At 41.0% G+C, this 51190-nt stretch overlaps 3 protein-coding genes across 3 annotated transcripts; 2 read left to right on the forward strand and 1 right to left on the reverse strand.

The window, feature by feature from the left end:
* Nucleotides 1–22634: 22634 nt before the first annotated feature.
* LOC307029571 (gonadotropin subunit beta-1-like) lies at nt 22635–24583 on the forward strand (the record flags this gene model as incomplete). Its single annotated transcript, XM_079665652.1, has 3 exons — nt 22635–22701; nt 23340–23523; nt 24359–24583. The coding sequence occupies exons 2-3, from the start codon at nt 23362–23364 to the stop codon at nt 24581–24583; spliced, it is 387 nt and encodes a 128-aa protein (XP_079521778.1). The 5' UTR covers nt 22635–22701; nt 23340–23361.
* A 6547-nt stretch (nt 24584–31130) lies between these two features.
* Nucleotides 31131–35118, reverse strand: arl14ep (ADP-ribosylation factor-like 14 effector protein). The gene is made up of 5 exons (XM_079662554.1): nt 34916–35118; nt 34055–34247; nt 33834–33962; nt 33029–33069; nt 31131–31761 (listed from the first exon to the last, which is right to left on the reverse strand). Exons 1-5 carry the CDS (start codon nt 34984–34986, stop codon nt 31533–31535), a joined length of 663 nt encoding a protein of 220 aa, XP_079518680.1. The 5' UTR covers nt 34987–35118; the 3' UTR covers nt 31131–31532.
* Nucleotides 35119–36291: 1173 nt separating this feature from the next.
* nr1h3 (nuclear receptor subfamily 1, group H, member 3) lies at nt 36292–48579 on the forward strand. The gene is made up of 10 exons (XM_079663459.1): nt 36292–38795; nt 41428–41510; nt 41975–42220; nt 42968–43234; nt 43340–43545; nt 45584–45763; nt 46008–46107; nt 46745–46858; nt 47014–47108; nt 47421–48579. Exons 2-10 carry the CDS (start codon nt 41468–41470, stop codon nt 47565–47567), a joined length of 1398 nt encoding a protein of 465 aa, XP_079519585.1. The 5' UTR covers nt 36292–38795; nt 41428–41467; the 3' UTR covers nt 47568–48579.
* The last annotated feature ends 2611 nt before the right edge of the window (nt 48580–51190 follow it).

Raw genomic sequence — 51190 nt, forward strand, 5'->3', positions numbered from 1 at the left:
GTAGAGCAGTTCCTTGAGAATATGAGATCAAGGACATTGCCAGCTTTATGAGTTGGTGGGGATGGAGACAGTGAGAAAGCAAAGGTGGTTAACAGAGATGTTAGTTCAGATATCTTCCCTGTCTGGAGGTTGAAATCGCCGAGAAGTACAGCGGGAGGGCCAGTTTCAGGGATGTGTGAGAGGAGATTATCTAACTCCTCCAAGAAGTCCCCCAAGGCGCCTGGTGGACGGTAGAGAACAACAATGGTTAATTGTATAGGATGGGTTACTGTGACGGCATGGAATTCAAAGGTGGAAGGAGTGAAATTAGGTAGCTTGAAGAGGGAAAAGCTCCATTTGGGAGAGAGCAGGAGACCAGTGCCACCTCCTCTGCCAGAGGGTCTGGGTGTATGGGAGAAGGAATATGCTGTGGAGAGAGCTGCTGGGGTGGATGTGTTGGATGGAGTGATCCAGGTCTCCGTGAGAGCAAGGAAATCCAGAGACTGCAGGGAAGCGTAGCCAGAGATGAAGTCAGCCTTAGGAACAGCTGACTGGCAGTTCCACAGGCCCCCTGAAACGAGATGTTGGATCTCAGTGGAGCATGTGGGATAGACGAGAGCAGGCCGGTGAGATCTAGGAGAAACACGGGGCCAGTGATAATTGCGAGAAGACACATGAACAGGAATGCAGAAAATACACATGATTAAAGCATGAGGGGCTAGAGAACCCAAGAGAATTGAATAAAACTAAATAACACCAGCGATACTTGGCGCAATCAGAGTAGGATTTGCCTCCTCTTTGCCTCCCACGTGACTCACACAGGACTCTTAATGTCTTTGTCAGTCTTACTCCCACAGGACTCTTAATGTCTTTGTCAGTCTTACTCCCACAGGACTCTTAATGTCTTTGTCAGTCTTCGTCAAGCTGACGCTGAAGCTGACGCTCCAGGAAAATGCAACTTAAGATGGATACCTGATTGCTCAGTTCTCACAGCTTTGGGGGCACGCCCCTGTAATTAGTTAACTATTTTCTGCTGATGGGCGACAGCAGAGTCTTCCTGCCTATTGAAATGCACACTTGAGGGGCGTGACTCACTGAGACCTGAGTTACGCCTGGAGTTGAGCAGATCTGAGATTTTAAAATCTCTCAGAAATCGCCGTTTTAGCTACAATAACTACAGAACAATTATACAGAGTAGAATAAATGAATAAACTTCTTTATTTTTTATGCTCATACTTTAACCTTTACAATAGTTTGCTTTAATATGCAGTATATTTTTGTGTTTGCTTCCTCCTGCTCCCTTTCGGACACATACTGTATGATTTATTATAATTATTAATATGAAGATATTATTAAGATAAGATAAAATGTTACTTTATTGATTGAACATTTTAGTTTAGAATGTGCTGTCCCACGGTAATTCAGAAGGCTCACAGGTCACATTCCGACCATTATTTAAAACAATAGGTGCTTTCACACCGTCTACAGTTTGATTTGTATAGAGGGAGCTCTGTCAGTTTTCGAATTACCCATTTGCTTTCGGGGAGCCCTATTTTTCAGAGCACATCCTGCTACTAAATATGTCACACGCACGCTCTGTTGACTGGCGCAGCAGCGCGGATGCGATCAATTGCTATAAAAACACTCTTTTACTAATACAGACGGTGTCACTATGCCGGCGGATGTGGCCGTTGTTGAAGCCTCTTCAGGCTCCGCATCGGCAGGCCTCTCCCTCGGTGTGGAGCTGTCAAGCTCGACCCTAACGCCGCTTACAGCCGGCCAACTAAAAGTTGTTTTCCGTTCACGTTGTCATTTTTAGACTCCTTCGCTTCTTTGCTTGTGAATCCAAAAGCTGTGACGCTTGGCTGTTTTCGTTTTGCCATATTTTTTATTACCAGAGTTAAAAAAATATCAATATGAACATTTCAAATACCGCGCCGGCATCACCGCCATAACCATAGCAACGTCAGTAAGAATGCAGCGCCGCCACGTACAGATGGCAACACCCAGACATATTCACAAATATAAAACAAATATTCAGAAACTGTAATGAACAATAACTATTATTTATTTCAAGAACTGTTATTTACAGAAATTCAACATTTCTAATCTGTGTGACACAAATATGCACGATTGTTTTGGGCTCCCCCTATTTATCTCAAAGTCAGCCTTCAGGGGAGCTCCCTCCCTCTTCGTGGGAGCCAAGCTCCTTCTAGCTCCTCCTCATTACATACTAGTAAGTTAGTTAGACCATGGCGCCAGAATACAAATTTAGCAGCAATGCTAAGCTAACTAGCTTATACCAATGGCAATTATGCCAGTCTTACCTGTTAAAGTATTCATTGTTCGCTCTTTCATTCGAATACAGCATAAGCCTTCTGCCAACAAATGGAACAGTCAGCAACAGTTGGCTGGCTAGCACCAGAGCCATCTACCATAGCTAGATACGGCGCTGGCTAGCACTAGCTAGGCTAACGTTAAGGCCACCTGCTTGAAGGTGAACATGGCTGCTATCAAGCTAATGTTACTAGCTAACGCTAGCTATCTATTCGCTACCATGTACAAACCAACTCGATACTACTCCACTGGCGTTCGCAATCGAAAGCACATAATATCCACCACTAATCCACATTATGGGCAGTACTTACTTGCTGTTTACCGATGGTAACCGCCTTGGAAAAACTCACAGATGTTCACCTTGACTGTTGCCTCCGTGAGAATTTTCGAAAGGATCGAGGCATCTCTATTAGGAGGAGGCTTTGGGTTCCTCAAAGCGCGATATGATTGGCCGTTCAAGCGATGACGTTCCGTTTCGTCACTTCAAACGATCCGTCTAGTGTAAATATGACGTCACGTTCTCGTTGTAACTCTCGTTCTAATCGGAGCGGCTGGGAAACGCATCTACAGTAGTAACATGATGCAACATACACATTAATGCAGCAGCAATATTAATAGAGAAACATCAGACTTAATAGTAAAACACTGCAAGGGAACATTTTATTGCACCAGGAACTATCTTGGGACTTTTACTGCGACAACGTTGACTTGCCTGTGAATAAAAAATAAACCATAGTGTTGGTGATCTACAGTGTTGTCATTCTTCTTTGAACACCAACAAGACCGCTAACACCCTATTTCAACAATCACACTCCCTGTCATTGACATAATTAATAGATAGTTTAGCTTCTCACCATCATTTGCTGTGGCCAACTGATGTTAACGATCGTAACTGAAAGGCTGCCTGCCAAACGTAAACATTCAGCCACGTGACATTCAGCCAAACTCTCGCGAGAGTTTTACACAAGACGGATCCTTTCTAGCCATAACCACGGTTAACAGGTAAACCAGTGGACAAATACCCGGAAATGACGTTTTTTCTGGCGTGTATGTCACGTGATCTTCAACTTACTCAACACTAATGCGGTTGACTTATATATTTGATCCAATTGGTAAATAGGGACACCTAGTGGTTAAAGCACGTTATTGAAATGTTGTGTTGAATAATCTTTAATCTTTAATAACCTGACTTTGGAAAGGGCTGGAAAGATAATCTTTTCACCAGGGGCCTCTAAATAGGGCCCAGATAAGGTATCTGAAATATGGGAACCGTAACCCACCCAGAATTTTTTTTCAATCTAATGTCAAACTCTCACAAAATCCTGTCTAGAGCTAAGGATTGGACACCCTTTGGTGAGGGAGAGAGAGAAAATTGAAAAAAATAGCTTGGCGCTCCGAGACTTTGAGAGTGTGTTGCTTAACTTGTGTGGAACCCGCCTGCAAAATTTGGGGCCGCTGTGACCTTCAACCAGGTTGCAAACTAAGGTTAAAGGTCATGTTTTCATGGCTCTCAGTACTCTAGACGGCACAAAGGAAGGTCCGACAGCTTTGAGCTTGGTGTCGTTGGAATCGTCTCGAAGAGTACATGCAGATTCATCCCTCTGCTGCTCCGAATGTCAATGTTACGGTTTAAAACGGGACAAAGCCTTCCGTTAAGCCGCTTTCACTCTCGCTCTTGTGGTGACAGAGCACGCCAATTTCCCCGCATGCTAGGCAGTCAAGAGTATTCTAGTTAGCTTCGGCTTGATGTGGAGATGTGATTTGATGTGTCGTTTGTCCCCCAACTTCTCTCGGACGTCCTCTCCGAAGTTGAGATATTTACTAAAATGCTCAGGGGAGTTTCCTGAATGTTCATGCCGAAAGCTAAGCAGTAGGCCCTGGGTAAATTTAAGACGCTGATTTGGGGCACTTTTTCCACTTTCCCTGGTGCTAGAAACTCAAGTCAGGCATCCCTGGAATCATTGCAAAAATACATTTCTAGCTAAACGTAATTGAGATTGCAGTTTAGTTCTGTGGGAACGTAATTTTTAGGAGACAGGGTTGCCAGGACACACGCCGGTTAGAATAGTCTATTCTGCACTTGTGCAATGGTGCACAATTCAAATGTTACAGTAATGAGTTGTGCTCTTTATATATACAGTCTATCATGGTTGTGCTAAGATGATTTTGAGCACAGTGCTTTACTGTGAAATAATAGTTAAATAATGTGAAATCCAATTCTACTGTTTTATAGATATTTTGTTGTGATATTACAGGGGCTTTTGATTACAATATTTCTCTGTAATATGATACTCTTAAATGCTGTGAAATCCTTGCAATTTTTACAATGTTGTTGTGATATTTGATGTGATATTACAGAGGATTTTGATTGCAGTATTTTATTGTGAAATAATAGTTAAATGTTGTGAAATGCTGGTAATTGTTTAATAATAATAATAATAAATGGGATTTATATAGCGCTTTTCTAGACCCAAAGACGCTTTACATTATGAGTCAGGTTGACAAACAAAACAAGTACAAAAACACAAACAAAAACAGAAAAGCAGTCAGGAGGATGTTGGTTCAGAGGGGGGAGGGGCGGGTTTAAGGATAAGCAGAGTTGAAGAGGTGGGTTTTGAGACGGGACTGGAACAGGGTGAGGGAATCAGACTCACGGAGGTCTTGGGGGAGGGAGTTCCAGAGCTTCGGGGCTGCCACAGAGAAGGCTCTGTCCCCGAAGCTCCGGAGTTTGGCCTTGGGGATTGAAAGCAAACCGGCTGAGGTGGATCTGAGGGACCGGGGTGGTTGGTAGAGGATGAGGAGGTCAGTGAGGTAGGGGGGGGTGAATATCACGCCAAGGTTGCGTGCCTGGGTGGAGGGGGAAACAGGGGTGCCATCGATGGTGAGTGTCAGGTTGGGGGTTTTGCTGAGGGTGGATTTGGAGCCGATGAGGAGGAGTTCAGTTTTATTACTGTTGAGTTTGAGGAAGTTTACAGCCATTGCAGCTTCCGGTTTTGGCTACCCGTCACTCAGCCGCAGTGACGTGTCCTTCAACCCGGAAGTAAACCTCTTTCGGTTCCTTCGTCAAAAACCAATGCAAATTCTCCATAGGATTTTGGAAAATAGCTCGAAATAAGGTCTGTGGTTGACACACATTTAAGAGAGGGATCACGTTTTGTTCAGCCGGATAATCTCCACGTCAAACCTACTTTTATAATTTTTGAATCATAAATCTAGTCGCCAGAAGCAAAATGTTAACGTTATGATATAAACGAACTACAAGCCAGTACAGCAGCAGGGCTACTTGCTACAAAAGGAAAACTTGCGTGGCTCTCATTTCAGGGGTAGAGAGGCGAAGTCCCGCCCATCTACTTCCGACCCATGGAACCCCGGAAGCGGAAAATTATACATTGAAGTCAATGGAGAGAGAAAAGTAATCTTTCGATCCCGTTTGAATTGTGCCACGAATGACACATATGATGTTTGTCGAATTTAAAAGAACATTTTGCAAGTCAAAAAAATTTTTAAAAAAATAAAACTGTGAAGGTACACATTTTTTTGTGTGAAACCACTCAGTGAACTACAGGTCTCTGGTCTCGCACAATACGTGTCACCATCACAAAGATGGCCGTCACGTTAGCAAATTTCACCTGTTTCTTTCAGAATGAGGCAAAAAAGTATAAAACGAGGTGAAAATCACTACAAGTCTGGGCATGTTGAGAGCTGTACATACACGAAAGGGAAGTTAGTCGGTTCTGTAAGAGCCAGCATGCGGGACCGGCTTTACAAGGTTTCGGTGAGTAATATGAGTGCAATGTTTAACGTTAATGTCAGCTAGCTAACATTAGCTAACAAGGTACACTAACATGTTTTTGTTTTAGCAACTCGTTTTTGTTGTGTCCCTTCAATTATGTTAGTTTGTTATGTATTTTTCACGTTCATGCTTGTTTTGTTTGTTTCACTTCCTCTTTTATTTTGTACTCCTTGTCTCATTCCAGGTGCCTTCACTTCCTTGGTTCTTGTTTCCCGCCATCGTCAGCGTCTGCCCTGCCCCTGATTGTTTCCACCTGTTCCCACTTACCTCTTGTATATATTGTCCTGTCTCCCCTTGTCTGTTGTCAGTTCGTCTTGTTCGTCATGCCAAGAAGTCAGATCCAAGGAGCCATAGAGAGACCAAGTACCTTTTGACATATCCTCCATGAGAGCGTTTTGTTTTGTGACCGTTTTGTCACTCCCTCTGTAAAGAGTGTTTCTTTGTTTTTTGATCCATTAAAGTTTATTTTTTTCTTCAAACCTTTTCGTCTCCGGGTTGTGCAATTGAGTCCTCATATCAGTTAGTCACGGTGCATAACAGAACGAACTGAACAGAATATGGACTCAGCCAACCCCAAGACGCTGCAGACCGCCCTGTCCGTACAGGGTAACGTCATCCATCAACACCAGGAGCAGCTAAAGAATATTAGCCAAAGAGTTAAGGAGCTTTCAGATCGCCAGGAGGGTTTCCAGACCTCCGTCACTTCACAGGTGAACCATCTGGCAACACAGCTCCACGGGCTTCTCTCTAATCTGGAGGCAGCTCCCACAGCTCAGATTCCTGCTACTCCACCTGATCCCAATCCTGCTGTGAATCATGCCTCTCCTGTTCCACTGCGGTTGGCAGCACTGGAGAAATACTCGAGCAACTGCAGAGCCTTCTTAGTCCAGTGTGATTTACATTACCAACTTATTCCAGCGGCGTTTGTATCCTATGAGGCTAAGATAGCGTTTATGATCTCCCACTTAACCGGCAGAGCTGCCGCATGGGCCACTGCGGAGTGGTCTAGAAATTCCAATATCTGTAGATCCTTCATAGCGTTCAAAGACACTATGAGCCGCATATTTGATATTACCTCACCTACCGGTGACGCCACTCGGGCTCTCATGCAGTTCAAACAGCACTCACGGCCCGTAGTAGATTATGCCATATTTCCGTACCTTAGTCATAGACAGTGGCTGGAACACTCCAGCATTAATAGATGCCTTCCGCAATGGACTCTCAGAGACGATTAAAGATCACCTGGCTCCATTAGAGTTATCACAAGACCTCGAATCACTAATTTCCATGTCTCTCCGAATTGACAATCGCATCAGGGAAAGAGAGAGAGAACGACGCCGATTCGCAATAAGACCTCCCAGCCACCAGGGGCGCTCTCTGGGTAGGCAGTCCTCATGGGATTCCTTGTTCGCCTCTTTATCAGGCCCAGCAGTGACAGCGCCACCACAGGCACCGGAGGAATCTATGCAGCTCGGGAGAACGAGGATTTCTCCAGAGGAACGACGGCGCCGCCTGCAGGAGGGATGCTGCTTCTACTGTGGTCAAATGGGACACCAGCAGGCGACATGTCCGGGATCCCCAGAGGCAGTTTATGGTTGAGGTCGACGCGTCCAACGAGGGCATAGGGGCGGTGTTGTCCCAGAGGTCCTCCAAGGATAACCGGATGCACCCCTGCGCTTATCTATCGCGTAAGTTGACCTCAGCTGAAAAGAACTATGATGTGGGGAACAAGGAATTACTACCTGTCAAAGCAGCGTTGGAGGAGTGGAGACACTGGCTCGAAGGGGCAGAGCAACCGTTTGTTGTGTGGACAGACCACAAGAACTTAGAGTATGTCAGAAAATCCAAGAGACTCAATTCACGTCAGGCCCGGTGGACTCTGTTCTTTAGTAGGTTTAACTTTACGTTATCCTTTAGACCCGGTACGCAAAACCGTAAGCCAGACGCACTGTCTCGTCTCTTTGAGCCTGTCCCTACTGCCATGAAACCTGAATCAATCCTTCCACAAACCTGTGTGGTTGGGTCGGTAACTTGGCAGATAGAAACAGATGTGAAGCAGGCTAATGTTGTGAGCCCGGCACCTAGTGAGTGTCCAGACAACCGTTTGTTTGTCCCTGTGTCTTTACGCTCTCAGGCAATCCACTGGGCTCACACTTCCAAGCTCACATGCCATTCGGGGGTCCGGCAAACTATGTTTGCCATAAAGCAGCGGTTCTGGTGGCCGGCCATGAGAAAAGAGGTCTCTGAATATGTGGCGGCCTGTCCAGCGTGCGCCCGGAATAAGACTTCTTCCCAGGCCCAGGTGGGTCTGCTCCAGCCCCTCCCAGTGCCTCAACAACCATGGTCGCATATCTCCATGGACTTTGTGACTGGATTCCCACCTTCCAAAGGTAACACTACCGTCCTTACAGTGGTGGATCGGTTCTCAAAGATGGTACATTTTATTCCTCTGCTCAAACTTCCCTCTGCCAAGAAAATGGCAGAGGTCATGCTTACTCATGTGTTCAGAATTCATGGTTTTCCCAGCGACATAGTTTCAGACAGAGGTCCTCAGTTCACTTCCATCTTCTGTAAGGAGTTTTGCCAGCTCCTCGGCGCCACCGTCAGCTTGTCCTCCGGTTATCACCCGTAGTCCAACGGTCAGACAGAACGCCTGAATCAGGACCTCGAAACCTGCCTCAGGTGTCTCGTGTCCCAGAAGCAATCCACTTGGAGCGATCATCTGACCTGGGTAGAGTACGCACACAACACTCTTCCATCGGCTGCCACTGGTCTCTCCCCGTTCCAGTGTGCGAACGGATATCAGCCTCCTCTCTTCCCTGCCAATGAAGAAGAAGTCAAGGTGCCATTCGCGCACGCTATGGTTCGACGCTGTCAGCGGGTCTGGGCCGGTGCTCGGCAGGCGCTACTCCGGACCTCGACCCGGATGAAGTCAGCGGCGGATCGTCACAGACGTGCGGCCCCCCTCTACAAGCCGGGATAGAAAGTCTGGCTCTCTACCAAGGACCTACCTCTATATGTTCATTCCAAGAAGTTGGCACCGAGGTATGGGGGTCCTTTCCCAGTCTCAAAAATCATTAACACTGTCTCTGTGCGCCTCAAACTCCCCAGGTCCTTGAAGGTTCATCCTACGTTTCATGTCAGCAAACTCAAGCCAGTTCAAGAGAGCACTCTGGTTCCCCCCTCCACCTCGGATCATTGATGGTGGCCCGGTGTACACGGTCAGGAAAATTCTGTCGGTCCGCAAACGGGGCCGAGAACGCCAATTCTTGGTCGATTGGGAGGGATACGGTCCTGAGGAACGTTGCTGGGTCTCCTCGACTTTCGTGGTGGATAAAACACTCATAAATGACTTCTATGATCGCCACCCTGAGCAGCCTGGGCTGTCGGGAGTCGGCCCTAGAAGGGGGGGTACTGTTGTGTCCCGTCAATTATGTTAGTTTGTTATGTATTTGTCACGTTCATGCTTGTTTTGTTTGTTTCACTTCCTGTTTTATTTTGTACTCCTTGTCTCATTCCAGGTGCCTTTACTTCCTTGGTTCTTGTTTCCCGCCATCGTCAGTGTCTGCCCCGCCCCTGATTGTTTCCACCTGTTCCCACTTACCTCTTGCATATATTGTCCTGTCTCCCCTTGTCTGTTGTCAGTTCGTCTTGTTCGTCATGCCAAGAATTCAGATCCAAGCAGCCATAGAGAGACCAAGTACCTTTTGAGATATCCTCCATGAGGGGTTTTGTTTTGTGACCGTTTTGTCACTCCCTCTGTAAAGAGTGTTTCTTTGTTTTTTGATCCATTAAAGTTTTTTTTTTCTTCAAACCTTTTCGTCTCCAGGTTGTGCAATTGAGTCCTCATATCAGTGAGTCACGGTGCATAACAGTTTTCTCCTTAAGAACTTTGTGGTCTCTGTGTATGCTGTGGATAACATTAGTGTTCACAAGAACAAGATACACTCCCGTGTTTTCTTTTAGTTGCTCTTCAGATTGAAGCGGCCAGTTTTATATCGACTATACTGTATGTGTGATCTCCTTTTACATCTCGTTGTGTCTGAGTTTATTTGCTGTGTGTAGATTCAAGGATTTGGTTATCTTGTCAATTTGTTTGGTTATCTAGGCACAGCTGTGTGTGACTCCCTCTAGTACACTGGTATGTGTTTTCCTAATGTAGAGAGCATTGATTAATTAATAAACTACACACTGACTCTAGATCCTGACCAAATCCTTTTTTTTAGTTGATCAAATGTTTTTCAAAAATGTATTGTATTATATAACTGCTGCACTTCACAGACCGGAGTCTCTGCTACTTTGTTGTGTGGACCACGAAGGAGGCGATCATCATCCCCATCCCCAAAGACCCTGCATGGCATGGAAATCTCCTCCTTCTGGAAAAATTCTAAACCCAGCATATGCTCCCTGTGTTGGCCAGTAGAGAGGAGGACATTTAAATAAACATACTCTTAACACCCTCGGACTCTGCGTTGTGTTTCGTATGTGTGATGGGGTGTTATGCAGAGGGGGGAAAAACAGGACACAGCAGATTGGGATTGTGGTGGAGATGCTGAGCAGTTATTTAATTGTTGCATGTAATTATTATTATACTGCGTGCTTCTTAGTTATTCCATGTTTTTGCTGTAACATGGATCTGTATGTTACTCTATATTTACTTGTTATCTACCACACTTCCTTCTACATCATACACCATCATTATACATGATGGTGTATATAGGATATATATATTTGTATACATATCTGTAAATTGTATAATTTTATTTTTCGTATTTGGGATTGTTGGAAACGTCTTTTTGATCTCTCTGTCTATAAACACAAACTGAGTAAGATTAACAATAAAGTTGACTTTGAATTTGAAAAAAAAAAAAATTATTTATGAAAATAGTTGACTGTTGTCAAATGAATCTAAATGAAACGTTGGACTGAACTACAACTACGCCTTTAAATCTCTACGGACTGCTTTTCAGTGGGTTAGTGGAGTTAGTAGTTTTCAGTTCCCTGAACTGATTAACAGCTAAGCTCCCTTTCTCTTTTGTCCACTCAAATACACTTGGCCCTTTCTCTTTTCCATGTGGAAAATGGCAGCTGCATATTCTGCTTTTCTCATCTGGCTCCCTGTCTGCTCGTCTACAATGAGAAAATTATATAATTAATTACTAATAATCATTTAAACCTGTTATTACCAATATTTCACAAATTCTTCATGTAAACTTAAGAGCACAGCTGTATGTTGAGTATGTCGACTTTGCTTGGTTCATCTTACTGGTGGGCAGCTACATGGATGTCGGTGCAGTCCACAATAATTTTGCAGTTGAAGGCAGAATGAATTTATTATTGACTCAGAATGAAGCACAACTTCATGTCATACAATACATTGACTTTATTTGTAATTGTGTAAAAAAAATATGAGCATTGATTAGCAAGCAGGACCTGCAGGAACAGAGAATGGTGATGGATGGAGCTGGGAATAGAGAAGAATAAAGAAAACAGATCAACTTTATTATCGGATATTACAAATTCAATTTCAAAACAAGTTGCCGCTCCTACAGTTTTCTAGTATGTAAAGATGATTTCACATGACCAATGCAAAATATCACACTCAATACATGTGTGTCTCTGGGGGGTGTATTGTGCCTTTGATGTATATAAATAATATACCATAACCAAATACTATTACGTAGTGGAAATCAGGTTGCCAGAGCAGGTCAGTCCAGTGTGCAAGTTCCTCAGGGTCTCAGCAGTTACAGGTGAGGTAAAGAAAATAAAAGAGAAAAAGGGTCAGTTATTACACTTTAAAGTAAAAACACCAGTGCTTGAATTGGAATAAAAAAGGTACCAGTACTCTAAATCAGCAACAAGTATTTGGCACAAATTCATAGTATATCCTATAATGCTGGTGGGTTTGTCTCTTTACTGTATATTTTAGAAAGGCTCACTGTACTTAAACAAACTGACTCAGGGTGCATCTGAGATTAGAGGGGGTGCAGTGGTAAAGTGCTATTTTTATAAGTGGGGAGTGGACCTGACACCCTCTAGTCTAGGGGGGTCCGGGGGCATGCTCCCCCGGGAATTTAAAAAAATATATATTGAAGTTAGATGCATCAATCTGCTGCACTTTGAGAGCAAAATGAAGAGATATATGGATACCTCTCAACATCCATAATGAAACAACTGTAAACAGATTTACTTTTTCTTTATGGATATAAAAGAAAGTAAAGCTTGACTCCTACTGGCTGGTTAAATGACTCCTCGTCCCTGAGGCCACTACCAGTTTTTTGTGCCATTTTGCTGGATTTATTTGTCAATAGCGTTGCTGCACAAAGTGATAGCCCTCTAGTTTAAATCTACTACCCAAAAAGAAACATATGGAGATGGGTTACTATTTAAAAAAAATTGCAAATCTATTTGGGAACAGTGGGGCCGGACCTCAAATCCTATAGGGGGGTCCGGGGGCATGCTCCCCCGGTAAGATTTTTTTTTAAATGTTGGACTTAAATGCATCAATCTGGTGCATTTTGAGGGGGAAATAAAGAGACTACACCCATATGAAACAAAAATGTATACATTAAAATAATCATAAAATCATAAGTACATGGCCATAACCAATAACATACAATATCCAATATGAAAAAACATTGAAACTTGTTTATTTATTTGTTTTTGGTTCATTTATAGTTGTGAGTGTGTCTGGGCTCCTGCATCAGCCTCTCCTGTCTCCCTCCTCTCCCCCCTGCTCCTCTTTGAGGCAACAGCAAAGACTAGTTTTAGCTCTCAACAAGTTTATCTTACCTTTTTTCACCTAGTTAACATTTTGTTTGTATTATTCATGCATATTTTACTAATCACTACCCCCTCAAATGGAAATATGTGTCTACATAAATGGTGACCGAACCGTTTGAGACCCACTGAGATAACTTAAACTAAGTTAACTATCTAAAGACTCAGAGAGTAATTTACCTCACCAGAGCTGTAGTTATCAGCCTCTCAGTCTGACAGAAAGGACTCTCCCTCCACCTTGTTGAAACAGCTCCTTATATCCGTTAGCGCAGCTAGCTAGCACCAGATGCTAACAACAATACACGTAACCGGTGCGCGCGCTTTCTCGCTCGCGCCACACATACACCAACACACACCCTCCCGAGCTTGAATGACACACAGAGACCAATCGAGGGCATTAGTATGATCTGTATGAAAGTGGCAATGTCGGCAGGCCACGTCATGTAGACAGCCAGTCACCCCTCTGTGAGGCAGAGTCAGAGCCACATTTGCGCTGCGTTGCGTTCACAATATATACATATATTGCCGGCGGCTGAGTACCGGCATTCTACTGAATACCGGCACCTTGCCGGTAGGCCTACTCAGTAAGAAGTGCCGGTACCACATGGGTAAAAATCAGAAGTGCCGGTACTGCGTACCGGTGAGTACCGGCCCAATTCAAGCACTGAACAACACTGATTAATTATCTCTTTTAATAATTTTTTCTCAGTAATCACTCAACTACTGTCTTTCCAACAAACAGATTGACTCACCCTCACTATCACCACAATGAAACACGTCCAGAAGAATGCCATGCAAAGCTGCCTGCCTTCCTTCGACTCTCCCTGAACTGCCTGATATTTTAATGTTCAATGTTAACCATTTGTGCAGATAGCATGAAGTAGAAAAGATCCCCGATGCTAATGTGGCGTTAGCCTACCTCCCACCCCCTTAGCACCTGGTGGAGGTGGCGATAGGCTACTCTTCAAATGTTTCACAAAATACTTACCATCATGACTACTCTTACTGTTTAGCATTGTGGTTTACTTCATGTTAAAGAGCATCTTGCAGGGTTTTTTTTTTCTACATTTATGCTTAAACTTGCTTGAAAATTCCAATTAAAAAAGTGAATGCAGGATTTGATATGTTTTACGAGAAATAAGGGCAGGAATTCAGAGGGAAAGGAGCAATTTTGAGCTCTGCTCTTAAAAACGGCTTTTTTTTTAAGGTCATACGTCAAACGCGTCATATTACATCACACAGGGGACACATCTCCGCTCTCTGACCGCGGGTATAGTAGAGTTGCGTTGAGTAGAGCGGTTGTGTTTTAGTGAGCTGGTATTTTTCAGTAGTTTTACATTGTATTTCACCATTTGTAATCATGGTGCAGTATTGTGTTTGTGCAGGTTGCACAAATACCAGCCTGTCAGGACATCGAGTCCACAGTAAAAAAGGACCGGAGCTAGCGTTCGTTCCTGGGTGCGTTGTGCATCCACCTCCCTGCAGCACATACTCTCCACAGCTTTATCAGGAAACCGTATTACTTCTCTCCCCCCCCCCCCCCCCCCCCCCCTTTGCTGCTCTCTCTCTCTCCCCTCCGGTACACGGCACCGTAAGACATAGTGTGGAGTTGCATTAGGTAACGCTGTGGTGGCTGTACTGCTCCAGCCGTCTCCTTTGTGTTTGTTTGTTTCCCCCTGTCTGTGTTGTTTGTGTGTGCGTGGTGGCTGTCACTCCTGGCTCCCGGCTCAACCTCCACTCACCTGCTGCAATCAGCTGTGTATCCTCCCCGACTACACACCTGCTTTCCATCAAGCCATTTACAACGACATGTCAACAGAGGCACCACAACCTTTCTCCGCCAGATCGTCAAGTATCGGAAGTATCACGCGTCTCTCCTCCAGTACACAGCACCGTGGAGTTGCATTAGGTAACGCGAGATACGGCTGATACTTGCGCATTAGTTTCTGTTATGGACAGTGTTGGGCAAGTTACTTCCAAAATGTAATATATTACATATTACTCATTACTCTCTTTTGAAAGTAATAAGTTACATTACAATATTACTGTCTCTGAAATGTAATGAGTTACACTACTTTAGTTACTTTTTAGTTACTTTCACCAAAATAACCGCAAAAGAATAGCTAGGTATTTTAAATGCTAAAATGTAGTTTAGTGCAGCTCATTATGCATCCAGTGAAGGGCGATGTGGTAGCATAACAACTGTGTAGGCCCTTAAGGCTACTAACAAATTGTATTACAGGGCTTCGTTGAATACTCGATTCTGATTGTAAATTCTTAACATGTGACATGTTGTTAATACAGCAGTACAGACCGCTGTCAAGGACTATAATTAAGGTTAACATATTGTAAATCAAGGCAAATATTATTTAAACCATGCTCATGGTTTGAAATGGCAAACATTGAAAGGCAAAAGTATTATTAAAACCATGTAGCCTACTACATCATCACCTTGGTCCCATCATATACGATGGGAAGAGGATATTTACTGTGCTTGAAAACTGGTATCACATCATTATGTGAGGTTGACTTTGTGACCTGGAGAACATTTCAGCTGCAACATCAGCTCGTTGATAATAAGCTTGGGATATGAGATATTTTTGTAGCCATTCGTGGTGAAGGCATCTGTGCTATTGTCATACTTGCCAACCTTTAGACCTCAGAAATCGGGAGCATTTCAAAATGCAAAATTGGAGGGGGGGGGGGGGGGGGGGGGCGGTGCTAGTGGATCGCCGGAGCTGTTAGATTAACATTAACATGCTTATTGTAGTTGTAAGTGCACTGCCTTGCGGCCTGTAGCACCATCCTTGATGGAGCATATGTGTGGGTTGGACCTGTATTTTACAGGAAAGGAGTGAGCAGAGAGTAGAGTAGTTGTTGATTCTTGTTCTGTTTTCTGTGAATATCTGCCTCACCCTCTCAGACTTTGAGTTGCGCGCGCTACTAAAGAGACGTGTTACCATGGAAACCAAACAATGGTGTAGCTGTATTAAAGTCGGAGTGGAAACAGTCGTGTTTAAATCAGATTTTGTCAGAAATCGGGAGAAATGCGGGAGAAATATGACCCCGGGAGGAAACCGGGAGAGGGCAATGAAATCGGGAGTCTCCCGCGAAAATCGGGAGGGTTGACAAGTATGGCTATTGTATGCATTATTTTTGACCCAACATTTCTACAGGCATGTCAGAATATGGTACTATTTTCACATGAATATTCTAGCCATTGTCTATTTTTATACCACAAGCTGCAAAATGACCGCCTTACCCCACTGTACAGGCGGGTAGTTGTTTAGATATACCTGGCACCTGCGGGCCGCAGAGGGGCGGCGTAGTTTAGACGACGAAGACTGCTGCTCCGGGGCTGGTGAGTCAGGCGGGAGTAAGCTAGTGTCCACAACGGAGGGTAACGTGATGTCCGCATCTGACCTGTTGCTACTGTCTGCAGTAGATGCAGTGTTGCTGGCGTTTAGTGATGGTTGCTTTAACCATTTTCGTATAAATGATTATCCACAGATCAGATGTGTGTCACTGCTGTGGAAGCACTTTGGAAATGATGCACGCGCAGCGGAGCAGGTCACGCGCACCTGACACAATTTGTTGTTTGTATTTTTCGCTACGTTCTCTTTTTTGAATGGTTGCATAACGTTCAACTTCCCCGAAGATCTCGACGCGAAGCCTGAAGGGTAAACACCAGGTTTACTAATCGACCCGCACAATTTGTCCGGTGTCGGAATGTCTCGCTATGTTAATACATTTCTTAAAAAACAAAACACCATTTAATTTCGGGTTAAAATGTGTTGTAACTGCGTTACTGAACATTGTAACGGGTAATATATTACCCACATTTCATTAGTAATGCGTTACATTACTTCGTTACAGCAAAAAGTAATATATTACTGTAACTCCGTTACTTTTGTAACGCGTTACACCCAACACTGGTTATGGATCAGTATCAACAGTCCTGCCAGTAACGTTACTATATTATCAATGCTACTTTAGTTATAGCCTGATATATGATAGCTAACTTTACAATGTTGTGATGTGACGTTAGCTAACATTCTGTAGCTAACGCCGGTCACTCACCAAGTTAGCTGTCCAGTTCTTCACTGGTTCTCTTCACACCACAGCTCAATTTCTCTCCGATGGCCGTTATTTCTTCTAATCCTTGGCTGCTCCTGGTCTCTTGGACGCCTAGCAGGCTCATAATTATAAGGTTGTGGTCCGTCATATGCATTCGAATATTCATGTTAAACTTCTTCTGTGTCTTCTGTGTCGAAACTAGCATTGGGATCCATGTTTATTAATTAGACCCTCCAGAAAAACGCGGGCAAAAATCCTTGATTATTATGCGGGCTAAAATCCTCGATTATGCGATTAAACATGCGGGGTTTTTATGTGATTTTATGCGGTGAAATTGCGGAAAGTTGCGAAATATGCTAAATATGCGGGAAAAAATAATAACAATTTTTTTAAATATTGGGCTGTCTTATTTATTCTCTCTCACACACAACCTGCCACTAACGTTAAACCCCTTTACTATTCAATTAAACACATTCAATGTTTATTTATTGTAAAAGCAATTGGGCTATTTTAATCTCACACACCCCCCCCCCCCCCCCACACACACACACACACACTTCTCCGCCTCATTCTGTTTTCATTTACTCGTTCGTTATCTGACCAGCTTCAATCTTGTAGGCTACTCACTTCGTTTCTTGTAGCCCTCGAAAGGGTTTTGGAGGTTGATGCCTCGGTGACTGTGAGTTGTTTGGCTTTCTTGTCCGCAGCAGCAGAAAGCATTTTCGAATGTTTGAATGAATGAAAGTGGGTCGTCACCGTCGATTTTCTCTTATGCTCCAACACACAGTTGCACGGGGTGCAGAATAGTTTCCCCCCACTTTTTGCACGGTCTTTAGTAGAAATGTTCGTCGGTAAATGAGATGTATTAGATTTTTTCATTTTGGTGTTTTCTCTATCGCGTGAGCTCCACACGTTCACTCTATACAGTGTTGTTTACATTCTGTGATGCGCGAGCTGATGACGTCACGTCAAGACAACTTTGTTTTTTCTCAACTTTGTGTGGAAAAATGCGGGGATTATGCAACCTTTTGATAAATATGCGGCATTTTAAAAATCTGCGCCATTTTGCTGATTATGGGGTAAAATCTGCGATCGCAGAATAACATTTTTATGGAGGGTCTAATTAATACGTTACACCGGCCGCTCTCCCCCTTGTGTCCCCCGTGTTACGTCACACGCGGGAGGTCACGTGCCGAGTCTTTTTTATGCGGAAGTGAACATTTCTTACAAAAACGACGCCAGACGTCACTGTAGTGTAGTGTATATTTCTGTATATTTTTTTGAAAATCTAGTGTATTCATCATTTTCCTACACATTTATTCACAGGTGTCTTTAACCTGGAAGTTGCTCTTTAAGGCTAATACAAATGACAAGGCTAAGTAATGTAATGTAATGCTAACTAACGTGCTCGCTACTAGCTAGGTAGCTAACTTGACTATGTTCCATGCAAAACATGTATATTACCTGATATGTTTGGTCCTAGTCCTTTCACCAGACGAGAAGCGATAGAACGAGCAAGTGGTATGATCACTTTTGTGATTACAACCTGGTACAAAGCACACAGGCATCTTGTAAAAGTGAATTTATTGGAGCAATCTCTTATATTTATTGGAGGGAATATATCAGTTATGAGATCTTCTTCTTCTTCTTTGCTTTAATTGCGAGTTGCAACCAGTCTTGGAGCATTATCGCCTATGACATCACTTACGCGAACCAGAATGCGATTTGGGATTTGTAGTCTTTCTAGTTGCGTATCATTCATAGTCTTATATTTCAACAGTTTTACAACAAACTGTGACTTTTTTTACATGGAAATGATTGTTTAAGATTGACAAACATCATATGTGTCATTCGTGGCACAATTCAAACGGGATCAAAAGATAACTTTTCTCTCTCCATTGACTACAATGTATAATTTTCCGCTTCCGGGGTCCCATGGAGGCTCCCGGAAGGGGAGGGACTTCGCCTCTCTCTTGAGTGAGTGACATGCAGGCTCTGCATGCACAGCAAACCACCAATCACAATCATTCTTGATCAGATCACAGCAGGCCCCGCCCCGTTAGTTTGCAGACCATCAAAACACCGGTAAAAAATGAGCGAGGCACAGGAGGACAATACCTTAATCCGGTTAAATACAGTTAAAAAAAACGCAATATATATCGCAGGGGGGTAAAAAATTGCGATGTCAGTTTTTTTCAATATCGTGCAGCCCTACTGCATGTACATATTCCCTCATGCAGCACAGCCAATGGCTGGATGTAGTCCGGAAGGGGGAGCAACTGAAGCCCAGTGAGAACCAAAGCTTTGCTCTGGCTGACGGGAAGACATGCCATGGAGCCTTAGGAAAGGTACAGCTACTCTACGGCTAGCATGACATGATGTGGTCGCTAGAAACATACATCCTCGATGACAACAACCTGGCATTCCCTATCATTCTAGGCTTGGATTTCCTAACCAAGACCTCAACACATTATCAACCTGGGAGACCGAACATATGGAGTAAAGGGGCCAAGGGATTACGTGTTCTATTCATTCCTTTCTCAACCTGCTGAGATCCCGGCAGCTCACCCCAGTGTTAGTCTCATATAATGTTGGAGTCATTGCATGGAGCCTCATTCTTCAGTACCCTTGACCTAAAATCAGGCTACTGGCAAGTGGCAATGTCAGAGGAAAGCAAGGCCAAGACAGCCGTAATCACACCGATAGGCCTCTACCAGTTCAAATGCATGCCATTTGGGCTGAAGAACGCCGGTGCATCTTTCCAGCGATTGATGGAAAAGGTCCTGAGGGAGCTGAGGGGAAAATCTGCTTTGTGTATATCGATGATGTAATCATCTTTTCACCCTCACAAGAACAGCACCTCAATGATTTAAACGCTGTGATGAAGAGACTTCATGAGGCCAATTTAACACTCAATCTGAAGAAATGCCATTTCTTCCAGCAAGAGTTAAAGTTCCTTGGCCATATAGTGTCTGAGAAAGGGGTTCAGGTGGATTCAGAGAAAACACTGGCAGTGAAAGAATATCCTACTCCTACAAATATCAAGTCACTGCAACGATTTCTGGGACTTGTGGGATGGTACAACAAATTCATTTCCCACTTTGCAGATATGGCAGCTCCCTTGAATCGCCTGACAAGGAAAGCGGTGGAGTGGATATGGAGCGAAGAATGCCAACAAAGCTTTGAACACTTGAAACAGGCTATGATCAGTGCTCCCATCCTAACACAACCTGACCACTCAATTCCTTTTGAGGTGCACACAGGTGCTAGTGACGCCGGTTTGGGTGTAGTCTTAGTCCAAGCTACTGAGGAAGGGGAGCAGGTGATAGCTTATGCTTCACGGGGATTGAGAGGAGCCGAGTGTAACTACTCCACATCAGAAAAGGAATGTCTCGCTGTTGTATGGGCTGTTGAAAAGTGGCGACATTTTCTTGAGGGAAAATAATTCCCTGTATACACAGACCATGCTGCTTTGACTTGGGCCTTCAACTGTCCGAAGACCTCTTCCCGGCTGACTAGGTGGATCTTACGACTCCAGCAATTTCAATTTAGGGTCCAATACAGAAAAGGCCTGCACAACATAGTGCCTGATGCCCGGTCCAGAGCGGTTGCACATCCATCCGCAACTGCGTAAGTGGGTTGAGATGTTTCCTCTAAAAGACAGCAAAACTCACAAGATTGTTGCCGTCTTGAAAGGTGAGATCTTCACCCGTGAGTTGGTTTCTGATCGGGGAGCGCAGTTCACTGGCCGTGAAATGGCCAACCTATGCGAACCCTGGGGAGTCACACAAAAGTTCACCACCAGTTATCATCCTCAAGCCAATCTCACGGAACGGTCCTACCGGGCCATCAAAACGATGATTGCTTCTTATGTGGGGACACAACATAAGAACTGGGATCAGATGATCAGGGAATTTCGTTTTGCCGTCAATGTTGCCTATCATGAAACAACGGGGCAAACACCTGCAGTCCTGGCACTCGGAAGATCCCTGAAAGGCCCACTGGAGAGGTTGATCAGCCTTCCACCTCCACCTCATCAACCTACATATACGCTACTGGAAAGACAACAAAAAATGGTGGAACAAGTAAAAAAGAGAGTTGGAGTATGCCAAGCCAGACAAGCCAAGTATTATGATATACCCACAGGAGAGGTGCACAACTCCTGCTGGGAGACCTGGTCTGGGTCTGCACTCACCCACTCACTACTAAAGCATCAGAGAAATTGTCAGCCAAGCTTGCGCCTAAATGGTCGGGTCCAGCTATAGTGGGGAAAAAATTAGGCCCTATCAATTACCAGATAAAGTGGAACGGCCAAAACAAGAAAATGGACACTATCAATGTGGTGAACCTAAAGCCCTACTTCGGGGTGCTTTTTTTGTATAGCCTGAAAAGGCCTACAAACATTTCTGTTTTTGCCGCCGACGGGCGCAGGAGCAACAGCCTTTTTTGTCAATGAACAATAGCATGGATTAGGCAGTAAAGACACTTTTTGTGTATCGCAGAGCGGACTGTTTAATTTTGTTTGTGTTGTTTGGCTGGAAAACTGTCAATATAATGGATCCATGCATGAAATCTGTCTCTGTTTATTTTGTTTAAGGAGCAGATTGTCTGTTTATCAGTTCTGTTTACCTTTATAATATTATTTCATTCAAGAACCCCTTGTGCGTTTATTTAACACAACTATTTTAGATAGTTTATCGTTACAATGTAATGTAATTGTGGACGTGAAGTGATGAAAGAACATTAGTTAGAAATGACTTGCACTTAGTTACAATCGAAGTGTTTTATCGATGAGGATCCAGGAATATAAGGTACATTTGACTGATTACTTTGTGTACCTGTTGTTATCTTCATGATTTGAATACTTCCACAATCACTGCATCCACATGAAAACTACATTTCACATCATAATATATGTTACGATGTATACAGACAGACAGACAGTGCCAACAAAGTTCCCTGCGGATTCTTTCACTTGTGCATCCCATATAATTAAGTTTACAAAATGGTCTTTGAATGAATTCATTACAAAAACTAAGATTGGGGAATAATCACTGTGATGATGTCTTTTTTTTTTAAAACACAAAAAGCAATACAGAAATGATTTGGAGGAAAGCTGTAATTGTGTAAAACATAGGCGGTTTCAGAGAAAAACACCGACTGGTCAACCCTTCTCTGTCAATACAGAACATATATATTTATATATATGTAGATAGTTATACAATCTGACATATATATATATATATATATATATATATATATATATATGTAGAAAGATATATAACATGACATTCAAACACTGGAAAATGGCAGACACAAAGCAGGGAAGATGGAGTATGACAAATGAATGATGCTCATGTCAGTGTTTTCCTGTTTTTTTACTGTTGGGACAGATTTATTTTTACATTTGTGTGGTCCATCCAATCCTCCCTTCATGTAATCTTAACAAGATTATCTGTAGATAGCGACTCACTCCTCCTCACATGTTGGAAAAAAAGCATCCTTGAACCCTGGGACCTCCCCCACACTGTTGAGGGAAAATGTAGCTTTTCAGACTAAACAGGTGGGGAAATAGCACCGAGGCCAAGGATGAATAGATTAACGGGATTTATGAGCAGTGCTATTTAAGAGGGAGACAGCACAGCCGCAGGTTCACAGCTGCTGCAGATGTTGAGAGAGTAAGAGAAGAAACGACACACACAGCGGAGGTTCAACGCAACAACGGAGATCTACAGGTACACCTTTTAGACGTGGTGAAGATTCATGTGGATTTAATGCAGTCGTAATGTTTTAATGATATACTTGTCTCCTGCAAAGTCTGAAGAAATGTTTGAGGGTTCAACTTTTTACAGGGAAAAAAAGCTTAGATTATCGCAAACAAAATGACATTGATCTCAAATGAATTGGGAGCCATGACAAATACCTGACACCAGTTCATCTGTGTAGAAAGATAGATGTAACTTAGGTGAAACAACCCTTTGAAATCCTGATAGAACGTCTACAGGGTGAATTCAAATCTGTTTATGTTGATCGTACCAATTCTTGAAATTAATGTATCGCAGATCTCTAATCAAATCTAATCTTCTCTCTCTATATATACTGTATATATATACATATTTGTTTTTACATATTTTTTCCACAGCAGGAACATACTTCTACTTGACCAACTTAAATAGTGATGTCAAAAGCAAAGCTGCTCTGATATATCAAGATATTTTTGCATCCAGAGATCATTTTGTTTTGTTTTAGGAGACACAAAAGATAAATATCTCCACAATTGACCTACAACATTTTGTTTCACAACAACTCTGGACAACAAAGTCAAACTGTGCCTCAATGTAATCGTCATCTACTTGATCTTGTCACGTGGCAGGCGTCGGTGCTGCACCAGGAAGATGATGCAGCTGGTTGTCATGGCAGCAGTGCTGGCTCTGGCGGGGGCGGGGCAGCCCTGCAGGTCCAGGTGTTACCCGACCACGGTCCCCATCACCGTGAGGGGCTGTGGCATAAAGAAGGAGATCAACACCACCATTTGTGTCGGACAGTGTCCCAATGAGGTAGAGAACGATTATCACTCTGAGGTGATTCAAACTGCAGGTGCATTCATTTAGCTGATATGCATGATTCTGATAGGCTCTGCCCGGTGTATGGAGCTGCCACTGTATACTTATACAGTTTTAGAAATGTCTGATAAGCAGAGGTGGAATGTAGTGCATTTACTCTAGTATAGTTCTTACTGTAAGTATTTTTAGGACATAATTGTACTTTACCTGTTTTTCTTTTGCCACTTTATACTTTAACTTTATAACATTTCAGAGGACAAATAAGTACTTTTTACTGCACTACCGTTTTTATGCACTTATAGTTACTAGCTACTTTTACTTATAAAAACAGAAGCTTAAATGATATGACACACTTCTTTACTACTTAATGGCTATCAACATATCAACATTTACAAACTTAAACATTCAAATTATATGCTGTACCCTGTATTTGTAAGATTTAAAAAACAGAATAAGAAAATATTCTTTAATATTAACTTTAAGAGTACTTCTACTTTTGATGTCTAATGTGCAGAAATACAATATTTTCGATTTCGGTGCTAATACTTTTGTATTTTTTACCTTTTTTTTTCTCAGGTCTTTGAGTTGTAATTGAGTATTTTAACAACATCATATTTATAAAGGATCTCAGTACTTTTTCCCGCTCTGCTGATAAGAACGGATTTTTGCCTCAGTTCAGCCTGATAAAACTTTATTTGACACTACAAATAAAATAATAAATACAAATATGCTGGATCTCATAATAAAAACAAACAGTTTAACAAAGGTTAGAAGGATACCCTTTTGAATCAGTAATTGTGAGCTTCTAATCGTGTTCTGTTCCTCACAGGATTCGTTCTTGCCTGAGCGTTATGTAGGCCCTGTATACAGGAGGAAACAGGAGACCTGTAACGGGGACTGGTCCTACGAGGTGACGCACATTGACGGATGTGCAGAGCCTGTCTCCTACCCCGTGGCCAGTAAGTGCTACTGTAAGGGGTGCGTTGAAGATTACACCTCCTGCAAGCGTTATAATGAAGACTTAAACAGCTGCCTGTCCAACTTGGACTTGTAATCTTTGTGTCATGTTGCTTAAATAAACAGGTAACACTTACGCTTTTGTGGTTTGTATTTTTTTCCACAAGTAACATTTTTAATTGTTCTTTTAAGCTGTCTTAATCATCAGTCACAAATTTGCTCTGTCTTGTTGTAACATGCAGCGCATTGTCAACACTCATGAAATATCACACGTCAGTGCAGGAGTAACTTTAAGGCCATGAGAGCCGACTGAGAGATTAGATTTCCCACCAACACTTTCTTCTCTGTCCTGACCAAAGTGACTGGCCCCTGAAAATCAATAATCTTGCAATCATCACACTGAGAAAACAGCAGGCCTCATCTCTTTTCTGACAAGTGGAAATTATAGAAAAAAGTTGTGCAGCATATCCAAAAGCTCCATTCTTCTCTCTTCATAAAACTATTTCAAATGTCTTGTTTCTGCACTTGAGCTTGTTATAGCAGAAAGTTGAATACAGCGTATTTCTGGCATATTCATTTAATGTCACATAGTATAAGCTATATGATGTGTGTTACGGAGTTGGGTCACACAGAGTTAGAGAGACAATGGTTTTTCTGAATTATCAATAGATGTATTCATTTTAAGTGAGCTGACAGTTAGGGGAAGTTCAGTGAAGGCCTCAGGTTATAAAAACAGTTAACCTTTGTTAGTTGACTACTCCTAAAGGATGTCATGAGATAAGTAAACTTTCGACATCTGGAACATACAAGTATAGCATTCAGAGGCAGAACATGTGATATTGTTTGTTAGCTAATGTAAGGAAATGTGTGTGCGTCATTTTAGAATCCTATATATGTTTCTGTAAAGTTCTACTGCTTGGCAGCATTGCTGTAGGACTGCTTGAGAGCAGAGGTAATGTTTTCCTCGTTATTGTTGATTGTTGTACAACGAAATAATAATTGATCAACTATACCTGTGTTTGTGTTTTATTGATCCCTCTCTCTTTCATTCTTTCCTGTTGTGAGTGCTAAATTGCCACAACAATTTATTATTGCAATAGGCCCTTTTGTCTGATGATGCTGTCACTTTGATGTTAAACTCTGCTCTCATGTTAAAGGTTTTGTGAAATATGCTATGTAGCCAAATGTGTTCGTTAATCAACCGGACCAGTTAGCAGACTTTATTGTTTATTTTCTCTTTAAAAGATATTAGTGTAAGCACTCAAACCGAATAGAAAAAAAACCTTTATATGGTACAAAAGCCAAACCGCAGCTGTTCTGCTGAAATGTTTTAATGATTAGCATCTTTGCAGAGAAATGAACTAAATGATATATCAGCTGTTACCCTGAAGTCCTCTGCGGTTTGCAGGCTTGTTTTTTTAGCCAAAAGCAGGTCAAGCTCCTGAGTCAGAAGAATTTTAGCATGACATTTTATTAGTCCGGAGACATGGATAAACCTGAAGCCCCTGAGGACAGACAACTCACTCATTCAAATGAGAAGAGCTTCATTACCTACATTCTAGTGACTTGGCAACAGTTGTATCCCAACCATACATATTCTTTAGTGTGGACAGCATTTAAGTCAGATTCATCCATTATAATTGTTGTCAATATTAGACTTATTGAGAAAATAAACATGCTGTGATTTATTTTTAGAATTAAATGTTTACTGTAAAACCAAATAGAGATGGAATATTAAATTAAATATAGAACATTGACGTTTTAAAGACGAAGGAATCACAAAATAGACACATGATAGACAGAGTGGTAATAATCAAAGTGTCTTGATGCGAGATAGTCTGACTTTTATCCCTGATGTCACTAAGGCTCCGGAAGCAGTAGATCCTACATTTTTTATAATTCATCATACACTAGACATCTTGATTCTTTCAAACTATCGATAACAAGAAGAGATTAACTTAACACTGTCACATTTGTATAAAGTCTCATTTGGATGGATGTCAGCTGTGCACACTGGAGCACACATATTAAAGGGTATCAGTATGTGAGCCAGCCGGTAGTGCAGGGGTCAAAGCCAAAGGGCCCTAACAAGTGACACAATCCATGAAATGATTAACGATAGAACGTGGGACAGAATGATCAATGACAGAAACAAGACGCGGGTGTGAGTACATTCAAGTGTAGTTTAAGACAGCAGCATACTGAGGCAAGTGGAAGTTCAGTAAGAGAATATATGACAGAAGGAGCTGAAGTATTCATTCAACACTTCTTTGTTGTTTAGAGTACATGGAGCGATGACTTGAGCTCGTGTAGAGGAGGAGAACGAGCCAGCAGGTAGAGGTGGACTGCTGCTTTTTTACCCTTTACACACACATTTCTTACTTTAACACAAGCATGCTGGGGTAGAGGGAGTGTGGGATAGATATGACTTAAAACATTGTGAGAAAGCAATATAGTTATAGCAAGTAAAGGCATTGGAAAAACACCAACCGCTATCACACTTACAGAGTTTTTGATGGAATTAATTATCTGCTGTATCAAGAGTTTTTTCGGTACCGCTTTACAATAAGACTACCCTTATAAAGGGTTCATAAAGGGCTTATAATTAGGTTGTAAAGACTTTATTAATCATTAAGAACCATTTATAAACCAGTTCTAACATAGTTTTCATACATCAACACAGGCTCACTATTTGGCAAGATGACTAAGCATTATATTGGCTACTTTGCTTACTTTTTCTTCTTCATCAGCCAGCTTCCTTGGTATCTGTTGTTCACTGAGTTGATTCTCCCCCCATCCATCTTGATGTTTCTTGGCATCTCTTTACGACCATTTATTTATGAGTTACTAACATTTATAGTTGCAGAAGGGGAGCCTTATTGTAAAGTGTAAAACACATTCCCATTTATTAACGAGTACAGATAAATCTGGGCTCACTATTTGGCAAGCAACCGGTCACAGTCACCCTGTTTATCTCATGTCTTATAAAAGCTTATTAGTGATTTATAAAGTTCACAACCTAATTAATAGATTCATTACAAACTATTCGTAAACTCTTTTTGGTACCGTTTTTTCTTTTGCCTGATCATGTGTTTTGTTTTTTAAAAAGGGAAGATTTACCAATGCAAGCTATTATTGCCCAAAGTCAAGTATTATAGAAATTAGACCAAAATACATACACCCAAAAATGATATTAAACCGAGAAAGTCATTTGAAAAATCTGGACATTGCAATATTACATTTTTAGCTCTCAGGCTGTTGATCCTGTGGTCCAGACTAAAATACTTCAACCCTTATGTGATCAATTGCAATGAAATAGTGTGTCAAAAATGCTGGAAAATGTATATCAGCCTCAGGGTAACTTCTAGTATTGTAGCTTTAATTATAGTCACTTTTTTTTGTTCATTTCCTTATATCTTTTTAGAAGTGAAATATGGAACAACCACATTACTTCATCTTCTCTGACAACATCCACACGGACCTTGGACCTTCTCATCCTGATGTTCATAGATTCTGGTTCAGCCTTTCATCTCCTAACAGACTCTTCTGTCACCTCTCCAACTCAGTGTGAACACTGCAGTCTGGATTTCGCTGACAGATTTCAGGTCATTGGTGTTCGTTAATAGCAGAAAAATGTTTTCATCCAGCAGCTCCCTGGAGGTTCATGTTCTCTCCTGACTGCCGAAGCCAAGATTTAGATAGACATTTAATCGTGCTCGCGGACGAGTCGTTCTCTCTGCTGGAAGGAAGAACTGGACGCGTTCATGTAGAGCAGGGGTGTCAAACTCAATTTCATCACGGGCCACATTCGCATAAACGTTGCACTCAAAGGGCGGGTTGTAACTATATAAATATATAATATATATATAAAATAATGTATTATATTACATTATTGCCTCTGAATTGGATTATTATCAGATAGGATAATAACTTAGTAATTAATACGTCTGAAAGCAGAAGTCCAGGGCAAATAATTGCAAGTCTCTTCAGTGCGCATGTCACAAAACGAGATGCATTGTGGGGCATGTAGTTTATGGGCAACCTGCTTCTGTAAAGTGGCATGTAACCGTATAATGAACGTATTATATTCTTTGAAAGCTCTTGTGGGGCCACATATAGGGGCGGACTGGCCATCGGGACGAATCCAGATGTGCCGGGCCCGGTCCTGAAGTGGGCCGGTCGGACGATGTGGGCCGGTCGGATAAGTCACTAGCACCCCCCCGTCCCCCCCGACAATTCACTAGCGGTATTTACTTGCGGTACCGAGGTGGGCCGGTGGTACAGAAGTGGAACGGTCGAGAGTCCCGGGCTGGTGTGTAGTCCCAGTCCGCGCCTAGCCACATAAAATGAAGTCGCGGGCCGGATTTGGCCCCCGGGCCTTGAGTTTGAGACCCCTGATGTAGAGGATGGCTTTGTGTCAGGCTTTGATGTATTCTTCCTTGAGATGGATTTTATAAAAACTAAGGACAAAATACTTGTATTTAAATGCTTTTTTCAGCACCGTCCAGAGCACATTATTATCACTACTGTCTTTGATTAACAGCTGTTAAAGCACAGAAGGCTCTAAATGGGCAAACCAACATACAGTGTACTCTCCTGCATGTGTTTCTGTTAGCCAGTGAGAGGGGTAGACCAAACTAAAATGACACATCCAGTAATGAGTTCATTTCCACAGCAACTTGGCTGTTTTTTGTGTTAGCACCGAAATGATTTGCTTTGTGAGGCGGGACTGAGGCACTGCGAGCTTTGACGTGCTTTCGACAAATGTAGTTAGTTAGATCGTTTTCTTGCCAGCAGGATTATGGAAAAAATACTACTGATTTTCAGGAAACTTGATGGAAGGGTGGGAAAGAGAGACAGATCAAACTCTCAGGGCGGATTCATGCATTAAATTTCACCTTATGAAACTTTCAGCGGAGGTCTGCGGTATCGGACTGCCGTTCTAATATTGCATGTCTTTTGGTCTTGAAAATAGCTTATCAAATGTAGTAGGCAAATTGAGATGATGACCCAATGACAGGGTTTTAAATACTATCACCTGGCTGCCAGCTCACAACTGGTACTGGATGTGTAATTAGTACATTGTGTAACTTTTATTATTTCTTAAAAATATCAAGCTATCTTTGGCTCTTTACTTGCTGTAACAAATGTACATTTCCCCTCTGTGGGACGAATAACGGTATTCTGATTACAATTCATCCTGATGGGAACACATCTTTTAGAGATCAACATCTTAGGAAAGTCAATGGGATTCATCTCCTGGGAACCATGAATAGCCGTACAAAGTTTTGCGGCAGTCCGTGTTGTAGATTTTAAGATATTCCACTAAATAAATGAACATTGCTCTCAGGAGATCAACAAACCGAGAAGGAGCTGTACTCTGGGGACCATGAATAAATATAGTAATGTTCATAGCATCCATTCAAGGGTCGTTGAGATAAGTTTTTGGCTTAAAACTTGAAATGACGTGAAGGATTCCATTACAAAACATCCTATTTTTATTATAAACAACTTTTGTAACCTCAACATAATAACATTATGGGCTAATAAATGGTTCAAACAGAATTAAATTTGAGTATTTCTTAACAAAATGAACAGATGCTACGCCTAAAATCAATAAAACAGTAGCAATGCGTAGTATCGTGCTTAATATGAATAATACACATCATTTATACAGCATAATGTATGAGAAAGAAGGCATCATTTAAAAAAGAAAATTGAACAAATTGATGAATGTCTCGTGTGCGTCGACCAGGGTATATTAATATTAATAAGCTATGAATAAAAATGAGTTATACAATTAACAACACAAAGAAACCTAGCATTTCATTTGAATGCCCTTTAAAAAAAGTAACATCTACCGTGAAAATTCCTAAAAGTTCAAATTTGGCAGGATCATGATTTGTCAGGCCATGCTGCAAGTGCTCCCTGGAAATAAGCAGGATATGTGAGGATATGAAGACAAAGCAATCCCGCGCCGCATGACACTTGACCTAGCCGTCCTCAAGGACAGCAGGATGTGGATAAATGAGACATTACTGTCTGAGCAGCAGATCTGCAACTCTTTCTTTAGCCAGCGTGATGAACTGCTGTGTCATGCTGCCTTTGTTCGGTGTGTTGGGGGGAGTACTAAAGATGGGTGAATCCAGTCTGCTAAACGGGCAGAAAATGACCTAATGGAAAAGTATTACATTTTAAAGGGAGGGTTCTAAAGACAAATTAATTAATGCCTTGACTTGTTAAAGGGCCTCCATAAAACATCTCGCGGACCCCCCCGCTCCCTGGAGTCTTCATCAGCAGGTCTTTGCCAGCTGACCTCAGCACAATGGGTGCCAGGACTTTTTCTTACGCTGCAAAAACACTGAGATCCTCACTTCCTCCTCACATCCACAAACTGGAACCATCCCCTAAACTAGCTTACTGTATGTAGCTGCAACGTCAGCATCTCATTTCTGAGCTCTGCTTTGTAGCTTATTGTATATTTTATTACTGATGTTATGTGATGCAAGGTAACCTTCAATGACATGAATTTAAACAGATTTATAGTTATTAACTGTAACTTCCTTTTGCCAGTAGGTGGCGCTATGACTATGATTCAAAATTGGCAGGTGTTTTCAGGCCAGAACTCACATCAAAGGTGTGACTTTGTCAGGGATTTAAACAAATATTTTATTTTTATAAACAAAAACATCATGCTTATAATGCTGTAAAATCCCCCAAAAATACTGATTAATCGTGGTGTTTAAAATGTTGTCTTATTTAGATTTGTGGTACAAACCAGTTTTCTTTCCAGAAAAATACACAATGTGTACATAAATCAACAACCTGAACAAAGGAAACCGGGCATTAACTAAAAAAGCACATTCAGCAGAATGCTAACATTGTTCTGCAAAGTTTTCTACCATGGGCAGTTACTTTGCAAGGCCTCATAATTATCAGTTGAAATTGTGGGAGATCTCTCCAGGAAAAGCATCCCAGTGTTGGATGGTTCATCCGCTGAACAGCAGCCGAATTTGAGGAAAGCGAGTTCCCAGTTTCTCTGATGACTAAATAACAAACTTGTTCCGGATGATCTCTCCACCCTCCACCTCCACCTGCTCGTAAAGCCACTTCCTGTCGCAGCGGCACTCGACCCCGCACTTGCGAGAGTTGCACCCGTTGCAGGGGTAAAAGCAGCCCATACAGTCCACATCCAGGCAGTCACACATGTCTTTATTGTTGGAGAGCAGTCTGCCTTTGTTGTCGTACACTTTGTTCTTGGCTCCAATAGACTGTCTGCAGGCACAAGCAGAAAAACTGACATTAGCAATATGTTTCATTGAAGCATTTTTCCTCTCTGGTGTTTGTTCCTTAATTACCATTTCATATTTGTTTTATGTCTGGGAGTAAAATATTACGATAGTGGAATATAAATGTACATTTTGCATTATAAAACTCAGTGGGCATCCACCGTAGTCTGAAAATGAGCATTCATTTTGAGAAACATTTACTGAGTGGTGAAAACCAAGGGACAGCTTCACAGCTCTATTTTCACGTCTAAATTCATATTTTATAAATCTAATTTACCTGTCCAGGGTCTAGAATGTACCCTTTGAACATTTCTACAGCATTGATACAATCAGATTGGGATGTTGTGTTTTTTTTAGATGGTGCTTCAACAGTTAACTACTTATTCCCTTCATACAGGCATAATTAGTTACTAGAACTCTATCTTTTTCTTCCTTAAAGACAATGGAAGACATCTATAAAGTTGAACTCAACAGGTCTTTTGAACATCCTCCCTAATGCGCCCCCTGTGTTGAGTTCTGGTACTGAAGAAACAAGCAGGGAAACCGGACGACTATAAGTATAAACAACAAAGTCAGACAAATAAGTAATGATACTGCCTGGTCCTTTAACCGGCGTTAGGAACATTATTTATTTGACAGATTTGTTCTAAAACAATAGCGAAATACTAAATGATATTCTGGCAAAAACATCTGACTATTGTCGTGGTCATGGTTTGGACAGAGTAATAAATTATGTGGCATCAGTGGTCGAGATGATTCCATTTGATATGTTGCTCACTTTTCTGTTTCACATGGGTTGTATCCCATCCTCTCAATCAAAGCTGAATAAAGCTACGCTTTCCTCATGTAACACGCGTTTACTCTTTCATATTAGATACTGAAATCAAAATGTTTACAGATTTTCTCAGGTGGACAGTTCTTCCTGCCATTAAAAATCTATGCTCAAATATCTCAACTAAACACAAACTGCCTGTTTTTGGTATCAGAGAACACAAATTCATCACAAAATACATTAAGACCCCAAATAATCTGAGATATGTCACCAGCAGCTGTTTTTAATTTGGCTCAGCAACCATTCCCACACAAAGCAAACTAGCGCCTGAAAGGAACGGCATCAGGTTAATCTGTGATGGGCTACATTCTGCAAAGCACTTACAAGGACACTTATTCACTTCTCTGAATAGTAGAGATAAATAGATGAAAACTCAGTAGAGCAACAGGGAGAATACAGAAACACCCACACCGTTTCTCACCTGTCAGACGTCTGTTTCCCTCCACGGCCTCCTCGTCCACCCTGTGACAAAATATATACATGTTAAGCCAACTATTTTAGTTAAAAAAACATTAAAACAATTATCTTAAGAAAACAGTGACATGTTCAACTAGTGGGTGTTCATTTTGGCTCTGACTGGTAAAGCAGAAACTACTAGAATCAGAATCAAGTTTATTGTTAAGTTTACACATATAAGGAGTTTGCTTTGGTATCTGGTGGTGCGAACAAAAACAATCGAAGAAAAATAAGTTGCAATGGTATATTATAGCAAGAAATATATAAGGATAAGTCTTTTTAAGAAACAATTTAGAATTAAAAAAGGATACTAGAGATAAGTATTCATACCTAATTTAAATGTAACTATACAGAGAAAACCTTAAAAGCTACAAAATAAATAAAACACTTATGACAATATATGGCAAACTACAGTGAATTCTATTTTTAAGTGGAGGGCTGTTTGCAAAACTATGCAGAATGCAGTCAGAGAGCCGAGCCTGAACATGGCTCACAGTATTTAGGGAAAAATAACAAGATGTTGTTCACGTGATGTGCATTAATGTCATGCATAATGTTTTTGGGTGTATAAAAAGTCAGTGTCAGTGTGGGTCCTGGGCCTTGTTGATTAGGCCGGTTTCAGAGGGGATGAAACTGTCCATGTGGCGAGAGGTTTTGGTCCTGATGGAGTGCAGCCTCCTGCCAGAGGGTAATTAATACTAATAGGATCCCTTAAATGTTGAACTACACACAATGTGCCTTCAGTGCAGGCACAGTAAGAGAGAACTCACCCTCACTCCTCCTCTCCGGTCTCTGCGTTGACTGACGGCGTCTCGCGCTCTGTCTTTGTCTGCTTGTGTCGCCGTTTGATTCACAACATTTGCCTCCTTTGGTACCACCGCTCTTTTACGAAGTTCAATCTGGGGAGTATTGGGATTATCTAGTCACTTTATATAAAATAAAACAGGATGAATTCAAACCAACTGCTACTGAATACCAGTCTCTACCACACCTTTGAGTCCTGCCCCTGGCTGAATATGGTGGGCACGGCGTCCTCCCTCAGAAACTGTTTTCCGTTGTAGTCCCTGAAGCAGTCGGCCCTGAAGTGCTCCGAGCAGAGGCAGGTGTTTGCTGTCGGGGTGAAGTTTTTCATCCCCAGGCTGTGCACCCATTTGCTGGCAAGTTGAGGTTTGCTTAGCGGGAACCTGATACGTAGGAGAGAGAGAGGTGAAGATTTCTAATGAGGATGCATGACTTTAACCATCAACACTTTTAAGATAATGTGATACAGCCTGAGGGTAAACTGTAGATAAAAGAGGTCAAAATCTCCTTAGATGACGTACATTTTTCTTGCAACTTGACATGCTTTTACAGTTACATGAGCATATCTAAATGGGTAATCTTAACACCTGGACAAACTGCTGTCCACATATGTAAATCATGTTCTCATTGATAGTATGTTGTGAGGGGTGTTGCTCTATATAATTGATACAGTGTATAAAGTAGCATCATGAGAAAATAATCAAGTAAAGTATAAGGACCTCATTTTTTCCTGAAGTACAATACTTGAGGAAATTCAGAGTTACATTACACCATGGGAGCCAATTAAAGATAATTATACGTAAATGAATACAGCAATGAACCGAGCTACAACAGGCCATGTTTAGTATGTATAGGCTGAGTCTGAGGCAGCATGGTATCAATACGCAAATTGAATCCGAATGTTAGCTTATGGTTGAAATATTGTCAGTGACAGTCAGTGATGTAAAAGCAGATGTATTAATGTCGGTTTCTTTACTGTGCCTTTCCTAAATGGCAGTTGATAGATCAGTTATCCTAAAACTTCCCCTCAGTCCGAGCGGTGAAAACTCACCTGTAAAATCGGATCTCCGACCCTTTGACAAACCTATTGTTGCACCCTATCGCTGCACATATTACAGGCATTGTCTCCTTTCTGTTGCAGATACAGTGATTTTGCAGAAAGAACAACAAACACTGGCGACTTATTTGCTACAGGTTCTTCTTTGGCGAAGTAAAGATGTAGATCCACTTCAACTTCCGGTTCTTCCTCCAAAGACTCTGCCCTCTAGCGGCAGCTCAGATTTTCATCTTCACTGTCACCATCAACAGCAGATCATTTTCTGGCTGAAATAATACATAATGCATCTCTTTCTGCCTTAATATTGACCATGTCTGATAGAATGTCCAGTCTTAAATCTAGTTTTAACATCTAATATTGCAGGACATCAGCATTTTTTTTTTAAATGACAGACATTGGGCGGGTGTAAAATAATGTAGTATTGTAGTATTTTTAGTCTCTGGGTCACTGGACATAATAAGACCTTATGCTAGTCTTCTGGAAAAACTGTTCCCTATTGTTGAACTTTGACTGAATAAACTATTCAAAGAGGCCAAATTTGAGGGACCCATCGGTAATGTTGTGCCCACTCTAACCCATCTGACCATGGCCATATAGAACGAGTATCTTATTATGGCAGTTATTTGTAATGTTTAATGTCACAATCCTATTTTACTTTTGAACACAAAATGTATTTTACCAAAACATTACAACTTGTTTGGGGGAGCTTAATGGTACTTTACAAATGTCGACTAACAGTGGTGGAAGAAGTATTCAGATGTATAACTTAAGTAAAAGTAGCAAGACTACAGTGCACAAATACCTTCTCACTAGACTTGAAGTATTTCAGTACTAGCATAAACATAAAACTTAAGGGTGTATTTTATGAAAAGTTCCTTTCTTAAGTGCTTGTTGATTAGTAATGTTGCTGTCTGGAGTGTTTACCAACCAAGAAAATGGTAAAAAAAAAAAAAACATGTGATCGATTCAACAAGCCATTCATGGATTATACCCAAACTAAGCCATCAAATACACATACTACTGCTACCCTACTATTTAGTATGCAAGAAAAGATATCTAGCGTATTTAATTCAATATATATAATATATATTTATTGTTGATGCATAGGCTATAATGTTTTGGATCAATTTATTATGTAGGCTGGTAAAGAGGGTGGTGAATATATTTCTGGATATCTTTATCCTTATCCAAATCAAAGCTCCTAAATACATAGTGGTGTACAATATTCCCTCCAAAATGTACGGGACTAGAATTATAAAGTGGCATAAAATGGAAATACTCTGGAAAACTACTTCAAATACAGTAGGGTAAAGGTACTTAGTTACATCCACCGCTGGATGCTGCCCGTCAGCCTGCACTCTGGGCAGTAGAGCCCTCTCTCAGCCTGATGAAATCTGTTTCCTGCTGCGCCAGCCGAGCCACCCGGAGCCGCTGAATCACATGATATAACTACGCTGCTAGCGAGCTAACATGTTAGCTTTGGTTGTCAGAGCCGCTGTCAACAGACCCAAAAGGACGGAGTAGCAAACAAAGAAGAGGGTGCAAACTCATGAAGTCTCTGGCAAGTCAACTAACGTTGTCCCTTTGTCATGTTTGTGGTATCCTTTATGTGAAGTTAGCTAAACTAGCTTAGTTGAACTTGTTAAAAGGGAGTTGCTTCCGAGGGCGGGGGTGTAAGCTAACCTAAACGATATTGGCCTTGTTGAGATTGACTCAGAAGCTAATCTCACCTAAACATCCGGTTCTGTATGTTTTTACTCGCAACATTTGAAGGCCAGCGAGTTAGCTAGTGATATATTCAAATGTTTTGTATGTTAGTTCATGTTGACGCTGAGCCTGCAGATAGCTACAATAATGTGTCTGTCAGTTAACTGTGTGCCTAACTAAGGTTAACCTGGCTAATGTTAGCAGTGAGTGTAGTAAACTACAAACTACTGGCAAGTATCGTCATCCTCAACGCAGAAGTTGCGAAATGATCTGTTTACATAACATGATTGCGAAATAAACGTCCACTTTAACACTAACCACCGACGCTAGTGTTACCTACAAGTTAGCCAATTTAGCTTTATACAGGCTGCCAGACTGTGTGTTTGGTTTTGCACATTTCCTTAATATTTGTGGTTGCAGTGTGCACGGGACAAAACAAGATTTTAACTGAGAGCCCATATGTATCCCTGTGTCCACTTGTTGTCTGTTTAAGCCTTCTGTGTGGGCGTTTGAGTCACAGACATCCGTTGCACCTGTTGTCAGTGCAGTCGGACTTGCTTCTTTGTATTGGTAATATATTTTGATCTCACTTTATTCCCAACACAGCTCCACCCAGTGTTAATCTATCCATAGGTCTGTCAGAAGAAGTGAGACATATGGGTGGGTCTGCAAGGCCTTAAATCACTGGATGTACTTCTTCTTGCATCTGTGTGTTTGTGGGAACATTGATTTAATTTGGAGCCTGTGACTCTCGAAAGCACTGACTCTGCTTTCACACCAAGATGTTGCTGAGTAAGGATGTCCATTTTTACATCTCTTGAGGCGTTAACATCCGTTGGTACTCCTGGGACTTTTTGAAAGCAACATTTCCCACTCAGTCATGCTGACTATGTTTTATAAAAACATTTTAGTTTTTTTCTGACTGGTAGGGACTTGCATTATGAGCACTACTTTCTCACAATCAATCTGTAACACGCCTATGTGGTTGCTTACAGTGACCGTAACAAAAACATAGTTGCATTTTTCATCAGACTTTACATTTTCCAGCGCATATATTGAAATAGCATTTTTTTTTACCAACCAGGAATCAATATTAATCACAGAAATCGAAAAGTAAACAGATACTAAGTCATTATTATAAGTAGTATCTTAAGTATTGTACATTTTTTGATGATAAATGTATAGGTTATTTCAGCACTGGTCCTGGCTCTACTAAATTAGTTGTAAAATATTGATTAATCTATTATTCAATTGGCCTTTTGTAACATACTGTACAAGAAGGCTATACACTTCACAGAATAAGCCAGTGATGAGGCTGTGAGTTATAACATGACGATGAAAAACATTACATTTGTTTTAAGCATTTGAATTTATTCTGTACTTTATTGATTTTGGTGGCGAGTTCATTTCATTTCCAGCATTCTATGAAAACATGCAGATGGACAAAGGTGACTGATAAGATGCAGAGGACATTGGACTTGAGCAGAGATCATTTTGGTTTTACAACCAAAGAATGTGAATTCACCCAATAAAACTTGATGCCTTTGATCACCGCACCTATGTTTAAAATCTAGATTTTTGCTCAGATGTTTTATCCACATTGCTGACATGACATTTTACTCATTGATCTGTGGAAGTGATCATTACACCTCAATCTAGCTAAATGTTTTTTGTGAGGCTTTGAGTGTTAGCAGCCTTTACAGTTTGTAATTTGAGGCAGTCGACCACATTAATGGCTATGTTTTGAAAGAATAGATGGGCTCATCCTTAGGTGTCTGTGTTGTATGAGGCTGTTTGAGTAAAATGGACTGTTTTTTATTCTCAAAGAAGAATAAGGAAGGAATGCCACAGCCCTGTGGGGATTTAAGAGCTATTCAAATGACCAATAGTAACCTCTTGTGTTGCCTCTTTCACCCTCCTCCCTCTCTCCCTCCCTCTCTCTATCTCTGTTTTCCCTCCTGTCTCCCATTGGGCATTGTAGAAAGGGACTTCTTTCCTACTCATTCTCGTCAAGATATTGAGTCATTAAACTCCGTCAAATCAGTCACAGAGGTTTGGCATCCTCGAGGCTCATCGGGAAAGTCCTGCATCAGCGCGGGCAAACTGACAGAGTGGACTCACATGGGCAAGATGGATTTATACCAGGAGTAAGACGTCAGCTTCAGAGGTAAGTGCAACATTGTGCCTGTTACAGAGTCACTGCTGCAAATCAGTTTGAGCTAATTGAGGCTTTAAATCCAAAGGTTCTCCTTCAGTTTTTTATTATTATTTAGGCATCACCTTGAGACAGCAAGAATGCTTTGTAGTAGATGGGTTTTTCTGTGGAAAATATAGACTTGTATTAAAAGAATCCCAGTAGATATGTATTATTTTTTGATATTTCTGCTGATTGCATATATTTTAAAAGCAAACATAGTGTTATTAGTTGTACATGACCTCGTTTGTTGTCAAATGAGCAAATATTGAGGAGAACCAAGTCATTTAAAAAAAGAAAGGTGCCAAAACCAACTAAGGCGTCTTTACTCGAACTGTTGTAGCTTTTATCTTGAACTGCTTAGACCCTCCAGAAAAACAGAATTTACCGCATAATCAGCAAAATGGCGCAGATTTTTAAAAGGCCGCATATTTATCAAAAGGCCGCATAATCCCCGCATTTTTCCACACAAAGTTGAGAAGAAAAAAAAGTTAACTCGTGATGATAATGACGTGACGTCATCAGCTCGCGCATCACAGAAGGTAAACAACACCGTAGAGTGAAGGTGTGGAACTCACGCGAGAGAGAAAACACCAATTTGAAAAAATCTGATCCATCTCATTTACCAACGAACATTTCTGCTAAAGACCGGGCAAAGCAGTACCCCGATGTCTTTCACAAAAGTGGGGGGAAACTATTCTGCACCCCGTGCAACTGTGTGTTGGAGCATAAGTCTTAGAGAAAATTGACGGTGACGACCCACTTTGATTCAGTCAAACATTCAAAAATGCTTTCTGCTGCTGCGGACAAGAAAGCCAAACAACTCACGTTCACCGAGGCATCAACCTCCAAAACCCTTTCGAGGGCTACAAGAAGCGAAGTGAGTAGCCTACAAGGTGTGTGTGTGTGTGTGTGTGTGTGTGTGTGTGTGTGTGTGTGTGTGTGTGTGTGTGTGTGTGTGTGTGTGTGTGTGTGTGTGTGTGTGTGTGTGTGTGTGTGTGTGTGTGTGTGTGTGTGTGTGTGTGTGAGAAATAGCCCAATTGCTTTTACAATAAATAAACATTGAATGTGTTTAATTGAATAGGAAAGGGGCTTAACGTTAGTGGCAGGTTTTGTGTGAGAGAGAATAAATAAGACAGGCCAATATTAAAAAAATAATCTATTCTTTCCGCATATTTTGCAATTTCACCGCATAAAATCACATAAAAACCCTGCATGTTTAATCGCATAATCAAGGATTTTAGCCCCCATAATCAAGGATTTTAGCCCCCATAATCAAGGATTTTTGCCCGCGTTTTTCTGGAGGGTCTAACTGCTGCAACAATAACTGCTGTAATGGTTATATACCATGTCTTTTAAAAGCTTATCACTAGGGCTTTGAAAATGATTGCCGTCTCTGCTGTCATCGTTTCTTCATGGGTTCTGTCTTCATTATGGATACTAGACGGTCATATTTAATCACAGTTGATCTTTCTTTTGTTTTTATCTGTCTAGTGTTGTTGTTTCATTGGAGACTATGTTTTAATACTTTTATTAAATACTTTTATTATATTGCATGGCCTGTACGTTTGCAAATCAGTACAGTACCAGGCTGTCTTCTTCTATGGTTTCCACAGTAGGTAGAGCAGCTGCCATATTGAAGTTGTTAATAATTGGAGGGATATTGGGTAATTGTATCCCTTAATATGCTACAGAAAAGTTCACATCACAAACAGTTGCATCATACAAATGTTTTCTGGATGCCCCTTTAGATATAAAACAAATGGGACTAGCAGTCCATTATGCAATATAGCTAAAGATTAACTAGTGTGTCTAGCAAACAAGATTTAGATTGTGCATTTGTAAGTTATTAAAGAGGGTACATTTTTAATAGAATGATAAATAATCCTATAGAACAATCCTACTACCCTGAACTAACGTGTAGTCTGTCGGCTCTCAGGTATCCTTTTTTGTCTGCAGATGCAAAAAAAGGTGTCTTTGCTCTTTGTTATTGACAGTATTAACATAGACAGCCTGAAAGCTTTTTGTTTGGGGTCGGAAAATTGACATCTTGTCTGTCCATTCATATTTAAAATAGTGTTTTTAATACCTCGATTATAAACAGATTTCTTTTTTTTTTATAGTACAAATGTGATTTCCAACAGAGGAAGCACAACCATTTTTATTTTCAAAATAAATAGCAGAAAGCCTCTATATTTTTTAAACAGGGTTTCCTCTTTGCAGGCTGGTTAAAAATAGCCAAAAACAAAGAACATGTGTGTCTGCTGAATCCGTTTCCTGAAAAGCGCCCCGATGAGGCACATGACAAACTTTCACTTCTGCATTTACAGCCAGTAAAAGCCATGTTTATAGACAGGAGCTCAGTTGTTCTAAAGCTTGTCATATTTTAGATCTCTAAGAACTGCGTTGTGGTGTGTATATTATATTATATTTTCCTGCAATTGTTATTATTATTTTCACATAATGTCAGTTTTTAATGTTTAAACAGCTTATATACTCACTTAGACTGTCGGCAGGTATACATTCATTCCCTGTTCATCACACTTTATTTCATGTCTAGTTTGTGTTGCCTGTGAGTATCATTCATGTTTTTTTACTTGCACAGTTACACGTTGGTTTCGTAATGACAAGCTGCTGTGCAGAAGATGTCCACGCTGTCTGTGACTGATATTCCAGATGTTGGTCGTGGTAAGAGAAAGCACTTCTGTATTAGTCCAAAGAGTGAGATAAACAATGACAGTGTCTCTTCTCTCAGTAAAGGTTTAAATTGTACTATGCCACGAAGCTTATTCTTGTTCTAGAAATTGCTATCTAGCAGCTGTATTTGTGTACACTGGCTTATTATGTTGTCCTCCTAAAATGAACATCTTGATTCATAATTAAATCACATTTCTGTGTCATTGTGTGGCAGGACTGCTTGGATTTCCACAGCCTCTCACAAAACAGTGATTTCATCAGAAACCAGAAATTATAAAAATCTTGGTCTTTATCCCACGAGCTTTATGTTATGACATGTATTTGAGTTGTGTATTGTGTTTTATTTTGGACACCTGTCACAATCGAGATTAAGTAATGCCAAACAAGGTCTCGATTGATAGCACCAGTTGGCTGGTACTTGTTTTCAACGTGTGTGTGTGTGTGTCCTCTGTCAGATGAGAGTAAGGTGTTTGACGGGGCCTCTGAGCTGCAGCTGGACTGCATGGTTGAGGAAGGCAGTGGAAGCACCGCAATGAAGCACGGCGGCCTGCTGTCACTGGCTGACCTCTCCAGGCCAGATGACTTTCCCGCCCCCCCACACAATGGCTCATCCCTGACCGACATAAGCAGCCCTCTGCCGGTGGAGCTGAGCGACATCAAGTTGGACCCTGGATCTGCAGGGGACACACCCGCCAGCTTAGGTCAGAGAGAAAAGTTACTCTTGTTAACAGCTGCTGCAAACAACTGAAATGTTTAACGGAAAGTAAAAACCATGTAGCATATATTGACAAAACTGAAATGCATATCCTTTTAAGAGGGAGTTGCATGTGTGTGTAAAAACAGTGTGCACTTTCTGTTGTGTCACTGCCATTGAATGTATATCTGAGAGAGCCCAACATTACTGAATACATCACTTTTATGAAAATACTTGGGAAGGCATTTTAAGTCCAATAGACTTTTATGATTTCCACTTTTACTTTATTAGGGTCACACCGCAGTGACATTTTAAATATTTTATAGAAATATATTTTCAATGACATTTGAAGTCAACCCCTCTTAAAATAGTCCTACATTTAGACTTTAGTCTACATTCCTGTGTTATTTGTGTGTGTGTACTGGTTTGACAACTTCCACAGACTGGACCAACCAGTATTTCCTTTGACTTAATCTCTATAATGTCTTGCTCATAGTAGTATCCATTAAATATTAGTTGTGAGCATATATAGATATTTGCTCTAGAATAACCTTTTTCATTTTCATGTAAACATAGAAGCATATTATCTACGGCGATGATTTGAATAGGGATAGGATGCCTGGAAGTACTTATCTTTTCTTTATTTAAATAATGGTAGAGGAGCAGACATTGCCTAACCTCCTGCACACATAAAAAAACCTCAGTGCACAAGGTGCAGCCTCAGAAAAACTCACCTTCCTTTTCTTTTTTATAGATGGCCAGCCAGTGAAGAGGAAGAAGGGGCCTGCGCCGAAGATGCTGGGCAATGAGGTGTGCAGTGTCTGCGGGGACAAGGCCTCTGGCTTCCATTACAATGTACTGAGCTGCGAGGGCTGCAAGGGCTTCTTTCGACGCAGCGTCATCAAAAGCGCCCAGTACAACTGCAAGAACAATGGCCGCTGTGAAATGGACATGTACATGCGGCGCAAGTGCCAGCAGTGCCGCCTGCGCAAGTGTCGGGAGGCGGGCATGCTGGAGCAGTGTGAGTGTGAAGCAGATGTAGAGAGAGTTTAGATAAAACAACATTTGAGCTTGTGGGTCTTTTCAAATCATAGGAATAAAATGGAACATCCTCTTTGACCTGTAGGCGTGCTCTCTGAGGAACAGATCCGACTGAAGAAGATGAAAAAGCAGCATGAGGATGTGACGGCCCGCAGCTCCACAGTGGTCACCCCCACCCCTCCTCTGGAAACAGCTTCTCTGGACCCCCAGCAGCAGGAGATGATCGAGAAGCTGGTGTCCATGCAGAAACAATGCAACAAGAGGTCTTTCCTGGAACGACCCAAAGTGACAGTAAGTGAACGCCTCACAGGATAGATCTGAGTTGACTGTTATATTAACCTTAATGACATTACGAGTATTTTATTAAACTGTTGTATCGCGGGCCCCTCGGTCTCCCCCTTTCAACACTGTACCTATCAGTAGGTACCCTTGGGCTCAAAAAAAGGGTTGCCGAATAGGTAGCGTTAGCAGCCTGGGGCTCTGTCCCCATGCAGAGGACCAGGGTGTCAATCAATATTGCCTCCTGTCATTGCTCTGTCTCCTTCTTTCAACTCATTCTCTTCAATAAATGAAAAGAAAAATGTATTTAAACAAAAACATTTAAACTTGTGAATTCTTTATAGCTACTTAAAGATTTTAGACAAATACATCAAATACAGTATGAATACAATTGAACTGATGTGTGGTTTGCAGTAGTATCAGTTATTTGAGACAATAAAATGAACTTCCCTTAAAGCAGGGGTTCCTAACCCCCCGGTGCCGGGCCGCGGAGGTGTTACTGCCGGGCCGCGAAATAGCTGTGAGTTTATCGTAATATTTGCAGAATGATAAATATATAAAAATATTTTGTCATAATGTTTTATAATTTTCGCACCGATACCAGTTATATTATTTCATCCAGTAGCCTAGTTAAACTTTCACCAGAGAACCGTTGGAAATGGCTTTTATGATGTTCCGAGGGATTCGGCGGCTCAGCCTAAGGTCTCAGCCTCTCGTGCGCACAAGAAAGTTACCGGTGCGCCAAGCAGGAAGAGGAGCACACAGGAGACAACCGTTTCATTGCAGACTGTTATGTTTATGTGGGGAAATGACAGGGCATACATTATTTGAGATATATTTCAAACTAGGACTTCATTTTAAGGACATGTGGGCCAGAGGTGTAGAGCTATTTGTTTAAGCACTGGATTGGCAAAACAGGAGAGTCTGTAAACCAGTCTGCCTTGATCTATGAATTCATGTCCGGGACCTCACGGTATCTGCTGGAAATGGCTGCAGCATCAGGAGGCAGCGGGACGTGTAACTCTGCCTCTGAGAAGTGCAGCACCAGCGCGCCGAGAGCTGTGCCTTTTCACGCACCGCCTTCACTGTGTTTACCTTCATCAGAACACCTAAGAGTGACTGCAGGCTGCTATGTGTTAAACACACACACACACTCACGCACACGCACACGCACACGCACACGCACACGCACACACGACCGCGACCGCGCGACCGGACATCTCCTTCATAATGCACCTTCTCCTCGTTTTCCCAGCATTCACTGGGCTATCTGTAAATCATACAAACAAAACCAAAATGTTGATTTATCTGTTTTCCCGTTTTGGTTTAAAAACTGAATAACATCAGTTGTTTGGTTTTTCTGTAAAACACTGGTTCTTTTTTATTTTTTAAGGTTGTTAATATGTTTTGAATGCATATTGCTCTAGTATTTGTTCAGGCTGTTACATACAGTACAATTAGTCTCTGTTGCTACCTGCTGGTGAGTAAATATTAAAATCAGTTAAAATTGACAACCGGTCCGCAATTTTTCTTTTATGTATCTGCCGGTCCTTGGCACAATAAAGGTTGGGAACCCCTGCCTTAAAGGTTCAGTTTGTAATTGATGATCAATTATAAATAACGATTCTGTTACTGCATTGCCTACTGTATTTCCTTCGCAGATGTTTTCAGAAATATATTGAAGCGTTCTGTTTAGCTGTAAAATCTGAACATTTGCTCCAGCCAGAGGTTTTTGGATTTCAAAATTACAGTCATTACCTAAAGCTGCATGTAGGGTGGGTGTTTGATGTGGGAGGCCACTATTCTGCTTCAGGAAAAAATATAGCTGCTTTAGAGGGAACTACTTTTCTGGTTGACTGCTGTGCTGATGCGTGTCGGTAGATTGCGAGCCAGCCATTGTATTCAATTGGTGGTAAAAGCAGACAAGATTGGATCATCTCTCCTGTTGAGGTTTAACATAAAACATGTTGTGTATGTTGCTGTCATGAAAACGTATCAGGGATTCTTTTACTTTGTGCCTCATATATTTTGTTATGTGTGAACCCAACAGCCGTGGCCTGAGAGTCAGGACCCTCAAAACAGAGAGGTGCGTCAGCAGCGCTTCGCCCACTTCACTGAGCTCGCAATCATGTCCGTGCAGGAGATTGTGGATTTCGCTAAGCAGCTTCCTGGTTTCCTGGAGCTCACCAGGGAGGACCAGATTGCTCTGTTAAAGACGTCAACCATTGAGGTTTGTCATTATTCACCATGCAGCATGCATCCTGTATCTGAAGCTTCCAGTTTGAAAGATTTGTTTCACTTCATACAAGGCATTGTCACAGTAATTGATGTTACACGTGAAACTTGAAAAAACTTATTTCAAATTGTGTGAACAGGGTTGCTTCCCGCATTATTTTCCAACGGTTGTGTATAACTTAAATCTCAGTTTTGCTGTATATCCATATTCCAATTACAAACATGTGTTTCCTCCTCAGATTATGCTGCTTGAGACTTCTCGGCGATACAACCCTACTATCGACAGCATCACGTTTCTGAAGGATTTCAGCTATAATAAGGAGGATTTTGCCAAAGCAGGTACCTATGCTTAAAATATTTGTATATTATGTATCTCTTAAGCTTATTACTGTATTTAATTAAACTGTCTTGTCTGGTGTTTAAACAAAGACATAATAAACGTGTACTTTAAGAGTTCTTTTTGTTTCATGCAAATAATAGTTTTTGCCCAAACTGGACAGCCAGCATCAGATATTGAATACAACATATGAAACACATGAATGTCAGTTCAGGCTTTGAGAATAGGATATGTCTGATATTAGGGCTGCTCAATTCATCGTATTGTAATCGCGATAAATTTTACGATTATGGCTTGCAACGATTACGAAAACAACGTAATCGAAATAAAACAATTATTTTTTTATTATTATTATTACTTTTGTTTTTGTTTTGTTTTTCAGTTGAATTATACTTAAAGTTCAGGGTAATCAACTATTACAAACATACTGTTCACATTTTTTTCTCCAATAAATTGATGTTTTCAAAGTCAATGAATAATCGCAATTACAATTATTGACCCAAATAATCGAGATTATGATTTTTGCCATATTCATCAGCCCTATCTGATATGCCATTCATGTAGAAAAATAAACAGTTTTTCCTAACATTTCCTTCTTTAAAGTGTCTTTTTTGTCCCTCCCTCATCTCCCCTCCTCAGGACTTCAGTTTGAGTTCATCAATCCCATCTTTGAGTTCTCAAAAGGAATGAATGACCTGCAGCTGGACGAGGCCGAGTACGCCCTGCTGATCGCCATCAACATCTTTTCCGCAGGTGAGAATTCTTAAACTACAAAGCATGCATTCAATCCTCAAGGAAAAATGCATGTAAAACAGCTATTCATGGCATTTTCTATGTAAGAATGTGTCTGTTATAGTTACTTATTTCAGATGAACAGAGATAAACATGTTCCTATTTGTTTTGTTTAGATCGGCCAAATGTGCAGGATCATGGACTGGTGGAGAGGCTACAGCAACCCTACGTGGACGCACTGCGCTCTTATATCATGATAAAGAGACCAAATGTAAGTGCTGCTGTTTACGTAACCCCCCCCTCCTGTGCCGACATGTCAGCATAACCGACAGTCGTCATCACAACAACCACATTGGGTCATGGCTGGGGTTACATTGTTTTATTCAAACTGGAGGAGGGATGTTACAGGGTTTGGGTCATGTTTTCTTTCTAAACGCAGATACTGAATGTACGTATATCTTTTTTCTTTAACATTAACTAAAAACAGAGCTGAAGTTCTAAATTATAAGTAATTCCTGCTGACATTTTGTAGGGTGGGAAGTCTCCTCTCAGTTTTTAATTCTTGTTTAAATGGCTACCTCAGGATCATCTGATGTTTCCGCGCATGCTGATGAAGTTGGTGAGCCTCCGTACACTAAGCAGCGTCCACTCGGAGCAGGTGTTCGCCCTCCGTCTCCAGGACAAGAAGCTTCCACCACTGCTTTCTGAAATTTGGGACGTCAATGAGTGACGGCAGACCGGATGTCACCCTCTGTGAAGTCTTGAGACAGACGTTGCATCAAGCAAGAACACTGACTCCTTTCTGCCGCCATCTGGTCAGGGATTGGTTATGCAGTGAGATTTATTTTTCTCGTGTGGGAGGAGAGCATCATTGCCCTTTTTGTTCGCAAACAGACTGATACAATGTTTAGTGTTCAAATAGAAAAACATGAACGCCTAGTTGTCTTCGAGCCTTTTGTTCTTACTTTTTTGTAGATGCTGACATGATCATGGCGATATTGAATACCAGCATTGGGCTCTTTAGCCAGTTTTCTCTGATTTATTATTTGTCAATTTCTAGTGCAGTTTCTATACTCCCTCTAACAATTATAATCTGAGCAGGTCTTGGTTGTGGCTTCCTCCAAACATCAGGATTAAACCTGCACATTAAGGTTGAAATAGTTTTTTTCTTGCAGTCGTGCAATAGGTGGAAATGGGCACAGAGTGAAGCATGAGCATATGTACTGTTCACTTTATCGATGTTTTGAAGAGGTAGGCCAGCTGGTTGGTATTGTGAATTGGCAAATAGTTTGTGTTAGGCTGTGTCCTTTTGGAGTAAGTGCAGAAATGTAAAGGTGGGTGTAGTTGCTCAGGTAAAGTAATGTGAAGTAGACCTCTGGGAATTAGAGGCTTCCTTCATTTCCATTAGATTACTTTAGTTTTCTTCAAAAGAGACCCTTTTGGTCATTTATAGATGCCCATTAACTTTCATGTAAATTGTATATTTATTTTCACAGTAAAAATGTATAGAGTGCACACATAGATTGTACAATCATAAACTAACGCACAAGAATGCAGACTGTGCCCTCATTAACAAGAAATGGTGTTAAGTCAATCTTTTATCACACAGAGCACTGGTAACTTGCAATGGGTGTTACTAATGTGTCTTTATTTACGTATGTAAAGATTAAGCATCGGTTAAAAAGGAAGTCCAGCTACCATCTCTGTGAACTGACTTCCAAATAAATGGAAATGAATACTGACTGAAGTTGTATAAATGAATTAAATGTACAACGATATGCCCCAATAATCACGTTAGGTCATTATATGAATTGAACTTTCATTTCATCACAGTTATTTTTATATTTTTGTTTTATCACAAACAAATTAAGGTGTGAAAAAAGAACAAGCAACTTTTGAGTAGTTGAAACATTTGACAGTCCTTTATTTTTGATAATTTACGACACTGAGGGAAAAAATATATAGCTGAAATAATATCTCGATCTAAAGGTCACCATGCTCTGAGTATCTTCCTTAAAAACTACTCAACACTAACAGCTTTAACGCTCAGATTGTTTGGAAAGCCTCACTGAGAGAAAGATATACCAACACATATTTAAATGGGAAGCAACGAACTACAGGAAATGAGTAGTAACATCTATAACTATTTATACTCATGCATTCTCCTAAGAAGTGTAAACTTGAAATGCATAACGGATGATAAAGAAATGTTAATGCAAATTCATAACTGTGAAGTTTATTTTCTCATGTTGATGTTTGGACGAGGGCTGAAAATGGGATATAACGCCACTGTAGATTGTTTTTGAAGAGACAATGTATTGGCAGCCTGTGTAGCCATCTCCAGGTATCACCATTAGACTTGTGATAGCAAACAGCATAAACAATTGAAGCTTTTCAAGGTGCCAGTTACATTCGGACATTATACTTTATTGTATTGACTTGTTTTTTTTTTCAGGTACAATTTATTTTGGCTTTTAATTCATAAAACTGCATTTAGAAGCTAAAATGAAACAGTGATTCAAATACAAATGCACACAACTGACATTACCACAGGCACAGTCAATAAATAATATGTAAATAAATATATTGATGTATAAAAATGGGCAGATCTAATTATGATTTGGATAAGATAACAAGGGTTGTTTCTTTATCCCCCAGCATGTCTATTGCTTATTTTTCTTGAAATTAACGACCTGTTGTGAAGCTCCAACAGCGACAAATGATGTTTCTTTTTCTTTAACTCAACATGCAGCAGACTTTAGGACGCGTGTATGAAGGATCTCAACAAACAAGAAGAATACTGCAATACGTGATTTAATTATTAATGCTAATAGCATAAAGGTGTCAGTTTGGTTTTGTGTTCTATTTGATTAATCCATGACGTATAAAATAGATTTTTGGTAAAATGATCTGACAGCTAATTGGAGCAGTAGATCATCGCCTCTCCCTCTACTCTTTAGTAAACCTGCAAAGTGCAGTGAGCTCCACCTATTAGTGGCTTGTTGAATGAACAAAAACAGGTGTGTTTTCCTTCCACATTCGTTATTGCAATAACAGTGATATGTTCTCCAACATTCAGAATCTTCACAGGAACAAAAGTAGCCCGAGTGTTTTCCTACCTCTCCTTCAACAGTCGCATAGCAAAACACCAGGCTACTGCTGAGCATTTGTTTTTCTGCTACTGGAAGCCAGTGCAGCCCAGGTACAACATGAGGAGCGTAAGCATCATTCCCATCTATTGTATTGCATTGCTAATTCAAAGGTTGCCTGAATGTGTTTCCATCCAGCAGGAAAAAATAAAGCCAGAAGTGACCTGGCTTTTTCTGACCACCGATTGTATCAAGCCGTTTGACTTTCCCTTCAAAATTTGATTTACTTTTTATATTTGCTCTAAAAGTATTTGTTCAAATTGATTTTCTTACACCCTTCCAACCCTTTGGTTTTCATTTGGCAGGACGATCAATATTAAAGAAGCCGATGAATGTGAGAGTGTGCAGCATTTAAACCCCAACAAGGATTTATTTATCTTAGTTTGGGTCCTCCAAAGACATTAAAGGTGTGCTTTTAGTTTGCTGCTTGCAGGGTATCACTTGCCAAACGAATCGATTAAGTTTGGTTTGAAGTAGTCTCTGTAACACTTGGGGGAATTTTACACCATGCCCCAATTAAATCCATGCTCTACTTACAGGTGGACTTTGATAAAACTGAAATTATTTTGTCATGGGGTGCTGATCAAACATGCAAAGATGCATTTGTTGAGCTATTTTAATCTGAGTTTTTTAGTGTACATTTTATGTTAATGCTGTATCAAGTTTAATTGTACTGTGTATATACTGTAATTTTAATTTCTGATCTCATTTAATTCCTGTCTTCAAAGAGTGATACTGTAAACATAGAAATGCAACCTATTTTAATACTTGTAACTCCTGAATACCTTCTGTTTTGTATGTACAGTATGAATTAAAGCTACGCTGTAGTGCTGATAAGATTGGAATCAAAATGACTTGTTTGCTGGTCAGATTTGATGTGTTGTGGTTAATTTGCTAAAGCATGAAACAGATTCATAATGGTGAATTCCATTGACAACTGATGGAAGTGCAGAGGCTTTTGAAAAAACTTAAAAAAGAGAGCTTACTGTAATATTTGTGGTGTAACCTGTTTGTTAGGGTTTGATATGCTGCAGCTATAAGTACGTCGAGAAGATTTTCTCACAAATACAATACAACTACCCTGGACTTGATATGTACAATTGAAAGGTTCCTGTTAAAAAGTCAGACTATTGATTAATTATAAACAAGCATATGAAAGCCCCGGGGTAGAATTACAGCTCCCAACATAGTATTTATATTTAAT

This window comes from Notothenia rossii (genome assembly GCF_949606895.1).
Source record: "Notothenia rossii genome assembly, chromosome: 2".
In the NCBI taxonomy this organism is placed as follows: domain Eukaryota; kingdom Metazoa; phylum Chordata; class Actinopteri; order Perciformes; family Nototheniidae; genus Notothenia; species Notothenia rossii.

Coding starts and splice junctions, on each gene's coding strand:
- arl14ep (XM_079662554.1), bottom strand. CDS start 34,986: ATGCCTGTAATATGTGCAGCGATAGGGTGCAACAATAGGTTTGTCAAA. Junction 33,963..34,054: donor GCCAGGGGCAGGACTCAAAG/GTGTGGTAGAGA, acceptor AATACTCCCCAG/ATTGAACTTCGTAAAAGAGC. Junction 31,762..33,028: donor GGGAAACAGACGTCTGACAG/GTGAGAAACGGT, acceptor TTGTGCCTGCAG/ACAGTCTATTGGAGCCAAGA.
- nr1h3 (XM_079663459.1), top strand. CDS start 41,468: ATGTCCACGCTGTCTGTGACTGATATTCCAGATGTTGGTCGTG. Junction 42,221..42,967: donor GGACACACCCGCCAGCTTAG/GTCAGAGAGAAA, acceptor TCTTTTTTATAG/ATGGCCAGCCAGTGAAGAGG. Junction 43,546..45,583: donor TGGAACGACCCAAAGTGACA/GTAAGTGAACGC, acceptor TGAACCCAACAG/CCGTGGCCTGAGAGTCAGGA.